This window comes from Fistularia commersonii, chromosome 18 (assembly GCF_037954325.1).
Source record: "Fistularia commersonii isolate RoL2024-O1a breed Wild chromosome 18, RoL_Fcom_v1.0, whole genome shotgun sequence".
NCBI lineage: Eukaryota > Metazoa > Chordata > Actinopteri > Syngnathiformes > Fistulariidae > Fistularia > Fistularia commersonii.
Window position 1 is genome coordinate 6577679 of NC_141301.1, and position 63240 is coordinate 6640918.

At 43.6% G+C, this 63240-nt stretch overlaps 2 protein-coding genes and 1 long non-coding RNA gene across 4 annotated transcripts; 1 reads left to right on the top strand and 2 right to left on the bottom strand.

The window, feature by feature from the left end:
• The first annotated feature begins 20641 nt into the window (after positions 1-20641).
• Positions 20642-26249, top strand: LOC147224265 (uncharacterized). The gene is made up of 4 exons (XR_015107452.1): positions 20642-21410; positions 23635-23662; positions 24110-24156; positions 25745-26249. It is a non-coding gene; the product is annotated as an uncharacterized LOC147224265 (long non-coding RNA).
• Positions 26250-27803: 1554 nt separating this feature from the next.
• On the bottom strand, positions 27804-35284 carry LOC147224266 (rhodopsin kinase grk7-b-like). Of its 2 annotated transcripts, none has more exons than XM_086164398.1 (4): positions 34694-35284; positions 33928-34365; positions 31884-32155; positions 27804-28136 (listed from the first exon to the last, which is right to left on the bottom strand). In XM_086164398.1, the coding sequence occupies exons 1-4, from the start codon at positions 35282-35284 to the stop codon at positions 27809-27811; spliced, it is 1629 nt and encodes a 542-aa protein (XP_086020524.1). In that variant the 3' UTR covers positions 27804-27808. The 2 variants fall into 2 exon arrangements, with proteins under 2 accessions (XP_086020524.1, XP_086020525.1); XM_086164399.1 differs by having other exon boundaries at positions 28117-28136; positions 32018-32155.
• Positions 35285-36366: 1082 nt separating this feature from the next.
• On the bottom strand, positions 36367-38946 carry rnf7 (ring finger protein 7). Its single transcript, XM_086164400.1, has 3 exons — positions 38729-38946; positions 38541-38588; positions 36367-37198 (listed from the first exon to the last, which is right to left on the bottom strand). Exons 1-3 carry the CDS (start codon positions 38892-38894, stop codon positions 37080-37082), a joined length of 333 nt encoding a protein of 110 aa, XP_086020526.1. The 5' UTR covers positions 38895-38946; the 3' UTR covers positions 36367-37079.
• Between the last annotated feature and the right edge of the window lie 24294 nt (positions 38947-63240).

Consider the following 63240-nt stretch of genomic DNA (forward strand, 5'->3'; position numbering starts at 1 on the left):
CTTGCAGAATAAGAAGGTTGTGATATTGTTTTTTATTACCTATATGCTTGAAATGCAAAAAGTGTTGTGGATTCCAGCAACTCTCATTCATTGAGAGCATGGGCATACACCAATTGATCACAGGGTCAAATAGATTCAATCTCTCTTTCACAGTAAGACACTGAGTCTTGAAAGTCACAGTAAGACTCTCAGGCAGTAGAGAGTTTTAAATTAAGCTATCATGCTCAAGACTGTGGTGGAAGCCAGACTACTGGATGGAACCCATAGGTAACAGTGCATACCCCACTTACAGACTCCTCAGCCAAACAATTTACCATTACATCGTGCAATTGTGATATCATCACCTGATGAACACCAGATAAAATAATTAAACAAAAGAAAATATGATTGGACCGTAGCATTGCAGCATTAGAAAAGTAATTCATCATTTGAATTCACATACATTTTTAATTTAGTGAAATCCAATTATTTAGGATGACATTTTTCATTGATCAAAATTGATGTTTTGTTTCTCTTTTACTCTATTCACTCATATCTTTTCAAGACTAGTACAGTAGTAGTAGAAACAGTACAAATAGTTTCATTATTGATAAAAACAAGAGTAATTTTGAAATTTTGAAATATATTTAATGTATACATTTACTTTCCAGGAGGATTTTGAAATTTAGCCATATATTTAATGTATACATTTACTTTCCAGCCAATTATGCCATATGTATCAGCTCACACAAATTCATTTTGACAGAGCTGAATCAAATGGCCAACTCTTGTCCCTGACAAGCTGAACCAGTGGTGTAACTTGATCGCTAAGTCAATTTGCCATATTTGCACTTAAAGTTTGTCCTGTCCATGGTTTCCAACCACAAAAATTGCGAGAAAACAAGAACCAAAGCCTCAATTTGAGGAAAGATTACAGGACTTAAGGGGGGGTTAAAGAACAAACCTTGGGATATCAACTGTCTTTGACCCTCAACCACTCCAACCCCCACCCGCCCTCCATCTGTCCACCCTGTAAGCTTCCACACTGGTGCGTCAAACAGGTCCTATTTATAAGCTGTAGATAGATGAGGAAATCAAGAGGACTCCTCTAGAATTAGTACTACTCTGATGGGTGTGTGATTTTGCGTCTATGTTTTATGGAGGTCAAACATTTCCTTTAGATCTAGAATGATGATAAATAGTAACACATTCATATTGGATATACAATGGGGTTACATTTTGATGATTCTTTGATTTCTTTGAACGTCTGGGCTTTGTAAATTAGATCGTATTCGGTAACTGATCCTTATATTTGCAAATTCAAGAGAGACTCACAGGTTGATTTGGCAATCTTGTGACAATTGGGCTATACAGTTGTATATAGATACAAATACAGGTATAGTATCTATTTTGGAAGTATGGTGTGACACTTGTTAGACATGCACCATGCTCTCACCTAAGGCAAGTTTTAGTTTTTCCCTGGAAATGTTTCCCAACTGGCCCTACAGGTCCCAAGATATGAACATTCTTAACGGTTAGAAAACTACTCACATTGTCAATAGTCTGTTTTAAAGATATGTATGTGAAAGAAAATGTTTTCCAAGAGTGCTTGATCCACTGTTTCAAGGTGTTTTATACTAAATGTAATCGATTTGGCAGTCTTAAATTGAAATTGAAATTGTAATCATAGACCCTGATATTTTCTTTTCTTTTAAATTGTGTTTAGATATATCTTATATTTCATCTATTACGTTTAGTCATATTTTTGTTATGATACTAGAATCATGGCTTGTGTTGAAAAGAAGCTTGGGAACCTGTTGTGGACAGAATGAAGCATTCTCCAAATATGCAAACCAACAGTGCCAGAGGTTCTAAAATATTTGTTGTTGTGGTTATACTTTCAAATACTGCAGTCTTGAAATTACTTAAAACATAATTATCATCAACACAACATACATGAAGCCAGTTATATGACATTTGATGGTCATTCTATAGGTGACAAATTTGTTTTGTATCTGCATATTTGATATGTTCAGGAAAATGCACAAATTGCATATTCCAAGGGTCAATCCTCTGCCCACTTCCCCTCTCAGTTTACATTGCATCACTTAGCGCAAGTGTCCATTCCAGTGCATTCTTATACAATGTCTATGAGGACAATGACCTTCCCACCACATGCTCTTATCTATCCATTGCCTCACAGATGCTACTGGCAAAAAATTGAAATTCTTCATGTGCTTTTACAAAACAGCATCTACAACAGTTCCAGCCCAACCTATAACTTCCATTTAAGTCTGTACTCCTTCCTGCCTGTAGTACTTACTTTACTTTTTATACGTTAGATTAAAGGAGTGTTTACTTACTTATAGCTTCAGAAGTTCTTCAACTCATCGCATTCAACATCACCTCTCTGGCTTGTTTAACAAAGTAATCTTATCTCAAGTTCTTCTCAGCTTATTTAGATGACATTTACATATTGGGTTTATATTTGATTGCCCCTAAACCAAAAAGCACTGGAAGGCTTTAATACATCAACACATTGAATTATGAATGGCATGTCAAAGTATTTAAATGGAAATAAATGTTTACTCAAGATAGCACAAACTGAGATCCAAATGCTAGACATACGGAGAGATTTGACTTGTTGGCCTTGTAACTGTACTCATGTGTAATAGCCTTTTTGCCAGCATGTATATAACATGATTCTATGGATCACATTCTAATTGTGTCCCCTACAATTTTTTGACTCTTAAGACTCCCTGGTGTGTTTCATAAGGCGAAAGCGACTTAGTTTTAGGTTAAACTTGTGTCATTGCTGCAAAGCTAATAGGCTCATCGATCATGGAGGAAATGAGATAGGGTCTCTTTACCCTGGCTGGCCTGTCTCACCCAGCCAACTCTTGAGGCCAGACATTCTTGCTCTTCCAAGCAAAATTACTCCAAACATCTCCACCAAGGGATTGTATCTTTATTATTTCAAGTGAACAAGGGGGCCCTTCATAGTCGGTGTAATATATCCAGTCTCTCATTGTGGAATAAAAAAAGCCCGCCCCCAAAATGGAACTAAAACTGCAAGAAGGTCGTCGTGGTTTAAAGCCTCCAAACCTCAGACCTTCTTGAGTGGCCGAAACAGCGAACCAAGGCCAGAGGGTCATGAGGAGGCCCATTGAAGTTCTGTCTCTGCTTTAACGCTGTAAAAACACAGATCCATCAGTAGGGCTATTTAAAAACTCCTACATTCCTATACTTTGTACCCCTCTCACCAACTTCTGGCTCAGATCATATGAATATTTACATTTATTGGCTTCAAGATGATGCAACAACAAGGTGTTTGGAAGTTTTGTTTTATGGAATTGAACATGAAAGAATAACATACAGCAACTCGAAAATATTTAATGAAAATGCAACATAAAAGCATTATCAATATAAAATGGTATACATACTGTATATACAACGTTGTATATAGAGTTTGCATACTTATACCTATGGATACCTAAAGAATAGAATACAATAGAATAGAATAGAATAGAATAGAATAGAATAGAATAGAATGCATTTTTAAATGCATTCACTAAAATGGCTACACAAGTTTTAGATGACCAATATGCCATGAGAAAAATTACATACATCACTTCTTCGAAATGTTTACTCATTTATCCCTCTTGTGTTGAACTTTCACTTATTTTTGTTCTCTGTCATTTGCACTATGTCATAATGAGGACAGCAATTTTGTAAAGAGTTGTGATACTTTATTCAGTGTTATACATGGTTCAATTAGCTTTTTTACTCTATTGTCCTAAAACTCAGTCTTGCCAATGAATGCCAGAAAAAAAATGAAGAATGAGAATACATTTGGTTGTCCCTTAATCCTGACACTCTCATTATTGTAAATTGTGTTTTATAACCAATGATTCTTGATAAGTCTTTTTACAGAGACATAAACTGACTTTTGGGAAATCTTGGGGCCTTTGCAGGTTACACACATAAAAACAGCCCTGTATACACATATTTCAATGGTAAAAGACCTCTTTGAATGGCTCCCAAATGTTATACCCCTGAAGTCTGCATGCTTTCCCAAATGCTGGAAAAATCAGAAAAAAGTTTAGTTTCCTAAATTACTGTCATTCAAAGAGTTTCTTTCACTGCGCTCTCTCCGTCTCCATTCACCTCTCTTTCTGCCAGCCTCACAGTCTCCAACCATTTCCGGCTTCCACCAGCAGCAATGGGGGCTTTCTCTTGTTTCCTGGTGTGGGTGCTGGATAAACATACAAGCTCCCCCTCATATAAAGGCCCAATTCTTCTTCATCATGTTTAAATATGGATACAAAGAGAAACTTGTATGATAATTTTTGGCATATGGTAGAGGGGGTCAGCAGTTGGGGCAAGTGTCTGCATTAAGGGGGTGGAGGGTTAGATAAACAGGCATGTGCCTTGTCCTGTTTTAAGTCCAAGATCTGAGGTTTAATATGTTGTATGGAAGAGCAGATCAAGGATATCTGAGAGAATGACTGAGCAATCTTTTGTGTTTGGCTTGGAATGTGAAGTTTAAAAACCCATGGTTATCTTGTGTTACATGCATACATATGTTAAATGCTGATTTAATAAGACACATGCATACAAAGGTAGGTATGAAACAAAGGTAGGCTGTTATGAATTTTGCATGTGTCTGGCATGTTGTAACATACATCAACTACAAGAATCATATAGAAATAAATGCCTCCTCTGATGGTGGATTTTTTTTAACTTGACACTATCTTTCATCTTTGATTGTGTGATGGAATAATGGAATTAAAGACTTAATCTGGCTCTTTTGTAGGAGCATACCTTAATCACACAACTGCCACCAACAATACTGATGGCTTACTGATCACCTTACTGGTACAGACAGAGTATTAGAGTATGATCAGTTCATGCCCTTGGGAGACTTAGATTCTTACTCTCTTTATTTGAATGTTTATTTGAATGACCAATCAGTACAACACTGGTTATGGAGAGATCCTCTCAGATGGGGTTTGAGGTGTGGTGTGGAGTGGGGTTAGTTTGGAAATACCAGTGTGCAAATTGTGTCAAATATTAAATATTTGTATTGGCACTTATGACCTTTCATACTGTATCAATTAACCAGTTATCCAACAGTCCCCACTGGTGCGTCTTACCGGCCACCTGGGTAACAGTGGCAACTGAGCTACTTTTAGTCAACAAAGGAGAGGAGGAAGGCGAAGTCAGAAGAAGAAAACAAAGGAACGGCAAGAGTTGGGTTGCATGCCGAGAGAGAAGGTTGGATATCTTGTGTGTCCAGGAAGTCCGGGGGGGGGGGGGGGGCAAGGCCAGGAACTGAAGGCAGATTTCAAGTTGTCATGGTATTCAGAGGGAGAGGAATGGAGTAGGACAGGGGTCGGCAACCTGTAACACCCAAAGAGCCATTTGGACCCGGTTTCCTCGGAAAAGAAAACACTGGGAGCCGCAATTACTTTTTGACGTCTAAAATAAAGGTACCTTACACTTTGTAAAAACAAGTGTGTAGTGTGTTGCTTCTGAAATTCACAAAGCATTACATAGAAAATTAAATTTTATTCATGTAATGAACTCATTTTGAGGTTTGGGCTTTCAGAGCGTTTTGTGGAGCCTTGACCTGAATTTCAAAAATAAATCGGGAAAAAATCACTGTGTCAGTAAACAATGAAAAATAAATATTAGCAAAATATCTCCATAAATATTTATTTTACCTGGTTTATGGGACTTCTGCTCCTGAACTTCTGCGCACAGCATTTGCAAACTGGGACTTTACCGTCTGGCGGGTATACCGGCTTCCGCGAGTGTGACGTTATCTTGAGCGGCGAAAAATAATAAATATAATTTTATTTAATATTTCAAGATCACAAAAATCTTCCAACTTAGAACTAAAAGTTAAAAACAGGAATTAACTCAAATGAAATACACTTCAATTAAATATTTATAATTTATTTTCCCAAGCCACTCGAAGCCGCAGTGTAAAGATGAAAGAGCCGCATGCAGCTCCAGAGCCGCGGGTTGCCGACCCCTGGAGTAGGAGAAGGCAATCCATGGGAACAAGATGCTGCTGGGGTTTACACAATTTGAGATGAGGCTGGTGTTGAAGAAATACTCTTGGATGGGGATTTAGATGTTTTCTTTGGGGGGTTGAATTGTGGGGTGACCACCTTGCACCTCCAGTGCAACACATCATCAGTTGTACATCCCTGTCTCATTGGGTGTTTCAGCCTTTTATCACAACACAATCTCGGGCGAGCACTGGCCGACCACAGGCTGATCAGACCTAGGGTACGTCTCTTACTGGAGGTGAAATAGGGTCACTTGGTCTCCAACGGTGAGTGTCTACTGTAGTCTTCTGCCCCATGATTATCTTCTGTTGAACCTGTCCTCAGATTCCAACCTCCATTAGTAGCATAGGCCAGGAGAGCTTCCAGAAGATTGGACAACAGCTAATGCTATCAGGGAGACAGGTTGGAGAAAACTTTGCGAATCGTCTGGAAGGAAAGTAGATAAGGAGACTTGGTGGTGGAATGAGGAAGTGCAGGAGTATATACAGAGAAAGCGGTTAGCAAAGAAGAAGTGGAACACTGAGGGGACTGAAGAGAATAGACAGTGGTACAGGGAGATACAGCGTAAGTCAGGGGTGTCAAACATACGGCCCGCGGGCCGGAACCGGCCTGCAAGGGTGTTCATCCACACCCGCAGGATAATTTGACAGTGAAAAAATGCATGAGACAAGGATTTAATTTTTTTAATTACATGCAATTAAAGAATTTTCCGCTAGGAGACGCACTATTTTGGTCAGAGTAGACGACAATCTGCATCTCTGAGACGGACCAATCAGCAGACATTATCAATGCACCACCTGCTGCTTGTTATGATGTTGTTTTTACCCCGTTCTCTCCCTCCCCGCTACTCCCTCATTAGCCAAAATATCGTTATCAAAACACAGAAAAGTAGTTAAAGAGTGAAAAATTGACTACGTCCTATTTATTTACGGAGATGCACTGGAAACCTTTGTGCTTGGTGTGTGTTTGCAACAAGTTTCGGTATTTAAGGAATATAAAATACAGCGCCACTACGAGACTCATCACAGCGAAAAATATGACAGCTTGCAAAGACAACTAAGAAGAGGTAAGATCAACGAATTGCTGGCGGGTCTGAGGAAAAAGCGGTCCACTTTCACCCATAGCCGAGAAATCAGTGAAGCAGTGGTAAAAGCCAGCGACCTAATTGCTAGCGAAAATGTGCAATTTAATGTTAGTCACCAGCTTCACTACAAACAAGTATGATGGAATTCCACTGTTCATGCAACTCCATACATTTTCAGTATGTAATATATGTGTATGCATATTTCATGTATGACGTTTACACGAGACAGGAGAATACTTTCTTCTTTACACATTTAATAGCACGCTTTTTGGTTTGTAGGGTGTAGGCAGGGATTCAATTTAGATTTTATATGCACATGTGTAAATGGTTTAAAAATTCCTTTCTTTATAAATCTCATTAATCTTAAAGTGCATTACTATATTTTTCGATACCAATTACTTGTTAAAGTTTTGTTCCTTTGTACGACCAGTGGGATCGCATGATCACATGATTGCAATGCATAAAGGTGAATGATAAAAGTAAATTGCACTTTTGTCTAAAATGAGGTGTTTCATGTTTCATTTCAGGTGTAACATGAAATGTTTTGTAAAAGGATTGTTAATTAAATTGTTAATTGTTAATTAAATTCCAAGATTTTCCTTATGTCGTTGTACTTTTTTACATCAAAACAGAGGAAATACATGATATTTTGGTTATTGATTGCTGAGTATGCACGGTCTCAGTGCATAGTATGCCAGCACAGTTAGCATAATCATAGTGCAATGAATAGTGGGCTCAGCTGGTTATCTCTTCTTCGTATTTGAACGGTAAATGTGATTTTTTTTTTCAGTGATTTTGAAAAAAAAAACTAAAAATGGTGAAGTTATGTGGAAAAAAACTTAATGGTACAAATCACTGAATAAATGTAACAATTTAATTTAATTTTTTATTTTCAATTTTTTTCTTTCCATGATGACAGGTGAGGCCCGACCTCCCCTGCCTCTACTGACGGCACGTCACAGCAGGGTTCAGTACGCCATACCCCGAAGCACCCTCCACAGGATTGCCACTGGGACACAGTCAGATGCCTGCTTCAGGTTCCCAAAACACATGTAGACTCTTCTTCTTCTTCTTCTTCTTCTTCTTCTTCTTCTTCTTCTTCTTCTTCTTCTTCTTCTTCTTCTTCTTCTTCTTCTTCTTCTTCTTCTTTTCGGCTTTTCCTGTCAGGGGTCTGCACAGCGAGTCAACTTTCTCCATCTAACCCTATTCTCTGTATCCTCCTCTCTCACACCAACTACCTTCATATCTTCTCTCACTACGTCCATATATCTTCTCTTTGGTCTTCCTCGAGACCTCTTGCCTGGCAGCTCCAATTCCAGCATCCGTCTACCAATATATTCACTATCCCTCCTCTGTATATGACCGAACTATCTCAGTCTGGCTTCTCTGACCTTCTCTCCAAAACATCTAACATGTGCCGTCCCTCTGATAGATTCATTCCTGATCCTATCCATCCTGGTCACTCCCAAAGAGAACCTCAACATCTTCCTCTCTGCAACCTCTAGTTCTGCCTGATGTCTTTTGGTCATTGTAACAGTTTCTAGTCCATACATCATCGCTGGTCTCACCACTGTCTTGTACACCTTTCCTTTTATTCTGGCTGAAAGTCTTCTATCACATAGTACCCCTGACACTTTTCTCCACCCATTCCAACCAGCTTGGACCCATCTCTTCACCTCTTTTCCACACTCTCCGTTGCTCTGGACTGTTGACCTTAAGTATCTGAAATCCTCCAGCTTCTTGATCTCCACTCCCTGAAGCCTCACCGTTCCACCTGAGTTCCTCTCATTCACACACATATATTCTGTCTTGCTGTGACTAGCTTTCATTCCTCTCCTTTCCAGAGCATACCTCCACCTCTCTAGATTTTCCTCTACCTGTTTTCTGCTCTCACTACAGATCACAATGTCATCCGCAAACATCATGGTCCATTGGGATTCCTGTCTAACCTCATCTGTCAGCCTATCCATCACCATTGCGAACAAGAAGGGACTCAGAGCTGATCCCTGATGGAGTCCCACCTCCACCTTGAATTTCTGTGTTACCCCTACAGCACACCGTACCAATGTCTCACAGCTAGCATACATGTCCTGCACCAGTCTAACATACTTCTCTGCCACTCCTCATACAATACCAGAGCTCCTCTCTTGGCACCCTGTCATATGCCTTTTCTAGGTCAACAAAAACACAATGCAGCTCCCTCTGGCCTTCTCTGTACTTTTCTATTAGCATTCTCAACGCAAATACTGCATCCAAAGTACTCTTTCTAGGCATGAAGCCATACTGCTGTTCACAAATGCTCACCTCTGATCTCAGTGTAGTTTCCACTAGTCTCTCCCATAACTTCATCAACATTATCCCTCAATAGTTGCGGCAATTATACACATCCCCTTCATTCTTAAAAATAGGCACCATCACACTTTGCCTCCATTCTTCAGGCACCTTCTCACTCTCTAAGATCCTGTTGAATAATCTAGTCAGAAAATCTACCGCTGCCTCTCCCAGACACTTCCACACCTCCACAGGTATATCATCAGGACCAACTGCTTTTCCACTCTTCATCCCCTTCAATGCCTTCCTCACTTCACTTGTAATAATCTGTGCTACTTTGTGGTCTACAATAGTCACCTCTTCTACCCTTGCCTCTCTTTAATTTTCCACATTCATCAGCTCTTCAAAGTACTCTTTCCATCTTCCCATCACTCTTCTTGCATCTGTCAATACATTTCCCTCTCTGTCCTTAATCACCTGGACCTGTTGTACATCCTTTCCATCTTTATCTCTCTGTTTCGCCAACCTGTATAGATCATTCTCACCCTCCTTACTATCCAACCGAGCATACAAGTCATCGTACGCCCTTTGTTTTGCCTTTGCTACCTCTATCTTTACCTTTCGCCGCATCTCCCTGAACTCCTGTCTGTTCTCTTCAGTCCTCTCAGTATCCCACTTCTTCTACGCTAACAGCTCTCTCTGTATATACTCCTGCACTTCCTCATTCCACCACCAAGTCTCCTTATCTACTTTCTTTCCAGATGACAAACCAAGTACTCTTCTACCTGTCTCCCTGATAACACTAGCTGTTGTTGTCCAATCATCTGGAAGCTCACCCTGACCACCCAGACCCTTTCTCAACACCTCCCTGAAAACCATGCAACACTCCTCCCTTTTCAGCTTCCACCACTTTGTCCTCTGTTCTGCCTTTGTCCTCTTCATCTTCCTTGTCACCAGAGTCATCCTACAAACCACCATCCTATACTGTCTGGCTACACTCTCACCTACAACTACTTTGCAGTCACTCGTCTCTTTCAGGTTACCTTGTCTATACAAGATGTAGTCGACCTTCGTGCTCCTACTTCCGCTCTTATAAGTTACCCTATGTTCCTGTTTTTTTCTGGAAAAAGGTGTTCACTACAGCCATTTCCATCCTTTTTGCAAAATCTACCAACATCTGTCCCTCTGCATTCCTATCCTGTATACCAAATCTGCCCATCACTTCTTCATCCCCTCTATTGCCTTCACCAACATCTTCATTGAAGTCTGCTCCAATGACCACTCTCTCATTTCTGGGAATATTCTGCATCACTTCATCCAACTCATTCCAGAACTTCTCCTTCTCTTCAGATTCACATCCCACCTGCGGGGCATAGCCACTAACAACATTGAGCATCCCACCTTCAATTTCCAATTTCAGACTCATAAGTCTATCTGACATTCTTTTCACCTCCAGAACGTTGCTAACAAACTCCTCCTTCAAGATAACTCCTACTCCATTTCTCTTCTTGTCAGTACCATGATAGTACAACTTAAAGCCTGCTCCTAAGCTTCTAGCCTTACTACCTTTCCTGGTCTCCTGGACACACAGTATATCCACCTTCCTTCTCTGCATCATGTTGACCAACTCTCTACCTTTTCCTGTCATAGTCCCAATATTCAAAGTCCCTACTCTCAGTCCCAGACTCTTTCCTTTCCTCCCCTCTCTCTGCTTCCGAACACGCACTCCTCCTCTTCTTCTTGTTCTTGTTCTTCGACCCACAGTAGCCCAATTTCCATTAGTACCCTGTAGGTCATCAGTGCCAATGGCGGTCGTTGTTAACCCGGTCCGCGACCGATCCGGTATGGTATTTACTGCGCTGATGCCCCAGATCAGGTTGGCAGCAAGTTAGGCTATGCAGTGTGTGTGTGTGTGTGTGTGTGTGTACGTTTGTGTGTCTCTGTCAAAAAAAAAAAAAAAAAAAAAAAAAACTCACTAACCCAAGCTTACTGTTCTGTATATTTCCTGTGCATCGTGTATTTGCAGGTGTATTTGCAGTCCCTATGTCCTCTATTGTAAGTCACTTTGGATAAAAGTGTCTGCCAAATGCAATGTAATGTAATGTAATGTAATGTAATGCATAGTTTTGGTTGACTCACATGTTTGGTTTTGGCAAAAGTTTTACGCCGGATGCCCTTCCTGACGCAACCCTCTGCATTTATCCGGGTTTAGGACCGGCACAGGGAGACACTGCTCCGTTCCCCCCCAAGGCAGGCTTGGAGAGACATAGGCCAGCCCAAAACACATGTAGACTCATTGTGTAAAATCCCATGCCCCTTCAAGGACCCGGCCAAGGGTGTAGAGCTGGTCCACTGTTCCACGACCTTAATGAAAACGCTACTGCCTCTCCAGGATCCGACGTTAAACGACCCGGCAGACCCTCTTCTCCAGCACTGCTGAATAGACCCTGTCAGGGATGTTTAGAAGTGTGATTCCCTCTGTGGTTGGAGCACAACCTCCAATCCCCCTTTTTAAAAAGGGGGATCACCCCCCTCACCATCCCTGTCTCCCAGTCCCGTGGCACTGTCCCCGACATCCACACAATGTGGCAGAGGCGTATCAGCCAGGACAGCCCTACAGCATCCTGAGCCTTGAGGTACCCAGGGTGGACCTCATCCAACCCTGGGGCCCCACTACTGAAGAGCTTTTTGACGGCTTCTGCAACTCCAGCCCCGGAAATAGGTGTGTCAACTCCAGAGTCCCCAAGCTCTGCTTCCTCATTGGAAGGCATTGCCACTGCACACAGTGCTGACGGAGCACTGCTTCCCCCTCCTGAGCCGCCGCATGGTGGACCAGAATCTCCTCAATGGCCACCGGTATTCATTCTCCATGGTCTCCCCGCGCCTGAGTTTTTGCCCAACAGCACCCACTGAAGCTGCATGCGGCTTGGCCCCCCCCCATACCTGTCAGCTGCCTCTGGAACCCCACAGGCCAGAAAGGCCCGTCAGGACTTGTTTCATTACATTACATTACATATCAGTCATTTGGCCGACCCTTTCATCCAAAGCGACTTACAAAAAGTGCAATTCAGTCACAGAAGATCCGAAGTACCAGTAGTCAGAAGTCAGAAGAGACCACTCAACCAAATAGCCATCTCAGAACCATATACATACGTACCAGTGACATGCGGTGAGATTCATGGCTGGTGAGGCACCAACGTCATCACAGTCAGATTTACAAACATATGAACCCTACAGAGTAGCTTATTCACCATTTTATTGGCAGCAGTTGACATGTTCATTTGAAATATCATATCAGCATCCTTTTCATATACAAACTGTAGCATAGAAAAAAGCACATGTAAAAAGAAATTATTATCTCTTACCTTTACTTATAAATGAAGTCCATGCGCCGGTGCTTCTGAGGAAAAGCATTGATAACTTGCTTGTAGAAGTCTTCGATTTTTTCTTCAGTTTTAAAAGTCTCTCTGTGTCAATGGAAATCACTGCCAGTGAAGACAGTCGTCCTTGATCGGTCCCGTTCCGACTGTATGTTTTGAGTCTTTTCGGTGCCAAGAATGAGCGCTAAACCGATGCTGTCGAAGTCGTAATGGTGACCACCGGCCGGAGCAACTTGTCGCCTCAGGAATAGTTTGGATGAGATCCTGTTGGGCCAAAAAGCTGAGAAGCTGGCAAGGAGATTTATATTCATCCCTCACCGTTTGTGAGCTATAAAGCGGCATGACATGACATCGGCCAAAAAATAGCTTGATGGCTGCACTTGACTTGCTAACTGTTTACTGTAGCTTGCTATTGCTAATTCTATTATTCTGTAGCCGATTAGTAAGAAGGATCCCTGGAATCAGCGGTGCCCCCTACCATGAGGCACCGTCGCTGCGTGTCTCACTTAATGTCTCTTTGCAGTCGTTTTATGATTACAAGAAACACAAGAAACAAATTACAGTTGTTGACGAAAAACATCAGACACATCAGCTAAACTATGGAAATTTAGTTCATATATTAAAAGTGTTTTTTTAATTGTGACATGAACAGAGACAGCAATACGGTTCCATTGCATAGCATGCACAGTTAGCAGAATCATTGTGCAATCCATAGTGGGCTCAGCTGGTTTCCGCGTCACTGCACATCTCTCCTTCATATTTGAACGGTAAATGTGAATTTTTTTTAGCAATTTTGAAAAAAAATAACAAAAAATGGTGAAGCTATGTGGAAAATAACTAAATTGTACAAAACACTGAATAAATATAACCATTTAATTTATTTTTTTCATTTTCATTTTTCATTTTTGCTTTCCCTGATGACAGGTGAGGCCCGGCCTCCCCTGCCTCTATTGACTGCACGTAACTGATACATACATTCATTTCATTGCTTTTTTTTTTCGGGGGTGGGCGGGTGGAGCGAAGTGCGATTAGGGTAGTGCTTGGTGAAGAGGTATGTTTTCAGCTCACGGTGAAAGATGGGCAGCAACCCATCAGCAACCCATGCTCTGACCTTTTTCAGGACTTCGTTCCACCACTGAGGAGCCAAGGCCGAGAAGAGCCAAGACTGGTTCGATTGGCAGCCAGGGGCTCTGAGTGATGGGATGGACAGTTGCTGAGAGGTGGGAGATCAGAGGGGACAGGTAGGGACATGTGTCTTGACCATATCCTGGAGATAAGGCGGGGCTGTCCCATTCACTGCCCGGTAGGCGAGCACCAGGGTCTTGAACTTGATGCGGCTGGCTACCGGGTCCCAGTGTAGGGACATAAGAAGGGGATAATTTGAGACGGTTGAACACCAGGCGGGCTGCCGCTTTCTGAATAAGCTCCAGAGGCCTGATGGTCACCGCTGGGGCACCAGCAAGGAGGGAGTTGCAGTAGTCCAAACGAGAGATGACTAGAATCTGGATGAGTATCTGCGCTGTATCCTCCGTGAGGAATCTGCGAATCTTCCTGATGTTGTAGAGGAGGAATCTGCAGGAACGTGCAACTGCTATGACGTTTGCTGACAATGACAGTCAGTTGTCTAGGACCACAGGTTTCTTGCAGTTGTGGTTGGCCTTACCGCGGTGTCGTCGATGGTGTTGTCGCCAGGTCTCTATGTGGAAAACCTTTCCCCGGGAGAAATAGTAGCTTTCTGTGTGTCTGACGGAGGGAAGGACAGGATCAGCTGTGTGTCGTTGGCATAGCAGTGGTAAGAGAAGCCATGTTAGTGAATGACAGAACCAAGCGATGTTGTGTACAGGGAGGAGAGGGCCTCGAACCGAACCTTGTGGAACACCGCTAGACAGTCTGCATGGTTCAGACACAGCTCCCTACCATGTCACCTGGTAGGCGCGACCTGTCAGGTAGGATGCCAACAGGGAGAGTGCAGATCCTGTTACACCCAGATCTTCAGTTTAATTGCATCCCTCACCGCTGGAGCAGGTTTGACAGGTGCCAACAGCCTTCCGGCCGCAGCTCCGGTATGCCACCTCGACAATGGAAGCACAGAACACGGCCCATTTGGGTCAGTGCTCCCGCCTCCCTCGGGATATATCTGTAGTTCTGCCAGAGGAGGGAGTTGAAACTCCTTCTTAAAGGAGATACTGTTAGATGTTCCCAGCAGACCTTCACATTACGTCTGGGTCTGCCAAATCTGACCGGCATCCTCCCCCATCATTGGAGCCAGATCACCACCAGATGGTGATCAATTGACCACTCTGCCCCTGTCTTCACCCGAGTGTCCAGGACATGCCGCTGCAAGTCCAACAACGTGACCACAAGGTCAATCAAAGAACCGTGGCCTAAGATGTGATGGTGCCAAGTGCACATATGGACACCTTTATGCCATAACATGGTGTTTGTTATGGACAATCCGTGACAAGCACAGAAGTCCAATAGCAAAACACCGCTCGGGTCCAGATCGGGGGGGCGTTCCCCCATGTTCCCAATCATGCGGGAAGTCGCACTGGTGTTGTCCACATGAGCGTTGAAATCTCCCTATAAACTCATCCACTGAGTTGAACTGCAACGTGCAGGCACTGAGACAGGGGGCAATCAATATGTCCACACCTGCCCAACGCCCCTAACCCGGGGGTAACTCCAGAATAAAAAAAAGGTCCAGCCCCTCTCAAGACGCCCAGTTCCAGACCCAATGCTGTGTGTCGAATTGAGTCCAACTATATCTAGTCAGAATCTCTCAGCCTCATACACCAGCTCGGGCAAGGGAACACTGGGTCCAATGGTTGTCTTCTTTATGGGAGGTCTTCTGAGCCATACTTTGTCTGGTTCCTCACCTGGGACCTGTTTGCCTTGGGTGACCCTTCCAGGGGCATAAAGCCCCCAACAACATAGCTCCCAGGATCACTGGGACACGCAAACCCCTCCACCACGGTACGGTGGCAGCTCACCGAGGGGCAATCTAAATGCAATTAAACTAAAATATCCTCATGTTTATCTTTTTTCTAAAATAAAGAGATACGGGTATTATTCAAATTCTCCTTATGATAGTGATGACGTAGTTCATTATGAAGAGTGGTCATCTTAGAAATGGAAGTCCAAGCTCCTCAAAGCCTGATTAAGTGTTGTTGAGCAAGATGCTGAATGCCTAGTTCCCTGAGTGGCACTCAGGGAACAAGGTGAGTGCCACCCTGAGTGAGCGAGTGCCACCCTGAGTGCCACTCAGGTTCTCTCCACTGGTAAAAGTGAAGAGAACAACCTAGAACGTATCAGAAAACTTCAGTATAGAGGGCCATTTGTTTGCATTTTGGCCCTTACACCCTATGCAAGCACATTCAAAACAGAGATAGCAATAGCTGACAGGGCCAAGGCATTGGATTACACTTGAGATCATTTGAGGTCAGTTTATCTCAAAACCAAAGATGCAAAGCCAACATCCCTACTTTCTATAGAGCTCCAAATCTCATTGTAAACAAAAAAAGGGCTGTTTCTGGCAGGACACATTTAAAATATACTAGCTTGCCAACATATTACAAATCCGAAAGTACTGAATGGATGCTGACCAAGACGGATTGATACATAGCTCTTTTACTGTCATATTGGGGATGTTTATAAGTATTTCAATCACCTGTCACCCTTAAATTTATCTCTAGAGTGTATTGTGGCTTTTTTTATTCATAAATTAACTGTGCAAATTCTTGTTAAAATCTTTTGACAATCTTTAAACTGGATGTCTGCTATCCTCCACAGATGTAACTGTGCAAATGCAATACAAACAGAAGCTATGAGACTTAGATAAACACAGAAATGAGAATTCTGAATAAAAGCAGCCAAATGAGGGAACAAGCCTTTGAATCACATAAAAAGTGGATATCTGGTTGTCTATTGATCATAGTAAAGATTGTAATGCCTTACAGGCAAAATGCATTCAAACTTAAATATATGGTGCATGCCCACCTGAAGACCCCTGTGAAGCTTTTACCCCTTTACCCTTAACCCCTCACCAAGTGCTGATTAAAGGGATTGTACTACCTAGTCCTATAAGCTCAACCTGTTGCAGGTGCAGAGTGTGAAAAATGTATGTCTATAAATTCAGTAAAATCCGTGAGCACCTTCTGCACAAAACCAGTAAATTAAACTAGGATGATGAGAATGCACATTAATAGAATGCCATTAACTACCACAAGAAGGTTAAATACAGGCATTTTTATGAATGAATAAAAACCTACGTAGTATCTTTAATGTCTTTTATAGGCTGAAGGTTAGCTACCATCTGTGTACGGGGCTGTGATGGGGATTAGTATTCTAATATTGATATTCTATCCTGTAATAAATTTCATAGCAGAAAAATGTACAGAAGAATTTGAAATGATGGCTCAGACAAAACACAACAACCAAAACTCTGAACTTTTAAAGAAGACAGTAAAGACCCTCACTGTTATCTAGTATTTGTTTATTATAAATTATTTTATCTAACAGTGATGAAGAGCATAGCCCAGTTTTTAATTTCTTCTCACAATCAAGGCATTTTTTTGCAGGTTACCTTCTTCACTTAATACCAAAACGGGTGAATGTTTACTGACTGAAACAGTAACTCCACCATGTGTATAATTGTCTTTTCCATATTCTTTCCTTCGCCTGAACAAAAAATTCTATCCTCAAAACTAAGATCAAGGTCAAAAAGAACAACTGAGGGAGGACCAAATATTTCTCTCCCCATTATACCTTCAGTGTATTTGTTAAAAGAAATCATTCAGTTGCCCGTTGTGTAAAAACAGAACTTTGGAAACAGGACAGGACAAGTTTGTGTTTTAACAGTGATTTGCAAACTGGCTGATTTTTACCTGAATGTTAAACACTTTTTTTAATTAGGAGTCAGTGTAAAATGTATATCATTAAGATTCATACACAAAGTAAACTTTAACATAAAAACAGTTATTTGAAATACATATTTTGATAATCATATCATTGCACTAAAAAGGTTTACTGTCTAAAAATTATGCCTTGATGTGAATTACTCTCTTCTAATTTATTTACCCCAACCAATTACCCTCAATTTCCTTCGTAGTTTTTGTACATTGTTCATTGTTGTCATTCATTCTTGTGCACTTACTTTTACCTGTGGAAACTTTAGGCACAGGAAACTTGAAACTCCTTATTTAAATGGAGACCAAGAAACCATTTCTGGACAGCTGAACAAACCCCATCATATAATCTCTGTTTTGTCCTGTAGGTATGCTGAAAATGAAAGCAGAGACCTAAATCATCAGATAAAAGCTGGCTCCAGCACTGCTTCTGGTGCAGTCACGGTGATAACACATTGGGGATAAAAAGTCAACTTGGCAGTACAATGGTGGGGTATTACAAAGATCGCAGGATATGGATTTTCCATGGCAAGTAAGTGAAAATATTGCATGAGAGATGCGCATGATCACACGATCCTTTCTCTATATAGTGCGGTCTAACCCAGTAATGCTGTATGTACTGCAGGTTAAAAAAAATCCGGCCAACAACGAATATCCTTGTTTATAGAACTACATATATCATAATGCATTGCAGCCTCTTGTCTTAGAACCAGTGTAAGGGATGCCTGTGATGATTGGCAGTCTGGAGGAGAAGTAATAAAGAGGTTCATTCTTTTCTCTGTCAGAACATAGAGCACACATTCACCAACTGCCAATAGACGCAGCCTACCTTGGATTGCTAAAGAGGTCACATAAAATCATGTTTCTTTTGTAATTTTCCCAAAAAAAGTATTTGATACTTTATTCCCATATTACTATAGCCCCTGGAAAAAGCTTATAAAATATAACTGTTTTCCACTTTAACCTATTCCAATCATAATGTATATATTTTCTTGGTTCCACAAAAAGTGGCTTATTATCACCAATGTCCCAATCTAAAATCATTTTGTCCCAATAGCCACTGTATTCTCATGCACACTGTATTCTCATACAGTCCAAAACTACCTGTGTCAATGCATTTATTTAATATGGCAACCAAATTCCTCACCTCTGATATAGAAAAATATTACCATTTACACTGCATCATTCATCGTCTAAATGAAGTTTCATCCAGAAAGCCTTAGCCTCTACATGTTTGTCAGAGAAGAAGAAACCAGATGATGGCTGATAAAGAACAGCTTTATGATTAGTTACAAATTTCCAGAAGTCTTGTTATCATGGTTGGCTTTGCAGTGATTCATTTGAAACATTTGAATTCATTTGACATGAATCAGTCTGAAAATATATCAGTTCTAGGCAAACAAAGACAGTTTGTGCAATGTGTGCTGTGTGTATGTGTGTGCATGTGTGTGCACATGCTTGCACATGTCCTTGATGCCCTCATCTAACATTTTGGGTGAAGGGGAGATGAGAAGACAAACTGCAGGGAGGTTGATGTGAGATAAATTTGTCATCATTGCCAACTGTGCACCAGTAGACTGATCTCAGAAATAATAAAGATTGAAATGCTGATGTTCTGATTTCAACCCATTAACAGTAGAGAAGGACATGGTTTCCATGTTTTCAATGAGAATTTGATGGTGATTACCAGGAGAGTGTTACACATCGTCGTAATGAGTCTCCAACAAGGTCTGTGTATTCCAAAGCACATAACATCACATATGCAATAAAGTCAGATTTGCAAAATGTGTGTGGGTGGGTGTGTGTATGTATGTGTGTATTTGTTGTGTTGTGTTCTTTTGTTTTTGAGGGGGATACACTTAACTGCTACTGTCTTCCCCAGTCTAACTATTCTCTTAATCTAACCTCGCCTCCAGAAATCTTATCATATTTGGAATATTCATATTTCAGCAATTGAATGTTAAATCTTTAACAGGGTAATACCCATATAAGTCACAGATCAAGAAACTGACTGACTCTGTGAATGTAAGGCTTGTGACTGTTATCGAAAAGAAGGGTGGCTATATTGGTCACTTAGGTTTTTTTTTTATTTCAGTAATGTTTATTTGTAAATTTTGAGTTAGTTTATTATTTTCATTTTAATGGGTGAAAAAAGTCAAATGGGAAAATCTTTGTTTTTCATTTAGTTGCATAATAATTGTGCACACTAATAGTTGCCTAATAATGGTGTACATATAGATATTCGCTTAAGAAAGCCCAAACTTAATTTTTACCACTTAAATTTTCAGGTTTGAGGGTTTGTTAACATTTTGGCACTGGCTAAAAAGTTACATCAACAACACTGCTACTGCTAAAACTGAACATGTTTCTCTACTGTATCATGGAATCAATGCATTTGGAAAACAATTTGTACAATGAGCCTTGCATATTCATGCTTTGCTAAAAGACCAAATCCTGTCATGTTATGGCTTTTACATGTACTTCTATTAAATCTGTATCATTTATATTAGTTCACACAAACACTCCGTCCATCTGTTCCTGGCCTGGTTCCTCTGTCAGATTTTAGTACAAACTGTGGCCTGTGAGTCAAAAAGTTTTCTCACCTTTGGTAAGGTGGAAAACCGAATGAAGGCACTTAGGGGGAAAATTGTAATTGTAATGTTCGATGTTCTTATAAGGTAATCTAGCTGTTCCCTCCACTCTATCCACTCCCAGCAGTCTTGTACATAGGAGCACCTGAACATTTATTAACTTTAGAAATCAAACACAGTGATTTTTGTGTCTTCAACGTTCAGCATTCCTCCCATGTCCCTCATGTCTCAAGTCCAGGGCATCAGTGAGTGAAATAAAGTGAAATAAAGTGAAATAAAGTCATTACTAATTCTGTGCTGTGCCACATTAATAATAAACTCAAGGGGTACCTTCTTAATCACAATATTTACAGCTGATACTTGCCCCATGTAAATGTATCTTAAATTTGTATTTTCACTCTGTAGTATCTAATTTCAAGATCATCTCCTCATTGCTACCTACTATGTTTTCTATTCATGGAGGTCTTCAAACTGGGTCATGAGACCCCTTTATACAGTTGTAAATTGATGTCTGTTACAGAAGAAATACTACACCCAGGTTATTTACTGCCTCTGTGTTGTCAGCATACACAAAATAATGTGTTATCCACTCTTACATACAGATTGTAACTCCTGGTGTGAAAATTTTGCAGAAAAGGAAAGAAATTGCATTCATAAAATAAAATACTCTCAAATCATAACTCCGAAATGTTATGAACAAACTCCAAAATCAGGCTTTTGCCAATGAGAGCAATGAGACCTCTGCATTAGAAACGCACAGTGTTATGAAGCGTATTTGCAAGGGATCACCTCGATGATATCTGATTCTCAAGTTCTCAACTGCTTTCTGCACACTGGCATTGTGACCACAAGAAAGATTGAGAGAGAGACAAAGAAAGTGAAGAGAGAGGGTGACAGAAATAGCAGCACCAAGAGGGATACAAAGAGTGACAGAGAGACATTGAGAGGGTATAAATAGAGGACGACAGAGGGCCTGACAGAGAGAAAAATAAGCAGAGGCAGAAGCAACAGACGACTAGTATGAGATGGCAGAAAGGGAGAGTGAGGGAGAGAAGGGAACAAAGAGCTTATTGTAAATGCTGAGCACTAATCGTCTCCTTTTAGGTTGCCAGATACAACAGGTGAGAGCAGTTTGACTCCCTACAGGCACCATGAAGCTTTTAGTGCCTCTCCGTGTGTGTGTGTGTGTGTGTGTGTGTGTGTGTGTGTGTGTGTGTGTGTGTGTGCATGCGTGTGTGCGTGTGTGCGCGTGTGTGCATGTGTGCGTGTGTGTGTGTGTGTGTGTGTGTGTGTGTGTGTGTGTTGGTGGTGGTTAAGGGGTGGGACAGTTGCCTGTACACGGGAAATATAAGAGAAGTCCACCAATGCCAACTCAAACGGCAAATGAGAAGTGAAGGGCACTCCATCAAAAAATTCTTTTCAGATTCCAGGGTCTTGCCTAAATGTATTTGTTATGGGTATGCGTGTGTGTGAATCTTTGTGTGAATGTACGTGTGTGCATGTGTGTGAGTGCGAGGATGTGTTTGCTTATTCTGACCTTAAGAGGTAATATTTGCATATCTCCAAAGAATCAGTCAATTTTACTTGTACCACCAGCGATAATCTTTCATTAATTTAAAACAACAGTTTGACAAATGATTATGTTCTAACAGTGTGAAAAGCATGTTTATGTTTATATTTTATGTATGTAGGGTATATATATATATATATATATATATATATACTCATGGAATTGGAGCTGCCAGGCAAGAGGTCTCGAGGAAGACCAAAGGGAAGATTTATGGACGTAGTGAGAGAGGATATGAAGGTAGTTGGTGTGAGAGAGGAGGATACAGAGAATAGGGTTAGATGGAGAAAGATGACTCGCTGTGGTGACCCCTGACGGGAAAAGCCGAAAGAAGAAGAAGAAGAAGAAGAAGAAGAAGAAGAAGAAGAAGAAGAAGAAGAAGAAGAAGAAGAAGAAGGGTATATATATACTCACACACTTATAGATATGAATGGATTACTGCTGCTTAGTAATGCAGACAGAGGAACTTCACTTAACAATGCAGTCTTAAGGTCTACTTGTTACTAGTACTGAATAGAATAAACCCACTGTCCCTAATGGGGACTGATTTTTTAACTAGTTATGGTCAGTCTACACTTTTTTTTAACTGAGTCCAATTAAGTAAGGGACATTAAAAGTAGGGAGTTAATGCATGCTTGTGTGCGTGTTTGCATGTGTTAATGAGTAACAATCTGTCCTGGAATATAACTGTGGGCATATAGAGCACATCCTGATGATGATCACAAGAAAATGCTAAGCCCTTTAATCCATCATATTCAAGTTTAAAACACCACTCACCAACGACAAAAAGGTTTTTCTTTTTTGTTCAGGTTGCCGATAAAGAACTGGTAGTAAATTGTGCTCAGCTGAATAGACAAGACAGAAAAGACAGACGTTCATCCCCATTTCACTTGTTCGTCAGAATAAGAAATGCATATATGCAGAAGTCGAAAGACTCCCTCCTTGCGTAAATAAAGGCACGATATTAGTCAAGGTTTAAAAAGGCACCGGGATCTTTTGCTTGAGGACAGACTGGTACTGGCCTTTCTTCTCGTGACAGAAATAGCTATCATTTTACAGTTTGATCCAGTTGTATAAATACAGTGACAGTGAGTCTTTGAAATGCAGTGACAGAATAGATACTAACAATGGAGATGGAATTGGATTCAGTCCCAAACATCTTTTACACCAACTGTCATCATCTTTTTTTTACCATTTACAAAGAGGGCAATAAGGACTGCTAATTAAATCAAATTAGATACAACAGGGGAAACTGACACCACCCCACAGGTCATATTTCTGTTTTTGTCTCACTGACATTCAATGTGGTGGAAATGTTTGCTTTTATACTTGTACTATACTAGTGAAAACACTTTTCTCATTAAAAGCACTTTTTTATATTAGGTAAAACATGTGCAAGCTGACACTAGACAGAAATGTCTTCGCAAACTTCAATGCTAAAATCCAGTTGGTCAGTGACCTTCCGGGAAAGCATTGTGTACTCTACACAAATTATATTAAAACATGGGCTGCAGGCCCCTTTTTTAAATAGCTCACAAGAAGAAAGGCTGTAAAACTTCTCACTGATAAAGTATAATTTTTGTTCTTCCTTCAATTCATTTGAGTTGCTGAGGTCAATCCATCCTTGGGCAGATATAAGAGACCTTTACACAAGAACTTGCGTTTCTGCAAGCTGTAATTTTTTTCATCTTTACGCCTTTTTCTTGTGATATTTGTCTTGTTCAGGGGACTATCATTTTCTTATTCTTTCTTTCTTTTTGGTTTCATCTTGGTGACAGGTGAGCAGAAAGCTGAAGAATGAAACAGGTAAACTGAGAAATAAAAGAAGGCATTTTATAATGTATAGTAGAAGCTAAGTCTGAGGCAAGAACATTTTGAGGTTTGTGGGAGGTACTTTAACCTCCTGAGACCCTACTTTGGTTTGTCTCCTGGGGTGCAGCCTTTGTAGAACATACATTTTAAATTTCTCATAGCTGTTAAGGACTTGTGAGACCAAAGGTAGGTTTTGCTTCACTGTCTTCATACTCCTTATTTCTACAACAAAAGTAAGTTTTTTAGGTTAATGGGGCTAGATATGCCATGCATTGGTGTGTTATTCAGTTATTCTGTTATTGCATAGATGTGTTATTCTATTATTTTGCATTTTCAGGGTGCTGAAAATGTATTTGAATTGATGGATGTCAGTAAATGGTCTTCACGTAAATAGTAACAACATCTTTTTATGCTTTATGCTTAATGCTTTATGCTTATCAGGCTCTCTTCATGACGTTGTCCAGTGCTGGCAGTGAAAGATGTCTGAGGTCTGGATGCCTCGGAAAGAATATCATGCCTCCACAAATAATCTCTCTTTCTCTCTTTTTCTCCCTCTCTAAACCCCCACTTCACAATTCCTTTTTGTCTGTCTCCGTGTCCCTATCTCCCTGTCTCTCTTTCTCTCTTTCTCTTTCTCTCTCCATTCTCCTCTCTCTCACACACACCACACACCCACACACACACACACACACACACGCACACTTACACACCACACACACACACACACACACACACACACACACACACACACACACACATATGCACACTTTCACACATCACACACGCACACACACACACACACACACACACACACACATATGCACACTTACACACACAAACACACACACACACAGAAATTCACTCATGAACAATGAACATGCTCTGTTTCTTTTGGACAGCCCAGCAGGAATTCACTTATTTGTGGAAATGTGAAGAATTTAAGCAATGATGCTTTGAAAATTTCAAGTTAACCAGAAACTAAACACTTCCCAAGAGGCATTGGGGTCACCCTGCTGGCTTTGCACATTAAGGATCACTATGTTAGCTCTACATTCCAATCTGTGTTTAAGCTCGATTCCATTGCTATCTTCCTTGCTTTCTTTATTGCAAAATGTAAAATGTAAAAAGTTAACCGGAAACTAAACACTTCCCAAGAGGCAGTGGGGTCACTCTGCTGGCTTTGCACATTAAGGATCACTATGTTAGCCCCACAATTCCAATCTGTGTTTAAGCTCGATTCCATTGCTATCTTCCTTGATTTCTTTATTGCAAAATGTAAAATGGAATCTGAACCATTAGAGACCCTGCAAGGACCTTTGGTTTTGAGTATGAAACAGTGCACAAAACTGCTCTCATTCCTCCCTGTTCAGGCCTTCTCCCACATGGCTGTAACTTACTTCCCCTGCATAGACTGCCTCTCTGTCTCTAATGTTTAACTACTTTCTCACCTCCTAAATCCTAACACACACTCTCAGTCACACCCTGGTATACCCACGGACGCCAGTCACTGCACATTTCATGTTTACCTCACTATAAATGCGGCACAGACACACACACATTTACAAAGATGCATAAAAACATATACACACTCACACCCAATGAAGGGAAAAGGCAACAGTATTGCTACATGTGATACCATCCCAAGGATGCCAGGGCAGAGCTGAAGTGTGGGACATGCCTTTGATGTGAATCCAGAGTATGGGCATGCAACAAATGGAGATACCAAATTACACCCTGTCCTGCTTTGATCTCTAAAACCCCATGCCTGCCTCTACAGAGGTAATAAGATTGTGTGTATGTGAGTGTGTGTGCCTCCGTGTGTTTGTTTGAAGTTCACACATTTGCTTGCATAATGCTCTGTGACAAGTACTGTATATAATGCATACTGAATACATGCTTGCGTTATCTGCATGCATGAATGCATGTGTGGACGAATGTGTGTATTATAAGGCAGCAGTCACTACATGATGACAAGCGAAGGGCAACTGAGCCCTGGGAGAGGCTTGTCTGTGTCTGGCAAAATCATGTTCTTGGAGACCTTTTCCAAGGTTTGTCTTGTCATCACTTTGTCCACAGCGCAGTCCTCACTCCACCTCTCCAGATGACGATGATGATCTGGTTACATCTTGAATTTCCATCGAAACCACCTTCTAATATCATGACAGTCGATCATCAGTGGAGGCACTTCTCAGCCAAGTGAAGTGACCCTCTCTCAGGAATAAGCGCAATGCATGTTCACGTTTACGTGCCTCTCATAACTGAGATTGTGGACACTGAGAAATGAACAATACACTCTCGCCTGTGCTCACTTTCTTCCAAACACACAAACACAAGCTGGCTGTTTGAATAGATGATGGTAGATGGTATCTTTCTCCGGAGAATTCCTTCAAACAACTAAAACATTGTCACGTTGTCTGAGCTCTGAAAATTAATCATGTGTTTTTTAATTACCTTTTCATTCTCCAACATAAATTTTCATACAAATGGTATCATCTGCTCAAACATACAGTTAAATAGATAAATTAAATTAATCCATGCATGTAGAATGATGACATCAATTAAAAAAAAAATAGATTACAATAATCATAAAACAAAAGGTTATGACATTTCATTGGCAGACCAGCATCAAAATTAATTTTATAACTTAAAGACTGTAACCATGGAACATAAATTAAACTTGGAATGTAATACATTTTAATTACAACAAACCAGTATTAACTGCTTGATTAGTTTATTTTATCTTCAGATAAAATGCGATGTTGAACTGTCATATCAGGTTGTCATTTTATTTTATTATGATCATATTTTATTTCTGGTCATAATAAATGCGTTGAAACTTTTGTCTCTTTTGGCTTCTTTACCTTACAAAAGTTCACTTACTTTTTGTCTCTTACATTCAAAAGCACCTGTCTTTTTTTCTCTTAGGACAGAATTGTCCCTCACCTTAACACACAACTACTACTATTACTAAAACATATTTAGCATTACCTTTTGGACATGAATTTCTTTACTACTGAATCTTTTGTCAAACAATAATATCCCTAGATAGCTTCAAGATGTAACAATATATGAAAGCTCTATGAAAGATGTAGTGTACAGGAAGTACATTTCTGTAGCTATGCTGTGTGATAAAAGTGGTGGTTCATATGTAATTGTCCGTTGTTTTGGGGGTAATAAGGTGGTCTTAAAGCCAAAGTTATGTTTCTTAGCACAAAAGTACAACAGTTTGGCTCCCTGCATCTTCTCATAAAAGCTGAAAAAGTCATCTGGTGCAAATAAATACCAACCAGGTTAATGGGGATGATGAACACTGCTGCGAGAGGTTGAAAGCACTTTATGGGAATATGGCGGCACTTTGTGGTTAACATCTGCCACCTCACACCAGCCTGCTGCTCTGAAATCTCATGAAATGTGGCCATTCGCATTAGATAAGGACTCAAAGGAATCTATGAGAAACTTAAGCCTTTCGAACCAATAGGCTGTATTACATTACAAAAACTGATCATAAACCATGAAGTGACACTCAGCTATGTTGTTGCTTGTTTAGACACACATGTATGCACTTAGGCTCGCCAAATTGGCAGAAAAGGGAAATGGAAACTATGAAGGTACTGCACTCTAACCGAGAAGCATGTGTGAGGTAAAAAGCAACAGATGCAACAGGATGTTTGCATATTTTTCCTCTCAGACATTTTCCGAAAACTATAACAACAGTTGTTTAATCAAGAAGCACCTTTGTGTCTACTGCACGAGGATAATGAAAACTCACTCAACAAAACATAAACAATTAACTTGTTACTGCAACAAAACCTTTTCCACATGAGAAATTCTAACTATGACAATGAATTAAACACACTGTAGGTATAAGTTTATCATCTTATGCAAACAACACAATGACTGGTAAGCAATACTAAGTGCGTCATTTGTGAGCAGATGAAAACTGTTTTTTTGGTGCTATACATTAATATTTTAAAGCTTTTGAGGATTTGGCCACTCCATAAAAAATGTAATAAGAGATACCGAGAAGCACCAAGCATTTCTTGACCAAAGGAACCAAAATAAGGACACGTATTTAAATATTTTCAAGTAACGAAGTTGTTGTTTTATGCCCTATTGTGTATGCATGTAAGCATTTTGTGCTTACAAAATGATGCACATCTTGGATCGCCATACAGTCCGACAATCATCACAGTTCAATTTACGGTCATTCAGCTCATCAAATAACCCACAGTCTATCATTTCCTTCTGCCACTGGATGGAAACAGCACCCGTGCTGAACTCCTCGAAGAATTTCTCATCTTTGGTATCAAACTTAATGTCTTTGACTTCAGACGTGTCCCTGAACTCACCTGTGTCCCGGGCATAAACCACGTTGGACTTTGGTACCCAGGGTGGCTCTAACAAACCCGCCTCCAGTCGACGTAAATTAATACTGCTAAAAAATGTGTGTTTTCGTGGATCATCACCTCTAGTATCAAAGAGAAAAAAATGGGGGGAAAAAACTAAGCAGCAGCACTCTTACTACTGATGAAATATGAACAAAACAGAAACAGATCAAATATGTAAATATGTGTAAGCTGTGATTTTAGTGATGTTTTAATGATCATATAGGTTTTCTTCTGTTATATTGGTGCATCTCATGGGATAGTGCAGTTTTGTTATGGTTATATTCCACTCCAAGCGGAGAAATTATTGGGCAAATATTAAGATATAATATGAGAATATCGGGGTGCTAGAATAACCATTATTTTAATCTTAATATTTTGTAGCAAACTTTCAGTAAATTTCTCATTCATTGTGGGATTATTTTGTCTTCATTTTCTCATTTCAGTTATTTTGCAATCTACATATGGCATTTTGTCTTTTAATCACTAAGGAAATATTTATGTTTTTCCTGAAAAATGTGATTGGTGTGCTGATTTCTAGATAGTCCATAACGTTTACAAGAAACAGTTAAAGCCAAAACATGTCATAGTGTAATCTTCATTCCAAATGTACTTCTTCTCCTTTCGGCTTTTCCCTTCAGGGGTTGCCACAGCGAATAAACCTCCTCCGTCTAATCCTATGATCTATATCCTTCTCTCTCACAACAATTACCTCCATATCGTCTCTCACTACATCCAAAAATCTTCTCTTTGGTCTTCCTAGAGTCCTACTGCCTGGCAGCTCAAATTCCACCAATATATTCACTGTCCCTCCTCTGCAGATAACTGAACCATCTCAGTCTGGCTTCTCTGACCCTCTCTCCAAAACATCTAACATGTGGTCTTCCTCTGATAGACTCATTCCTGATCCTATCCATCCTGGTCACTCCCAAAGAGAACCTTAGCATCTTCATCTCTGCAACCTCTAGCTCTGCGTCCTGTCTTTTTGTTATTGAAACTGTTTCTAGGCCATGCAGTATCGCTGGTCTCACCACTGTCTTACCCACCCTTTGTTGCATTCTGGCTGATAGTCTTCTATCACATAGTACCCCTGACACTTTTTCCCCCCTTCCCAGCCCACTTGAACCTGTCTCTTCACCTCTTTTCCACACTCTCCATTGCTCTAAACTGTATCTGACTTACCTGAAATCCTCCAACCTTTGGATCTCCACGCCCTGTTGCCTCACCGTTCCACCTGAGTTCCTCTCATTCCCACACATATACTCTGTCTTGTTGGAACTAACTTTCATTCCTCTCCTTTGCAGTGCAAACTTCCACCTCTCTAGACTTTCCTCAACCTGTTCCCTGCTCTCACTACAGATCACAATGTCATCTGCAAACATCATAGTCCATGGGGATTCCTGTTTAACTTCATCTGTAAGCCTGTCCATCACCACTGAAAAGAAGACGGCGCTCAGAGCTGATCCCTGATGGAGTCCCACTTCCACCTTGAACTTCTCTGTTACCCCTACAACACACCTCACTACCTTCTCATAGCTAACATACATGCCCTGCACCAGTGTAATATCCTTCTCTGCCACTCCAGATTTCCGTATACAAAACCAGAGCTCCTCTTTTGGCACCCTGTCATATACTTCTTCTAGTTCTAAAAAAAACAATGCAGCTCCCTCTTGCCTTCTAAGTACTTCTCTATGAGCATTCTCAAAGCAAATACTGCATCTGTAGTACTCTTTCAAGGCATGAAGCCATAGTGCTGTTCACAAATACTGACTAAGATGCTCTCAGTCTAGTTTCTTTTACTCTTTCCCATAACTTCATTGTATAGCTCATCAACTTTATCCCTCTATAGTTGCCACAATTCTGCATATCCCCCTTATTCCTAAAAATGGGCACCATCACACTTTGTCTCCATTCTTCAGGTATCTTCTCACTCTCTAAGATCTTGTTGAATAATCCAGTCAGAAATGTTACCGCTACCTCTCACTTTTACTAATCTCTGCTACTTTGTGGTCTACAATAGTCCCCTCTCCTACCCTTGCTGCTCTTTCTTTTTTCTCATTCATCAACTCTTCAAAGTACTCTTTCCGTCTTCCCATCACTCCTCTAGCACCTGTCAATACATTTCCCTCTCTGTCTTTCATCTCCGAGACCTGTTGCACATCCTTTCCATCTTTATCTCCCTATTTCGCCAACTTGTAGAGATCTTTCTCACCTTCCTTACTGTCCAGCCGAGCATACAGGTCACCGTACGCCCTCTGTTTTGCCTTTGCTACCCCAATCATTACCTTACGTTGTATCTCCCTGTACTCCTGTTCTCTTCAGTCCTCTCAGTATCCCACTTCTTCTTTGCTAACCGCTTTCTCTGGATATACTCTTGCACTTCCTCATTCCACCACCAAGTCTCCTTATCTGCAGTACTTCCCTTCTAGATAACACACCAAGCACTCTCCTACTTGTCTTTTTGTAACACTAGCTGTTGTTGTTCAAACATCTGGAAGCTCTCCCTGACCCATTGACCCAGAGCCCTTCTCAACTCCTTCCAGAAAACCATACAACACTCCTCACTTTTCAGCGTCCATCACTTTGTCCTCTGTTCTGCCTTTGTCCTCTTAATCTTACTTACCACCAGAGTCATCCTACAAACCACCATCTTATGCTGTCTGACTACACTTTTACCTGCAACTGCTTTGCAGTCACTGATCTATTTCAGGTTACCTCGTTTTACCTAGGCATACAAGATGTAGTCTACCTGCGTGCTCCTACCTCCGCTCTTATAAGTTACCCTATGTTCCTGTCTTTTCTGGAAAAAAAATGTTCACTACAGCCATTTCCATCCTTTTTGATCCCTCTGTCCCAATCTGACCCTCTGCATTCCTATCCTGTATACCAAATTTGCCCATCACTTCATCCCCTCTATCGCCTGCACCAACATGATCATTGAAGTCTGCACCAATTACTACTCTCTCATCTCTGGGGATATTTTGCATCACTTCATCTAGCTCCTTCCAGAACTTCTCCTACCCCTCAACCTCACTTTCCAAGTGCAGGGCATAGCCACTAACAACATTGAGCGTTACATCTTCAATTTCCAATTTCAGACTCATAAGTCTATCTGACATTCTTTTGACCTCCAGAGCATTCCTAACAAACTCCTCCTTCAAGATAACTCCTACTCCATTTCTCTTCTTGTCAGTACCATGATAGTACAACTTAAAGTCTGCTCCCAAGCTTCTGGTCTTACTACCACCTGGTCTCCTTGACACACAGTGTATTCACTTTCATTCTCTGGATCATGTCGACCACTACTCTCCTTACTCTCAGTCCCAGACTCTTGCCTTTCCTCTTCTCTCTCTGCTTCCAAACACGCCTTCCTCATCTCCTTTGACCTAAAATAGCCCAGTTTCCATTGGTTCCCTGTAGGTCATCAGTACCAATGGCGGTCATTATTAAACAGGGCCTTTACCGATCAAATGTACCCTATGTAAAAATAATTTTGCAAGCCCATTTATATACATAATACAAATACTTCCCAAAGAAAAGCATTGCTTCATTTTTACCTTCAAGATCCAATTTGAAAAGAGAAGAGACATTTTTTGACAATGTTTCTGTGTTGTTTTCATCAGTGTACGACTTTTTTTTTAAATAGCACCCCTATGACAGGGATTCACTTGTAATTTCTATTAATTTCTATTGAAATTAATCATTTCTAAAATAAATTTCTATACTTTAGCAGGGTGATCTTTTTCACCCTTTTCATAATTTGTGGAAAAGTTAGATGCGATCAAAAGTTCCAGAACCATGCTAATCCCATGTGATATATTTTTACTTACTGGCACCCAAGGCGTTGCTCCACTTTTTTCTTTAGAAAGCTTCTGATTATGTCTTTGCTGGGAGCATCAAAGTGCTTGTGGTTGAACTTGCACTCATCCTCAAGTGTGCGACGGTTTACCTCATCTTTCTGCACCTTTTCTTTGAAGTCTTTAAATGGCAGTCGAGCAGCAACCATCTCATAGATACTGCAGCCAAGAGCCCACCAGTCCACTGACGTGCTGTAGTACTCCTGCCTCAAAATCTCGGGAGCCATGTAACCTGTTGTACCAGCCTGAGCACACAGACAGGAGAATAAAAGACTTTCCCTCAAATTTATAACATACACATGATCAACAGGTCTTTGTGGTATTTTGGTCTGTCCATAATTAGGTTGTTTTTAATACATTTTTTGTACTTACATCTCCCTCTGACCAAGTGATGCCAATATGCTGTTTTTCCACAGGCGTTGAGCTGAGCAGCAGTCCCTTATTTAAGACGTGTAACAGAGGCCGCTGTCTACCTCACATACCATAAGAATAATACACTGACAGAGGCCATTGTGCTGCAATAAAGTAGTCTTTAACTTTTTAGACTTGAAACACATTTTGGTGTCAACCAACCGGTAAAAGTCTGCTACTTGCCAGTAGCATAACAGCATCACCAAGCTGAAATATTGATAATGTCAACTAAATGTAAAGTTAGATCTCTCTTGCTCTCTTGATTTTAACTTTCAGGCCTATTGTTATCTTTAAATTCAATGACCTGCATTAAATTGGAAAATGTCATACATTGCTCTGGAATATAGTACACAGAATAAAGAAGAATCTCAAGAAAGCAAAGACATGATTACACATTTGTTACATATACAAGAACAACATTTTTCAATACATCACTCATGTCTGGAGCCTTGTATTATTTACTGAACCAAATGGTCACATCCTAGTGACAGCATAAATCCCAGAGGACATGGTTTTGAAAAATATCCTCAATGGTGACGTTAAAATTCAGATGACTGTCCTAAAAAAACATATCCAAGATTTTATAGTGGAATTGTTTCATTAGCCAAAAATTTGTAAAAAGTCAGGATCAAAGGGAAGAAGTTTAAAGTTAATGTTATATTCAGTTCTGTCTATTAAAGACCTTGCTTTAGTTATTCTTACTGCTAATCCAGCTCAAAGAAATGCTTGTCCCACTTGAAATTGAGTGAGGAGACAATCCAAATCAAAATGATCAAATATGTTGAAAAAGAAAAAAAGACTGCAATGGTTGATCTGGAAAAATTAAGACTCAAGTAAGATTCAAATTCTTTTAGGCTTTATTATATTAAATTGAGCAATATCTTTCCCAATTTTAATGATCACATTTGTTTTTCAAAAATACATCTGTACCATTGTATGAAAAATGATACAAGCAAATATTTTATGAGTCAAGAAACTGGTCAGTTTGTTATATACATTTGCTAACATGAGCCTAGTTTGTACAGCTGTGTTGTATCTATGTATCTTTCATATTCCCAATATTTGTAATTGGTCTTGGACCTAAAGGCCCATTTTAAATCTGGTTCCACTTTACTATTCAGCCAAATAGCCTTTTCTTGTTTGGAAAGGTTTACCAACTCATCTCTTTACGGAGAGGCCATATCTAGAATTACTACAGCAAAGATTAACCGTTGATCTGGGGTCTTGCCTCCTTTAATACGACTAATTTGGGTCACACGGGGCTATGCTCTCTTGTTTCAGATAAGGACTATGACCTATAATATCCATTCCTACCTGTAGGGTGGCTGTACAAACAGATTTGCAGCATTAGTATAGTTTGGTAGCAGAAAAACAAATGAACCGTATGTTGTCTTGTAATGGACAAAATTACAATAATATAAAGGCACTGTGGGTGTAAAGGATAGTAAACACGTTTGCCTACATATGCAGTGTATTGATCCCACAAACCTACACCTTTAAAGGAACCACTCTGTTCAGTAAAGATCACAAATACTTTGAGGGCAGTGTAGGACAAGTATATGCAGATGAAGTATAGGTAAAGCTTAGAACAGGTCACCACACTAACCTTCTGGCAGATCATTTTGCCCATTGGCAGCTCAACAGCCAATCCAAGATCGGACAGCCGACACTGACCCTTATAATCCAGCAACACATTCTCGGGCTTCATATCACGGTACACAATTTTCATGGCGTGAAGGTGGAGGATCCCTGTGGTTATCTGGGCAACATAATAAACCACACGTTCCATACGGATCCCACGTTCTCCAAGTTCATAAATGTGGAGCCTGAGGTCTCCACCATCCATGAGGTCCATGATCAGGCACAGGTGGGTTTTGTTGTCATAGGCATAAACAAGGTTTACAATAAACAGGCTATTGACCTTTTCTAGAATCTTCTTCTCCTGAAGGGCCATTCGTTCACCACCCTTTTTTTTCAAGTGTCTTTTATTTATCTTTTTGCAGGCATACATTTGTCCAGTGTGTTTCACCTGCACCACACAAACCTGCAACCCAGAACAAAACTTATTTCATACAAAATTATTCATATCCAGAAGCCCAGTTTTAAAATTGATTCACAACATTAAATACACTACTTTATGGAAAACAAACTTGTTAGAGGGACATTCCAAACAAATTTTTTATCTCTTGTATCATGAGTAGTTTGATTCCAGTGTTATTCGAATGGTGATTAAAGGGTTCTGACTATTCATTTCAATTAAGTCAGTTTTACACAGCATCATTAATTACATTTTAGATTCAGTCGTAACAATTAAAATTAATTTTCTTAATCTTTAGGTTATGCAACTCAAGTTTTAGATTTTTTACACTTACCTCACCAAAGCCACCTTTTCCCAATATCCGAAATTCATAAAAGTATTTGTCAGTTATCTTCTGCTTCTCATACTCTTTCCACTGCAGAAATGTATAAAAGAATGGGCTCTTCAAATACTCTGAAAAAGGTTTTTCCTTCAGAAAGTCTCTTGTAGCGTCTCGCATCTTGCCTATCATTAGCTCATTAAAATTCTTGTATGATAAAAGCCTACATGTTTCAGCAGCCTCCCCTGTGAGATAGGAGAGAAAATACTTTGATTCAGGTTGACAGAACTTAGCCAAGATGATTTGTTTGACTTTTGCTCTGCTTTCACTATCTGCAAAGCACCAGTCACCTAGTTCTTGCAAGAACTCAGCAGCAGCCACATAACTGGGGTTCGAGGTGAGTAGAAACTGCTGAAACAACTTTCTTCCAATAGGCTGCTCCTCGCATAAAGACTCGTACTTTCCCACTGCCAGAGAGGACAACTTCTTTGGTTTGGGGAGAGTCAAAGCAAGTCTCTGCTGTCTCAACGCATTCCGATCTATGTTCCGAGCCTTCAGGTAGGCTGTGTTCATCACAAGGTTTTCCAGTCCCACTAGATCACTCATGCTGGAGGTATCCCGTGGTAGACAAGCAGGCAGCAGGACCCCAACTACTCAGATGCACCACGATCATCTCCAGGTTTCGGGCACGAGAGAGCATTTCAGGCATTCTATACTAGTCTTGCGACAGTGCTACTGACCTCAGGGATTTGTTAGTGGGTAAGTGTCCATGCAAATGTACTTCCAGACTGACCTCAGGGAAAGCAACTTAGTGGTTTGGACTTAAGAGGCTTTCGTCTTGTATATTTATAGGTTATCCCGCATGAGTGCAGGAAGAGAGCAACCAGTGTGATGTCACAGATGATGACTTGTGTCAGGTAATGTCTTGTTGAGTTTCATGGTTTCATTACAATATTAGATAGTTCCTTGCTGATTTTGACATTGTTATCTAAATTCATGCTGTTACTGAAGTCATTATTGGTTTTAGGGATTCTGATGATCTCATTTTAGCTGATACCTTGCTTATTTTCTGGGTAATTTATTCTCTGAAGATAAAGAAAGTTTTAATGTATCTGGGATGGCAAATCATGATGTAACCATTTGTGCATGGTTACATACTTTTTTTATAGTTGTTTGGAATGGTGTATAGTACCTGAAATGTTATGTGATGTTACTTTAGCATAACCTGACACTATACATAAAATTTCCTCATCATACTTTGTGCATTAGTTTGCTTTAGTACCTGAAATGTTATGTGATGTTACTTTAGCATAACCTGACACTATACATAAAATTTCCTCATCATACTTTGTGCATTAGTTTGCTTTAGTACCTGAAATGTTATGTGATGTTACTTTAGCATAACCTGACACTATACATAAAATTTCCTCATCGTACTTTGTGCATTAGTTTGCTTTGGCTTTGCGTTATAACACAGTATTTCAGCCTAAGCAGGAAATTAAGTGAATATCACTGTTTTTGGATACCATGATACCGAACCATCCAAATTCTGCACAATGGGGTTTTATAGGTTAACAAGATAACATCTTCTTTGGTTAAAAAGTCCAAAAAGCCTAACACATTACAATTCGTCTTTGCTCCACATTTCAGTACAGGTCAAAGTACATATACAAAAAAAGACTTGAGAGTATAGCTGTTCACAGCTTTACCAAATTGTTTATTTTTGTGAAGACAAACAAGTTCACGATGTGCCAAACTCCACCACATGTGAATTATGGCCACACACTGTAACACATTTCATCAATCTCTCCATAATTCTTCATCTTTACAGGCTGGAATCAATTGTTCACCAACCAACAAAGCCTCAATTTATCCATCCTCTGCTTCTGACATGACAAGAACTGACACATGCTATCAGAGACAAGAACAGCGCTGAAGATGAGGGGGCAGTGTGGTGCAGGAGATAGAGCAATCGTCTTTGGAACTGGCCGTTCCTGGCTCGATTCCTGGCTCCCACTTGTGTGTTGTTGACCAAGACAGTAAACCCCTAACTGCCCCACTGGTGCTGCTTGATGGCAACCTACTGCTCATGGTTCATCTATGATGGGTTAATTGCAGAGAAGGATTTTCCCGACGGGGATTCATAAAGGATAAAGTATTATAATTATAGACAGAGGTAAGGAGCAGGACGTTGGTAATGATCAGATTCAACTGAACTCTGTCAAGGCGTTGTGTGGCTCCGTTTCAATTCCCCTGTGTCTCCAAGTCTGCCCAAATGTTGTTGAGCAAGGGGATTAATAAGGTAGAATTGAAAAAAAAAAAAAAAAAAAAAAAAAAAAAAATCAATCTCCACTGGCAGGTACAGTTTGTAGTCAAGTGAAACAAGCCAACCCAAAACAGTTTATTTGCCAATTCTTTGAACGACCCAGTCCTGCTGGCAGAGGGGGCAGCGGTTGTTCTGCTTTACCCACAGAGACATGCAACAGTTATGGAAGGAGTGGTTACACTCGCCCCATACCACTGGAAGAAAGAACAAACAGAACTGTTAGTAGAGCAAGAGACATTGAACAAACAAAAACAATATTCAGCTTGGTTCTTATCAAAAATTAAATGAAATGATATAATGATAACATAAAGCATAAACATGTGCTAGGTTCTCTCAAAGTGGCTTGTGATGTTAAAGGAAACATATCTCTTATCGCAATCATTTTTTAGTGAAGATTTTGATGGAAGGCCAGACTGTATTGCAAAAATAATTATATAAACCAAACCAATTGGAGTCATACATCTTGAAACCTAGGCATGAGAACCTGACAGAAGTACATCATTACTAAATTACATCCTTGTTTTTACATTTACATATATATTTTACAGTCAATGAATTTCAGCAAGTGCCAGTTCTCGCTTTGGTTAAAACATGTTATACTCTGTACTTATTGGGCTCTCTTGGACCTATTTATTTTGATGCACAATATTTTTTTAATACAGAAGACACAATTTAATATTCTGCACAAACAGGACATAATTACTTCAATTTTTATCTGACAAATGGGAAACAACACCTCCGATTCCATCACATCCATTAAAAGTGATAACTCAGCTATGAATAATGACAAGTTTCATGCTAGCAACTACAAAATGAAAATGAGCTAACAATACACGCAGACTACTTGACAGTTAGTAACATGTGCTCTTTTGTATGAACAGTGTCCTTCAGAGTCAAAACAGGCAGCTTCAAATTAAATGCATAACTTTCATTATTACTATTAGGCCGGAATCAAAGAAGTAAAGGTGCAGCTGGTAAATTCACCATGCCTACCTGTCAGATGACAGGTGTAGGTCAACTCTGGATTCAATAGGGGTGTGTCTGTGCTGAAACAAAACTCATGTGCCTACGCCATTGTGAATTTTTAGTCACTAGTGTTCACTAGAGTTACACCCCTGTAGCATTAGGTTGTTTTGTGAGGCTTATGAAAGACATTCACTTCAACTGATTTAAAAAAATATATACAAATACATTTGTTGAATATATCAAAAAAAGAGCTATTTTACATTTCGTTCAAGGCCAGTTAATGACTTGTCTGTGACAAAATACACATACATTTTTTAACATATCTGTATATTCCACTGCAGCGTAACTAACTCAGCACGAAACACTATAAAGCCACTGATGACAAATCTATTGCAAGGAAGCAAAATCGGGTTCAATAGTCCCTCGCGTGTCCAATAAAGGCCTTCATACTAAATTGTCTTCCCGTTTACAGGGCGACGGTGACAGCAAACACATACATTAGCATGGCTATGTTAATAGTCAGGACTCTAAGGTGAGTGTTTAAGTGCTGACATTGTTGTATTATCTTACCAACACAGTCTTCCTGTTTGTTTTCTGCCTGACATCTAAGACAGGCATCTGTGAATAAAGAAAACAAAACTGTTATAGTGGTATTTTTTTTCCAAAAGACTCGGTGCATTCATTAGCGAATATTATCCTTTCTAACGACGAAACCCGTTAGCCGCATTCAGCTAATGGATAACAACAGTAAGACTCACCCATTACTTGTACACGACATATGGCACAAGTATCACATTCAACATCCCAGCTCCACATGGCCACAGCATTCCACTTCTTTAGGGAAAACATCTTGTCCCCGCCTGACTTGGAGCCCGAGGACGTGTTATGAGAGATTATTAAACCCGACTCATCACCGTCATCCATCTCTGCCCAGATAACATTAGCCGGGCTAGCTAAGTTTGACAAAATGGACGGACCGACAAGGCGGTGTTAACTGCAGCTGATATAGTGAGTGTTATACCCCCATAAGAACAGGAGAGGGTAGTGTTTTAAAGAGAATGAAGTTTATAATGCCTAAGAATCGACTTGTTTATTACCACTGGATAGAAGCTCGTAAAGTTAAAGCCAATGCAGTAATTCACTCAAACTGTTGGTGAAAATCAAACAAAAATCTTTCTGTATCTAGAATTCATCATGTCTCCCTTTTCACATTTGTGTCTCTCAGGGATCCTGGGAGCTATGTTGTTGGGGGCTTTATGCCCCCTTGAAGGGTCACCCAAGGAAAACAGCCAAAGAGTGTCAATCATTGGACCCAGTTTTCCCTTGCCCTAATGCCAGCCACCGGGGGGCTCCCCTGAAGCCAGGCCTGTGGGCAGAGCTTGGTGGCAAGCGCCTGGTGGCCAAACCTTCACCCATGGGGTTTGGCCGGTCACAGCCCGAAGGAACGACATGGGTCCCTCTTCCCCTGGGCTCACCACCCACAGGAAGGGTCAATTGGGTTGGGTGGAATGTGTGCCTGGCGGTAGCCAGAGCGGGGGGACCTTGGCAGTCTGATCCTCAGCTGTAGCAGCTGCCTATTGGAACATGGAATGTCAACTCTCTGGCGGGGAAGGAGCCAGAGCTGGTGCGCAAGGTTGAGAAATTCAGACTATAGTCGGACTCATCTCGGTGCACAGCCTGGGCTGATTAGGAGGAACGCCCAAGTGTTTTGAACCCGAGTGGTGTTTTGTTATTGGACTTCTGTGCTTGTCATGGATTGCCCATAACGAACAACATGTTGAGGCATAAAGGTGTCCATATGTGCACTTGGCACTAACACACCTTAGGCCACAATTCTTTGATCGACCTTGTGGTCGTATTGTCAGACTTGTGGCCGCATGTCCTGTTGAGGCGGCATATTGGAGCTGAGGCTTTAAGGCGGTTGGCACCTGGCAACCCTCAAACCTGGTGGACTGCAGCGGTGAGGGATGCCGTTACACTGAAGAAGGAGTCCTATCAGGCCTTTCTGGCCTGTTCCGCTCGGGAGGCAGCTGACAGGTACCGGCAGACCAAGCAACATGAGGCTTCAGTGGTTGCCAGGGCAGAAACTCAGGTGTGGGAGGAGATCGGGGAGACCATAGAGAACGACTTACGGTGGGCGACGAGGAGATTCTGGTCCACCATCATGCGGCTCAGGAGGGGGAAGCAGTGCTCCGTCAGCACTGTGTACAGTGGGAGCGGGGCACTTTTGACCTCATCTTGAGATGCTGACACGCCTCTGCCACATTGGGTGGATGTCGGGGACAGTGCCCCTGAACTGGTAGACAAGGGTGGTGATCCCCCTTTTTAAAAATGGGGATCAGAGGTACTCCAACTACAGGGGGCTCAGACTCCTCCACCTCCTTGATAGGATCCATTCACCAGTGCTGAAGAACCAGGAGGAGCAGTATGGTTTTCATCCTGGCCTTGGAAAAGTGGACCATTTCTATACCCTCAGGGGGCATAGGAGTTTACCCAACATGTGTTTTGTGGATCTGGAGAAGGCATTCAACCGTGTCCCGCGGGCAGTCCTGTGGGGGTGCTCTGGGATTATGGGGTACCAGTCATATGGACTGTTTAGACCCGTTTCTGGTGAGAGTTGACTCCACCAGGGCTGCCCTTTGTCACCGATTCTGGTCCTCACTTTTATGGACAGAATTTCTACTTACAGCTAACGCGTCCAGGGGATCCTGTTTGGTGGCCGCAGGATCCAATCTCTGCATTTTGCAGTTCACATCAGTCCATGATCTCCAGCTCTCACTTGAACAGTTTGCAGCCAGATGTGAAGTGGCTGGGATGAGGATCAGCACCTCCAAATCCAAGACCATGGAGCTCAACCAGAAACGGGTGGAATACCCACTCTGGGTCAGGGAAGAGGTCCTGCCCCAAGTGGAGTAGTTACAGTACCTCGGGGTCTTGTGCATGAGTGAGGGAAGGATGGAGCAGGAGGTGGGCCTCACTGCTCCGGCTGCTGCTCCCACAACCTGACTCCATATAAGTGGGGGAAGATGGATGGATGGATAGATGGATAAATTATTTAAAACTCATTGAAAAGTATTTGTACAGTATTTGTACCAGTGTATTTGGATGGATGGATAGATGGATAAATTATTTAAAACTCATTGAAAAGTATTTGTACAGTATTTGTACCAGTGTATTTGGGTTTTTCCACTGTATTGTTTTAGTGAGTATGCTGAAAAAAATCTAAATTTTCTTGTATTGCATTTTTATTCCAGCATATAATATTATTGGATTATATATTACAACCAGTGGTCTTTCCATATCCTCCCTAAATATCATATATAAGGTAGATTTGGAAATCAAATAAAAATCCATCAAAGCTCCAGAAAACATCATATTTTGGGTCTGTTGAATGGCATTGGCATTATCTTCTTCTCCTTTCAGCTTTTCTCTTTAGGGATTGCCACAGCGAATCAACCTTCTCCATCTAACTGTATTTTCTTTCCTCCTCTGTCACACCAACTTCCTTCCTATCCTCTCTCACTACGTCCATAAAACTTATCTTTGGTCTTCCTCGAGACCTCCTGCCTGGCAGCTCCAATGCCAGCATCCGTCTACCAATATATTTACTATCCCTCCTCTGCACATGACTGAACCATCTCAGTCTGACCTCTCTGACCTTTGCTCCAAGACATCTAACATGTGCTGTTCCTCTGATAGACTCATTCCCAACCTATGCATCCTGGTCACTCCAAAAGAGAACCATTGCATCTTCATCTCTGCAACCTCTAGCTCTGCGTCCTGTCTTTTCGTCATTGTAACTGTTTCTAGGTCATACAGCATTACTGGTCTGACCACTGTCTTGTACACCTTTCCTTGAATTCTGGCTGATAGTCAATCACATAGTACCCCTGACACTTTTCTCCACCCATTCAAAGCTGCTTGAACCCGTCTCTTCACTTCTTTTCCACACTCTCTGCTGTTCTGGACTGTTGACACCAAGTACCTGTAATCCTCCAACTTCTGGATCTCCACGCCCTGTAGCCTCACCATTCCACCTGAGTGCCTCTCATTCCCACAAATATACTCTGTCTTGCTGCGACAAACTTTCATTCCTCTCCTTTCCAGCGCATACCTCCACCTCTCCAAACTTTCTTCCACCTGTTCCCTGTTCTCACTACAGATCACGATGTCATCAGCAAACGGCATAGTCCATGGGGATTCCGGTCTAACCTCATCTGTAAGCTTGTCCATCACCACTGACAAGAAGAAGGGGCTCAGAGCTGATCCCTGATGGAGTCCCACCTCCACCTTGAACTTCTCACTTACTGCTACAGCGAACCACTCCACTGTCTCACAGCTAGCATACATGTCCTGCATGAGTGTAACATACTTCTCTACCACTCCAGATTTCCTCATACAATACCAGAGCTCCTCTCTTGGCACCCTGTCATATACTTTTTCTAGTTCTACAAAAACACAGTGCAGCTCCCTCTTGCCTTCTAAGTACTTCTCTATTAGCATTCTCAAAACAAATACTGCATCTGTAGTACTCTTTCTTGGCATGAAGCCGTACTGCTGTTCACAAATGCCCACACAAGTGTTCACAAATACCATCTATAGTTGCCGCAATGCTGCACATCCCCCGTATGCTTAAAAATGGGCACCATCACACTTTGTCTCTATTCATCCGTCATCTTCTCTCTCCCTAGGATCCTGTTGAATAATCTAGTCAGAAACGTTACCACTACCTCTCCTAGACTCTTCCTCACCTCCACAGGTATTTCATCGGGACCAACTGCCTTTCTACTCTTCTTACTCTTCGATGCCTTCCTCATTTCCCTTTTACTAATCTCTTCCACTTTGTGGTCTACAATACTGACTTCTTCTACCCTTGCCTTTCTTTCATTTTCCTCATTCATCAATTCTTCAAAGTACTCTTTCCATCTTCTCATCACTCTTCTAGCATCTGCCAATACATTTCCCTCTCTATCCTTAATCAACCAGACCTGTTGTACAGCCCTTCCATCTCTTTCCTCAATCTGTATAGATCATTCTCTCCCTCCTTTCTGTCCAACCGAACATACATGTCATTGTTTTGCCTTTAATACCTCTATCTTTAACTTGCGCCAGGGGTGTCAAACTCATGCATTGCAATCATGTGATCATACTATCCCACTGGTCGTACAAAGGCACAAAACTTCAACAAGTAATTGGTATCGAAAAATATAGTAATGCACTTTAAGATTAAATGAGACTTATAAAGAAAGGAATTTTTAAACCATTCACACATGTGCATATAAAATCTAAATTGAATCCATGCCTACACCCTACAAACTAAAAAGCGTGCTATTAAATGCGTAAAGAAGAAAGTATTCACCTATCCTGTAAATGTGTAAACTTCATACATGAAACATGCATACACATACAACAGATACTGAAAATGAATGGAGTTGCATGAACAGTAGAATTCCATCATACTCGTTTGTAGTGAAGCTGGTGACTAACATTAAATTGCACATTTTCGCTAGCAATTAGGTCGCTGGCTTTTACCGCTGCTTCACTGATTTCTCGGCTATGGGTGAAAGTGGACCGCTGTTTCCTCAGACCCGCCAGCAATTCGTTTATCTTATCTCTTCTCAGCTGTCTTTGCAAGCTGTCATATTTTTCGCTGTGATGAGTCTCGTAGTGGCGCTGTATTTTATATTCCTTAAATACCGAAACTTGTTGCAAACACACACCAAGCACAAAGGTTTCCAGTGCGTCTCCGTAAATAAATAAGACGTAGTCAATTTTTCTTTCAAAATTCTACACTCTTTAACTGCTTTTCTTTGTTTTGATAACGACATTTTGGCTAATGAGGGAGAGAACGGGGGAAAAAACGTCATAACAAGCAGCAGGTGGTGCATTGATAACGTCTGCTGATTGGTCCGTCTCAGAGATGCGGATTGTCGTCTACTCTGACCAAAATAGTGCGTCTCCTAGCGGAAAATTCTTTAATTGCATGTAATTAAAAAAATTAAATCCTTGTCTCATGCATTTTTTCACTGTCAAATTATCCTGCGGGTGTGGATGAACACCCTTGTGGGCCGGTTCCGGCCCGCGGGCCGTATGTTTGACACTTCTGACTTATGCTGTTTCTCCCTGTACCACTGTCTATTCTCTTCAGTCCCCTCAGTGTTCCACATCTTCTTTGTTAACCGCTTTCTCTGTATATACTCCTGCACTTCCTCATTCCACCACCAAGTCTCCTTATCTACTTTCCTTCCAGACGATTCGCAAAGTATTCTCCAACCTGTCTCCCTGATAGCATTAGCTGTTGTTGTCCAATCTTCTGGAAGCTCTCCCTGGCCCACTGACAAAGAGCCCTTCTCAACTCCTCCCCGAAAACCATACAACAGTCCTCCCCTTTCAGCTTCCATCAGTTTGTCCTCTGTTATGCCTTTGTCCTCTTAATCTACCTTGTCACCAGAGTCATCCTACATACCACCATCCTATGCTGTCTGGCTACACTTTTATCTGCAACTGCTTTGCAGTCACTGATCTATTTCAGGTTACCTTGTTCTACCTCGGCATGTAAAATGTAGTCTACCTGCGTGTTCCTACCTCCGCTCTTATAAGTTACCCTATATTCCTGTCTTTTCTGGAAAAAAAATGTTCACTACAGCCATTTCCATCCTTTTTGATCCCTCTGTCCCAAACTGTCCCTCTGCATTGCTATCCTGTATACCAAATTTGCCCATCACTCCTTCATCCCCTCTATCGCCTGCACCAACATGCCCATTGAAGTCTGCACCAATTACTATTCTCTCATCTCTGGGGATATTCTGCATCACTTCATCTAGCTCCTTCCAGAACTTCTCCTACCCCTCAACCTCACTTTCCAAGTGCAGGGCATAGCCACTAACAACATTGAGCGTTACATCTTCAATTTCCAATTTCAGACTCATAAGTCTATCTGACATTCTTTTGACCTCCAGAGCATTCCTAACAAACTCCTCCTTCAAGATAACTCCTACTCCATTTCTCTTCTTGTCAGTACCATGATAGTACAACTTAAAGTCTGCTCCCAAGCTTCTGGTCTTACTACCACCTGGTCTCCTGGACACACAGTGTATTCACTTTCATTCTCTGGATCATGTCAACCAACTCTCTACCTTTTCCTGTCATAGTCCCAATATTCAAAGTCCTTACTCTCAGTCCCAGACTCTTGCCTTTCTTCTTCTCTCTCTGCTTCTGAACACGCCTTCCACCTCTCCTTCTTTGACCTACAGTACCCCAGTTTCCATTGGTTCCCTGTAGGTCATCGGTACCAATGGCAGTCATTGTTAACCCGGTCCTCAACCGATCCAGTATGATCTGGTTATTAAGTTTGAGATGATGAAATGAGATGAGAACAACTTTATTAATCCCGAAGGAAATTGTTGTGCCAGAGTTTCAAGTAAAAAACACAACAGAAATAGATGATAGTAGAAAGGAGGAAGAATAAGAAATACAATGAAATATGAATTGTCCTAACTGTTAACTATAACTACAAAGATTGAAGATTCCCTGCGGCTGAGGGAAGAGGAATTAAAAAGTCTGATAGCCTCAGGTAGGAAAGACCTCCTGTGGCGTTCAGTGGAGCTCTTTGGTGGTATCAGTCTACGACTGAAAGAGCTCTGACAGGACATCAACGTGGCATGCAGGGGGTGATGGATGTTGTCCATGATGCTGAGGAGCTTCCTCATCATCCTTCTCTCTGAAACCTGCACAACAGACTCCAGCTCTACTCCCAGGACGGACCCAGCTCTCCTGATGACCTTGTTGAGTCTGTTGGTGTCAGCTGTCTTGAGCCTGCTGCCCCAGCACACAACAGCGTAGAAGATGGTGCTGGACATCACTGAGTGGTAAAACATCGGCAGCATGGTCCTGCAGACGTTGAAAGATCTGAGACTCCTGAGGAAGAACAGACAGCTCTGACCCTTCTTGATGATGGCATTGGTGTTAAAGGTCCAGTCCAGTTTTTTGTCCAAGTGGACACCCAGGTATTTATAGGTGTCCACAATGTCCACATCAGTACCCCTGATGGTGACTGGATTCAGGTGGGTCCTTTGTTTCCTGAAATCCACCACCAGCTCCTTTGTCTTAGACACATTGAGCTGCAGGTGGTTCAGTCCACACCACTCCACAAACCTGTCCACCACACTCCTGTACTCCTCCTCCTGGCCTCCGTTGATGCAGCCCACGATGGCAGAGTCATCTGAGAATTTCTGCAGGTGGCAGGACTGCAAGAAGAACCTGAAGTCTGAGGTGTAGAGCGTGAACAGGAAGGGAGACAGGACCGTCCCCTGTGGCGCCCCCGTGCTGCTCACAATGATGTCCGACGTGATGTTCCCCAGCCTCGCGTACTGCGGCCAACCTGTGAGGTAGTTGTTGATCCAGGTCGCGAGTGGAGCATCCACCTGCATGTCCAGGAGCTTCCTGTTCAGCAGGGCAGGTCGCATGGTGTTGAAAGCACTGGAGAAGTCAAAGAACATGACTCTCACAATGCTTCCTGCCTCCTCAAGGTGAGTGCATACTCTGTGCAGCAGGAAGATGATGGCGTTTTCCACTCCAATCCGGGGCTGGTAAGCGAACTGCAGGGGGTCCAGCGAAGGTCCAACAACATTACGAAGTTGCCTCAGGACGAGCCTCTCCAGCGACTTCATGACGTGTGATGTCAGGGCCACTGGTCTGTAGTCGCTGTGTGTGCAGGGATTCTTCTTCTTGGGCACTGGGACCAGATATGAGGTTTTCCACCGGTCAGGGACAACCATCTGGATTAGGCTCAGGTTAAAGAGGTATGTGAAGATCCCACACAGCTGAGAGGCACATCCTTTCAGCACTCTGGGGCTAAGTCAGTCAGGGCCGGCGGCTTTCCTGGGATGAAGGCGACTGAACTCTCTCCTCACCTCCTCAGCGGTGAAGGTGACAGGAGGGGGTGGAGAGAGTCCCATTGGGGGGCAGGAGGGCTGAGGTGTAAACGAGACATCGTCCAGGGAAGCAGAAGAGGTGCGTGGGGGAGGGGTAAAAGTCTTAGAGGTGAGGGGTGAGGGCACAGGGGGATGAAAGTCCTGAGCGGAGCTGAGGGGAGGGTGGGCAGAGGCTTCTTCATCAAATCTGTTGAAAAACAGGTTTAATTTGTTGGCCTCATGCAGGTCTCCAACCATCATCTGGCTTCCTTGTTTTCCATGGCCAGTGATGGTTTTCAACCCACACCACACCTCCCTCATGTTGTTCTGCTGGAGTTTGCTCTCCAGCTTTCTCCTATAACTGTCCTTGCCCTCTGCAATCTTCTCCCTCAGCTCAGTCTGCACCTTCTTCAGCTCCTCTTTGTCTCTGCTCCTGAATGCCGCCTTCTTCCTGTTCAGTGTGGCCTTAATGCCCTTAGTCACCCAGGGTTTGTTATTTGTGAAACAACACACTGTCTTGTTGGGGATGATGTCCGTGCAGAAGTTCACATAGTCCGTAATGCAGGCAGAGAGTTTTTCAATCACCTCTCCCTGGTCTTCGCAGAGCACATCCCAGTCAGTCGTCTCAAAGCATCCCTGAAGAGTCAGTTCTGCCTCCTGAGACCAACTTCGGACAGTTCTGGTGATCACAGGTTGCCGCTGGACTTCAGGCACATAGCGAGGCTTTAGATGGACCAGGTTGTGGTCTGCCCTGCCCAGAGCAGGGAGAGCTGTGCAATTGTATGCATCCTTGGCATTTGCATACAGCAGGTCTAGGGTTTTATTGTCTCTGGTCTTGCAGTCCACAAACTGTTTGAAAGTGGGCAGAGAAGATGACAATGTGGCGTGGTTGAAATCCCCAGAGATGGCAATGAAGGCACTGGGGTGCTGAGTCTGGAGTCTTGCGACCGTTAATTGATTGGTTTGGTTTGGCATTTTTGGTTTTGGCAAACGTTTTACGCTGGATGCCCTTCCTGATGCAACCCTCTGCATTTATCCAGACATGGGACTGGCGCAGGGAGACACTGGCCGGTGCCGCCCTGAGGCTACATTCAAACAGATGTCATTATAAAATATTCAAATATCCTAATATCATAGAACCACACCTCATGTTTATATTGTAACATGCTTTACCAATTACCTTTACAGTTTACAGTTGAGGAGTTTGTGCAGTTTTTTATTGCATCAGATGAACAAAGAGATTGTCCACTCAATTGAAATTTATGAGCCTTTTCATTGCAACTTAAGTTACTACAAGCACCTCGGAGAGTACTTGGACAGTAGATTGTACTTGGAAAAACACAAATATTCTCCACATCTAGGGACAGAATTGTCAATATTTTCTGAGGAACTTTGATTTCATCAGTGTTTTAAGGGAACCAAGTCCCATTGGGATCAGAAATTTATTTTACAAGGACATGGAAAAGGTAACACCCTTACAAAGTCCAACAAGATACAGGATCAAAACATCTGCTGGACAATACTGAGGATGTTTTATGAGTTTGTGGTGGCCAGTACCGTCCTCAATGCTGTTGTGTGCTGGGGCAGCAGATTGAGAGCAGGGACGCCAAATGACTTAAACTTATCTTCAAAGCCAGCCAAATTACTGGGGAGGATCCACAATTACTGACAGTGGTTTCAGAGAAAGAATGTTGTCTGAGATCAATACAATTTTCGACAATGCCCCATTTTCTTGCCACAATGTGTGTGGTTAAGAGGAGAAGATCTTTAAGCAAAAACCTTCTCCCACAATGCTGGACAAGAGTGCACCACAGGAAATCATTCCAGCTTGTGGCCATGAAACCTTTTGACTCCCTCATATGGATCAATTGTACATGCAGTTTTTTTTTTTCTATGCTTAATACTTCCATCATTGTTGTGGTTGTTGTTATTGGTGGTGTTATTATTATTTGTTCTTTTGAATTCTTGTTTTATTTCAATTTATTCTATTATATTCTATGGATGTATTCTATTCTATTGTCTGTGAGGATAGGATACTACAGCGGAAAAAATCCTGCATGGGATTAATACGGCATTCTAAATCTGATTCTTATTCTGAAAAATTTCCTCAATAATACTTAATAAATAAAAGAGTATCAGTGGAACATTTACTAAATTTATATTTATTCAGACTCTGTGTTTGGTCCCCTGAACATTGGCATTATGAAAGGGTTGTGAATTCTTTTATTTTTATTGTACTTCATTGCATATAGAGTAAACCAAGAGCTGGTCCTCTGAGTTATTTATCAACTTGGCTTAAAAATGTAATCAGCTTTCAACTTATATACTTTACTACTCATCAACAATTTCAGATAAGATTCTCTCAAAACTTTAATGTAAATTAGATTGTTTGAATTCTTCACAATTTTATCCATTCTAATTCGCAAAATTAATTGGTTGCCTTGATTATTGTTCCCCTGTGCTAACATCATCATTGTTGTCATGGTTGCCATTGTTGCTGTTCTTCTTTCTTCTTTCTTCCTGCTTCTTTGATTTTGTTTTAGGTCACTTACAATCACCCAAGTGATATGTATTTACTAAAGGCCACAATAATGAGATTTGCTAGAGCATTTTTTAAGTTTCTGTCTTCAAATTCACAAGTCTATATTCAATAAGATGGGTAGGCCGAAAACAATTTTGGAAAGTTCAGATGATAATTCCACTGCTTTGGAAGCTCCTGATGCTTAATTGAGAACATTTGAGTTGATTAGAGGCACACCTGCGGATGTATTTTGAAGCACAAAGGGACCACAGATATAATAGTGGCCTTTTCGGCAGTGCACTGTTATTACTAATTAAACCCATAAAAATAGAAATTAAATCTCCCAAAATATCCAGAGGAGAATTGTGAACCTCCAAAAGTCTGCTTCATCTGTGGGTACTATTTCAAGATGAAGGTATCATGTTCATCTGTCCAAACAAATATGCTTAAGTATAAACACTATAGGAATGCCCAGCCATACCCTTCAGGAAGGAGACTGTTTCTGTTTCACAGAAATGAATGTGCTATGGTGTGAAATGTGCATATAAACCCCAGAAAAAAAGGCAAAGGTCCTTGTGAAGATGCTGGCTGAAGCTGGTTGTCACGACTCATCGGATCCCCAGGCAGGTGGCACAGCAATCAAGGCAGTTATCCCCTGCACCTGGTGAACACGCCTCACCAGGAAACAATCCCACTAATTAGGCAAGAGTATATAGGGTGGACCCAAAGTTGCAGACATTGTCTGATCTCATTGCTAGGAGAAGTCTGTGTAGTCTTCTCCCTGGCGTGTGTATGACATCCCGATCTCACAACTTATTAAACCACCTGCGTATCTACGAACCTGTGTCTGTCCTCCTGGAAGCCAAACGTAACAGAAGATCAGACCTGGTATGGAGCCCACAAGCACTCCAACACCTCAGCCTCCACAAGTCATCCATGCTGCACCGCTGACCAGCCTGGCTACGTACTCCGGCTCCCCGGAGAGCTATAGGGGATTCCTCCTCCAATGCTCGCTGAGGTTTGAGATGCAGCCCGCTCTGTTCCCCACGGAGAAGTCGAAAATTGCCTACATCATCTCCCTCCTGTCGGGCAAGGCCCTCCAGTGGGCTGAGGCTATCTGGAATTCCCCGGGCATGGTGACAGCCACGGTGAAAAACTTTGTGGACCATTTCAAAGAGGTCTTCAGCCTTCCTGTTGGGATTCCTCACTTCAGGCCCGACTTTACCACCTCCGCCAGGGAAAGCAGCCCGTCATGGAGTACGCCTTGCAGTTCCGGATGCTAGCGGCCGCCAGTGGCTGGAACGAGCCAGCCCTGCTGACAGCGTTTCGGCAAGGCTTGAACCCCTCATTGCGACTCCACTTGGCGGCTTATGAGGACACCATGGGGCTGGAAAGGTTCATCCAACTGGCAATCAGGGTATCTCATCGGAGAGAGGCCTGTTTCTCTGACCCAGGAAGATCTACTACCGCCACTGGGCCATCCCTCAACCCTCCAGAGCAAACAGAAGAGACCAGGGAAGTGGAGGCCCCCCGATTATCCGCCACCGAGAGACACAGACCTCCAAGACCCCTGGTGGGCGCAGTGACTTCCCCTAACGTCTACTTGACACCATTGACTATCCCAGCCCAGCTTTGTGTGTCTGACTCTACCCACCTTGTGCACGCCCTCCTGGACTCCGGCTCGGCAGGGAACTTCATCTCCGGTGCACTCTGCCGACAGCTACAAATTCCCCGGCTCCCGTGTTCCCCCTCCTTCACCGTACGATCAGTGATGGGAAAACCTCTATCTTCCAGGCAAGGCAACACACAAACCTCCTCCCTTCAGCTTAGCATTGGGGTTCTGCATGTGGAGAACATTTCGTTTCATGTCCTGGAGGAATCACAGATAGATCTGGTGTTAGGCAGACCTTGGTTGAGGGCGCATGAGACTACGGTTTCCTGGGCCACTGGGGAAATCCTGCGCTGGGGTGAGACTTGCAAGGAGCACTGTTTTCCCCAGCTCCCTCCAAGGAGAATAGTGCATCTCTATGCCACATCAGTAGAAAGCCCCAAGCAAGACCACCGGGCCCAGATCCCTTCCCAGTATGCGGGTTTTCAGGACGTCTTCAGCTCCCAACGAGCCGCCGCGCTGCCTCCACATCGTCCCTGGGACTGTGCGCTCAATCTACTTCCAGGCCAACCGCTACCGAACGGGAAGATCTACCCTCTCTCTCTCCCTGAACAGGCGGCCATGGAGACCTATATAGAGGAATCCCTGTGCCAGGGCTATATCCGACCGTCGAAATCCCCTACGGCCTCGCCATTCTTCATCGCAAAGAAGGATGGAGGGTTGAGGCCCTGTGTGGACTACCGGATCCTGAACCAAGCCACCGTAAAATTCCGTTATCCTCTACCCTTGGTGCCAGCGGCTTTGGAGTCCCTCCGGGGGTCCAAAATATTCACCAAACTGGACCTCTGGAGCGCCTATAACCTGGTGCGCATTCGAAGAGGGGATGAGTGGAAAACTGCCTTCGTAACCCCCTCTGGTCACTGGGAGTACAGGGTCATGCCATATGGCCTAGCCAATGCCCCTTCCGTATTCCAAGGCTTCATGAACGAGATATTCAGAGACTTCCTCCAAAAATTTGTGGTCTATATAGATGACATCCTGATCCACTCCCCTGATCTGTCCAGTCACGTTCGCCATGTCACCCAGGTCCTCACCAGGCTTCGCGAACACCAACTGTTCCTCAAGGCAGAGAAATGCCTGTTCCACCAGACCACCGTCCAGTGCCTCGGCTACCACCTCCATCCACAGGGAGTGAGTATGGATGAAGACAAGGTCAGTGCCGTCCACTCTTGGCCTCAACCCCAGACAATCAAGCAACTACAGAGGTTTCTGGGGTTCGCAACTTCTACTGACGGTTCATAGAACTTCAGCCATCTGGCTACGCCCCTCACCTCCCTGTTGCGCGGCAAACCAAAACGCCTGCATTGGAACCCAACCGCCACACGAGCCTTCCTGGAGCTCAAGAAGGCCTTCACGTCCGCCCCTCTGCTGCACCACCCGGACCCAGATCTTCCCTTCACAGTGGAGGTTGATGCTTCGACCACGGGGGTGGGAGCCGTCCTGTCCCAACCCCATGGAAAGCAGCCCGACTCCAGCCCTGTGCCTTCTTTTCAAAAAGGATGAGTTCAGCAGAGAGCAATTATGATATCGGCAATAGAGAGCTCCTGGCCATCAAGCTGGCATTGGAAGAGTGGCGCCACTGGCTTGAAGGCGCGAAATACCCTTTCACGGTGCTAACCGACCACAAGAACTTGCAGTATCTGCGCCAAGCCAAGAGGTTAAACCCCCGCCAAGCTAGATGGGCCCTCTTCTTCACCCGATTTCAGTTCAACATCCGATATCGCCCTGGCACACAATGGGCGAGCCAATGCTCTGTCACGGATTCACTCTCCAGAAAACACCCCAGAAGAACCGGAGAAAATCCTGCGTGACTGTGCTCGTAAACCCCATCCGGTGGAGCCTGGATGAAGAAATCTGGGAAGCATCAGTGTCCGACCCCGCACCACCCAACACTCCGGCCAATCGTACCTACGTACCACAAACCATCCGGGAATCTCTCCTCACCTCTGCACCAGGTACCGGGCATCCAGGAATGAGTGCGACTCAGAACATACTTCGAGACAAATATTGGTGGCCAGGAATGTTGAGACGTCCGAAGATATGTCAGCCAATGCCCCGACCGTGCCAGGGCGAAAACGCCTCGTCACCTACCAGCAGGGAAACTGGAACCCTTACCCATCCCAAATAGACCCTGGTCCCATCTCGGCATTGATTATGCCACAGACCTTCCCCCCTCCAAGGGATACACGAGCATCCTAGTGGTTGTGGATCGATTTTTCTAAGGCATGCAAGTTGATCCCCATGAGGGGAGTCCCTACAGCATCAGAGACTGCAGAAGCCCTCTTCAACCAGGTCTTCCGGAACTTTGGACTGCCGGAGGACATCGTCTCTGATCGAGGACCTCAATTCATATCCAGGTTTTGGAGAGCCTTCCTTCGCTTGCTGGGGGTGACAGTGAGCTTGTCGTCTGGTTACCATCCCCAGACCAATGGACAAACAGAACGCAAGATCCAAGAGGTAGGCCGCTACCTCCGAACGTACTGCCAGCAACACCCTGCAAATTGGAGTCAATTCCTTCCCTGGGCAGAATATGCTCAAAATTCCCTCCAGCAACCAACCACCGGGTTGACGCCATTCCAGTGCATGCTTGGCTACCAACCACCCATGTTTCCCTGGACAGGAGAATCCTCAGAAGTCCCAGCAGTCAATCAATGGTTCAGAGAGAGTGAGAGGGTGTGGGCCAGGGCCCACCGGCATTTGCAAGGGGCTCTACGCCGCCGCTGTGCAAATGCTCACCGAGCCCAGGCCCCTGCCTATGTCGTGGGACAGAAAGTGTGGCTCGACACGGGACCTTCGCATGAAACACCCCTGCAAAAAACTCAGGCCAAAGTATATCGGGCCCTTCAGGATCTCCCACCAGATCAATACGGTTACTTTTCGCCTTCAACTCCCGCCTGAATATAAAATTCACCTGGTATTTCATGTATCTCTGTTAAAACTGTGCTATTCCTCTGACTCTTCAGACGCTGCAGGCCCTGGGGTTGCTGTGCCGCCTCCGCCACCTCCCCTCCTTGACGAGGGACCCATCTACGCAGTACACCAGATACTCCAATCTCGACGCTGCTGGGGTCAACTGGAGTACCTGGTCAACTGGGAGGGGTACGGGCCAGAGGAACGCTCCTGGGTCCACTGCAAGGACATCCTGGACCCAGGGCTGTGGGAGGAGTTCCATAGCACCCATCCAGATCAACCGGCTCCGCGTCCCCGTGGCCGTCCCCGTCGCTGTGCGCCCTTGTCCGAGGAGGAGGCTGGAGGCTGGAGGGGGGGGGGGGGGGGGTACTGTCACGACTCATTGGATCCCCAGGCAGGTGGCACAGCAATCAAGGCAGTTATCCCCTGCACCTGGTGAACACGCCTCACCAGGAAACAATCCCACTAATTAGGCAAGAGTATATAGGGTGGACCCAAAGTTGCAGACATTGTCTGATCTCGTTGCTAGGAGAAGTCTGTAGTCTTCTCCCTGGCGTGTGTATGACATCCCGATCTCACAACTTATTAAACCACCTGCGTATCTACGAACCTGTGTCTGTCCTCCTGGAAGCCAAACATAACACTGGTAAAGGAGTATTATCCACAGAGAAAAGATTTCTGTACGGAGTAGCTAAAAGGCCACTGACCAAGGAAGAAGTTAAAAGCAGCATTAAAAAAGACAGATTATAATTTGCAGATGCACACAAGGGCAAAGACCTTCATTTTTGGATATGGGCCAAACTTTCAGCCAACACTTGTGGAAGATACCCAAAATGTTCTACCAGTCATACAGCTAACAGATGCTAAGGAAATGTATGTAAACTTCTGACTGAAGAAAATAATTCAAACTCGCCCAAAATTGTCTCTCTAATTATTTGCAGTTGACAAAAAACAATACCTTTGTAATTCTTGGTATTCTTAGCCAACCCAAAACAGGAAATGTTAAGTCAGTTTTCATGTCAGACAGTGACAATAAGAAGGATATGTGTCTTTTCGTACAATGAAAAAATATGGATATAATGTATATTCAATTATATTTGAAGAACTTAAAGCACTGCGCAATTGTGCACTGCTCGCACACTCAGCGCACAAGAAAGACGATCCACTGCAGTAAGCCCACTGCAAATGAATTAGATTATGTTGTGGTGTTTCAACGATGAAATAAAGGCGGCGACGTAGAGGAGTTCGGTTCTTTAATTTGAAACACCAACAAAATACAACTGGAACTTGAACATCCGGGATTATCTAAATATACCCGGCTTAACCGCGCGCCCCAGCCGTTATAACCGCTTGCAAAGGCCGTGAGCCTGAGGGTGGTACGCTGTCGTACGGTGCACCGTCATCCCCAAAGACCCAGTCAATGCCGACCAGAGCGACGACACAAACTGCGTACCCCTGTCGTAAGTAATATCTGATGGAGTACCAAAATGGGCAACCCAAGAGGACAGAAATGCTCGAGACATGTCCGCAGCAGCCATGGAGGACAACGGGACCACGTCTGGCCACTGAGTAGTCCTATCCACGATGGTGAGTAGGTGGGTAAAACCCTGCGAAGGGGGTAGAGGGCCCACTAGGTCAACATGGACACAGTCAAAAAGCCTGGGTGGAATTGGGAACGGCGCAAGGGGTGCTCTTACGTGCCGATGAACCTTGGTGCGCTGGCATGCCACACATGCAGCAGCCCACTCCTTCACATCACTATGAATGCTGGGCCAGACAAACTTGGCACACAGAAGTTTCACTGATGCATGGACTCCTGGGTGTGAGAGCGAGTGCACAGAGTCGAAAACCCGACGCCGCCAAACCTCAGGGACCACCGGTCGGGGACGGCTAATAGAGACGTCGCAGAGAAGGGCAGGGCTACCTTCCAGCACGATACCCGTGCTGGATGACCCGTGTCACTGGGCTGGTTGGTGGGCATAGCTGCAAAATCGGCACAGGACAGATGAGAATGCACAACAAGCAATCTGCTACAGGGTTGAACTTACCAGCCACATGCCTAAATGTTCATGGTGAACTCGGAAATAGCTGTAGGGCGTTGCTGCTGGCAGGCAGACCATGGCTCGGCAACTCTTGACATGGCGAAAGTCAACGGCTTGTGATCCACATACGCCGTGAAGGAGCGACCCTCCAGAAGAAAACGGAAGTGTCGCGTAGCCAGATGCAGGGCCGACAACTTCCTGTTGAAAACACTTTATTTTCGTTCGCCGTCCCTTAGTTTGCGGCTAAAGAAGGCAAGTGGCTTCCAGGTATCTACCTCCCACTGTTCGACCACAGCCTCCACAGCCACCTAAGACGCATCAGTTGTCAATGCTATCGGTGCCATGGGCGCAGGATGGGCGAGGAAGGCCGCATTCGCCAGAGCGTGCTTAGCCCCGTCAAAAGCCTGAACCTGTTCCGGAGTCCAGTTAAAGTTGTCTTTTGTACTTCGAGAACGCAAAGCTTCATACAGTGGCCGAAGAAGGTGAGCAGCACGAGGGAGGAAACGGTTGTAAAAATTGACCATGCCTGAAATATTGAATCTTCAGGTAGTGCGCCTCTGGTTTTTAGTACTATTTTGAAGCAATACAGGATTGGTTTCTTAATCCATCAAATTGATGTTAAAATTCTCACTTTCTCATTGTCTCCTATAGTTGAGAGCTGCCATCATTTTCCTCAGCTTTGGGATCATCTTGCCTTTTCTGTGCCTGGTGATCGACAGTGTTTATATTGTCTTAAATATGGTGAGTTTTTTGCTTGTTTCTTGCTTTCATTAGTGAAAGTAAAATACAGAAATATTTTTGGGTTGTTTTTTTATCTCCAAATATTTTTTCAAGATATAATCTCAAAAGAAGTACAGTTGCTCGTATTTCAAGTCACAATTGTCTGGATGACCGAGATTGTGCAGAGGCAGTCATTTGTAATTTATGCTTCTGATAGAGAGCATACCTCCTAATGTACATTCAGCGGGTTTGAAATACAAAGCAGCATTCCTCTTTCCAGCCCGGGCGCGCTTAGCCCCGTCAAAAACTTGAACCCGTTCCGGAGTCCAGTCAACCTCGTCTTTTGCACATCAGGAACGCAAAGCTTCATGGCCGAAGGAGGTGAGCAGCACGAGGGAGGAAACGGTTGTAAAAATTGACCATGCCGAAGAGCTCCTGCTACGCTTTGACTGACGCGGGACATGGGAAATCAGTTACTGCCTGCACCTTCGATGGCAACAGAACTGCGCCCGGCGGTGAAATGCGGTGCCCTAAGAAATCAATCGACGAAAAAAACAAACTGACACTTAGCCGGGTTGATAATAAGGCCATGCTCAGCTAGGCGTCGGATAACCTGAGTGAGGTGCTCCAGGTGCACATTGGCCGGCGGGCTGGCTACCAGGATATCGTCAAGGTAAACGAAAACGAACGGGAGATCACGCAGCACCGAGGCCATGAGCCGTTGAAAGATCTGGGCAGCCCCCTCCAACCCGAAGGGCATACAAAGAAATTCGAATAGACCAAACGAGGTCTTGGGCACATCCTCCGCGTGTACGGATACCTGGTGATAACCGTGCACCAGGTCGACCTTGGAAAAGATGGTGGCACCCAACAACCGTATGGAGAAATCCTGGATGTGGGGAACGAGGTCGCCCATGATCACGTTGTTCAACCTGCAATAGTTGCCACACGGACGCATAGACCTGTCGGCCTTGGGCACCTTGTGAAGTTGGGAGGCCCATGGACTGTTAGACTGCCTCACAATCCCCAAACGCTCCATGGTAGCAAACTCCTCCTGAGCAGTCACTTGTTTGGCAGCATCCAGGCGCCTAGCCCGCGCAAAAACCGGCGGCCCCGCAGTGGGGATAAAATGCTGCTACTGAGCGCTTGCTCCGCCATTTCCCGGCTTTGCGAACGAGTAGGACAGGACACACTGCCGTGCTCTGCTGCCGAATCGCTGGTGGAAAAAACAGAAGCCCCTTCTACATCTCCTCCGTGCGGATACTTCGGCTACGACGGTTGTGTCCTCGTCTTCACGCGCCGTCCGCGAGAGCTCTGGAGTCACTCTCTGGACAACAAATGTTCTGGATATTAGCAAGATGGGGTCTGCCTCCCCCGCCAAGCCGCGGTAGTTGCTGGCGGCTAAACATCAGGAGTTCACCAGGATCGCGCGCGCGCGCAAGAGCCGACAGTTTTCGCAGAAAAACATGTTGAAATAGGAACCCACCATCGTCGGATCCCAGCAGCAACAACATATTCTCCATAAGATCCACGGCAGACCCGTCTCCCAAGCCGGACATGGAAAGTAGCCTTTCCGCCCGCTCTGTAGCGGACAGCTTGTATCTCCGGAGTAGTAACTCCTTTAACGCGGCATACCTGCTGCGCTGCGGAGGGTGGCGCAACAGCTCCATGGCCAGTTTTGTGGTCCATCGGTCCAGCGCCGCGATGACCAAAAAATACCTGACAAATCCTCCGTCGCATCCTCTGACAAAACTCCCCGCAGTTGGAAAATCACCTCCGCGTTTTGGAACCAAGCGGCCGGAGCGCTCTGCCAAAACTCCGGCAGCCGGACAGCCGTGACAGTCAGGTCCGGCTGAGCTGGGTGGGGCGCGGTAGATGAAGTTGAATCGCAAACTTAACCTGACTTAACTTATCCTAACCTTAACTTAACCTAACTTAACCTGATATATATATATAACTTTGATATATATATATATATATATATATATATATATATATATATATATATATTAGTTAGTTAGTCCTCTTGCACAAGATGCGTAGAGCCAACCGTGGCTACCAGGTTTCTCCATCGGGGTCTGTCGTTGGCAAGTTGCCGTGCCCTGCCAGGCTCCCACCGCAGGCCCTGAGGTCCTGGGCCACAACATCAAGCCAGCGGGTGCGGGGGGCACCTCTGGGTCTTCTCCATCCGGCTAGCTGGGGACTAAAGGCCAAGATGGAGCTTGTGGGATGTTCGGCAGGCAAACAGATGATGTGGCCATACCATCGAACTCGCCGCATTGCTGCGAGGCGAGATGCTGGGGGCTGTTGAGTTCGATCTCTTAGGGTCTTGTTCATGACATGCTGGGTCCAGCTGATGCCTTCTAATGTCCTCAGGGCCCTGGAGTCAAATCCATCAAGCCTGGCTGCCAGCGTGTTGTTCAGTGGCCAGGTTTCGGAGCCATAGAGTAGGACAGAGATGACTGAGGTATTGTAGACCCGGAGCTTGGGAACCCAGGATATGTGCCGGGGACGCCACAATGGTCTCCACAGGGACTGCATGACTGACGCCGCAAGGGCACGGCGCCGGTCTATCTCAACTTTGAGGTCTCCGGTGTTTGACAGGATCGAGCCAAGGTACTTGAAGGTAGAGACAAAGTGGACAGGGGTGCCGTCGAAAAGGAGTGGTGGCGGATCAGGTCCCTCTACTATGTGCATAAGCTCGGTTTTTGGCCAGTTTATCTTCAGGCCGAGTTTCCTGGACTCCTCATCAAAAACATGGAGGGCTTCACGAAGCTGGTCAGCGGTCTCACTGAACAGCGTGGTGTCATCCGCGTACTCGAGATCCCTGAGGGTGTAGCTGCCTATGGGGACCCCAGGGATCTACTCAGAGACTTTTGTCATCACATGGTCAATGACACAATTAAAAAGTTCTGGCACAGCGACACAGCCCTGCCGCACCCTGCTGTTGATGGGGAACCACTCATAGTCCCGGCCATTCACACGCACACAGCTTTTGGCCCCTTGGTAGAGCTGCCTAAAGAGTCTGGTTATTTTGGCCGGGACTCCAAGGGATGTCAGGATATTCCAGAGAGAGCCGTGGTCCACCGTGTCGAAGGCCGCTTTTAGGTCGATGAAGGTGATGTAGAGGTGCCAGTCCTTCCTGAACTCCCGGGCCTTTTCAGTTATGAGCCGGAGGGCAGAGATGTGATCTGTTGTGCACCAATTGGTCATGAAGCCGGCTTGCTGTTGGCGGCATCTGCTTCGGGTTGCAGGTAGAGCATGGGTTAGTAGGATGCGGGTGAATAGTTTTCCGGGGATGGAGAGGAGGGTGATTCCTCTGTGGTTGCTGCAGGTCAGCTGATCGCCCTTATGCTTCCAGAAGGGAAGTATAATGCCCCGCCTCTAGTCATCAGGCAGCGACTCAGTGACCCACAAATGGTTGATAATTTGTGTGAGCCAAAGAATGATGTTGTAACCTCCGGCCTTCAGCATCTCAGCTGTGATGGAACATAGGCCAGGGGCTTTGCCGTTTTTGAGCTTTGACAAGGCTGCCTTCACTTTGGCTGGGTGACCAGGGAGATGAGACAGTCCGGGTTATTGTTGGGGTGGGTGGTGGAGGTGGGGGCTTCTGGTAGGGGAGGATGGTTTAGGAGCTCACTGAAGTGCTCCTTCCAGCGACTGAGGCAGTCAGCTTCGGTGGATAGGACGTTTCCGGCCGCATCCTTAACCAGGAAGCAGCGCTTGCGGGGGCCTGCTTTCCCTTGGCGGAGCAGATTGAAAAGCTGCCGCAGGTTGTTGTTTTTGGAGGCTGACTCCATGGCCGTCGCCTGCTTTCTCCAGTAGGTTTCCCTGTCTTGACGGATGGAAACGTTCCGTTGGCTGTTGAGGCGCCGGTACAGGACCATGTCCCCACGCAGTCGCGCAGCTCGTCGGCTGTTGACGATGTCCAACGTAGCTTGGGAAATCCAGGGCTTCTTGGGGGCTGGTCTTGTTCGCCTGGTGGCTCCCTTCGAAGCCATGGTCACCTCACTTTTAAAGTGAGGCCAGTCCTGGAACATCCCGCTGGTGAGGGCACTAAATCGGTTAGCGATGGAGCAGCTGTAGCGCTCCATGATGGCAGGGTCTAAGAGACGGGAGGAGTCCAGCTTGGGGGAGGCAAACCCTCCACCACGGTAAGGTGGCAGCTCACGGAGGATATATACAGTATATATATATGTGTGTGTGTGTGTGTGTGTGTGTGTGTGTGTGTGTGTGTGTGCGTGTGTGTGTGTGTGTGTGTGTGTATGTGCATATGTATGTATATATATATATATATACATATGTATATAAAGAGAATAATATATATACATAAATCTCTTTTTTTATTTCTTTTTAACTTTTTTCAAATTTTATTCTGGATGTTCACAACTTTGATGCTGCTGCCCCATGTGCCCCCCAATTGCCCCTTGTTCTTTTTTCGTGATTCTGATATTGCGTTTGGATTCACTTTTGCTAGGGAACCACCCAAACCGACACTGAAAAAAACACAGACTACTTTGTTCATCTGCATAAATTCACTAAGAAACAGGCAGCATGGTGAAGAACCACCAAGATGAGTGAGAAAGCTCTGAAATCTAGCTACAATGTTACTGAACCTGAGATCCTTGAACCTGACAGACCCGTAAGTGAGTAAGAAATAAATTCTTTCCTGTCCTGCCGTAACGGTGTCCTTTTCACTAGAAGATTCTTTAGTTCTTTATTTTGTAATCCAAAACACTCATGATCATGGCACGCTACCCCTTAAAAAGTCAGGGTTACAACTGGTAGCAGCTGTGTTTTTCTTCTTCTGTGAATTAGCCGTAGCAGTCACCTGGCTAAGGCCCCGCAAGTTTTGTTACATCTTCCGTGACAAGACGGTTTTGTGGTCGGCGCTGGATTTTTTTTCTCACCCCGTCGTTGTAAGGAGGACAGTGTGGGGGACATGTCATTGCAGTCAGTTGCGTATGACACGAGAGTGAGCAACTCTGGCTCGGACGATGACAATGCAAGCAGCAGGAATCACAGAGACATGACAAAGATGATTCTGCACTACAGGGTCGAGTTGCCGCCATACTTTCATGGCGACGGTTAGGACAAAGGAAGTTTTTCTCTTTGGAAAGCGAGACTGGACCTGATAGTCAAGGGGTGTGCAGACGGACAGCAGCTAGATGTTGCTACAATACTTCCCTCTTGTCTAAGCGGGATGCATTGGAATATTGGCAGTCCCTATGTCCTCTATTGTAAGTCGCTTCAGATAAAAGCGTCTGCCAAATGTAATGTAATGTAATGTCTCTACCACCAGACGTGCAGCAGGACTATGAGACATGTGCAGCTAAGCTGAATGATGTTTTTGGAAGAAAACTATTTTTGCTGCACTTCCAGACATTTGTAAATGCCAGAGAACGCCTGCCCAAAGAGCCCCTGGAAGTTTAAGCTGCAAAGGTCACTAGACTGGTATTGGAGGCTTTCCCAGAATATCGCAGTCCAGCTATTGCCATGGAACGCTTCAGAAGATTTGTTGCTGGTCTGGACCCCATTCTTCAGTCCAAATGTCATGAGCATGGGGCAGCTACTCTCGAGGATGCTCTGGCTGTAAGCATGTAAATGGGAACATGCTCAGGAGGCATTGAGACTTCTTCCTCCACCTGTCGCTGTATTTGCACATGCGCCTTCTACTAATCCTGCTCCACAAGAGGAACTAATCACAGCTGTGGTGTGATTAACCCAGGGATTAACCCAGGGAAAAAGAAATCTTTGTCAGACTCATCTGCTGGACTTTTTGAGGAAGTGAGACAGCTCTTGAATGATCTGCTTGCTCTCCGGCTGGAAGTTTCTCAGCTGGGACGTACTCCTGTTCCCGTGGCAAAACAACAAGATGAACAGAGACATCTGCGTGGCAGAGAGAGATACCGTCGTTCCCTATCTGCATCACCTGACCGTGGTGGATGCTCTCTTGCACAACACCACAGATCCAGCTGGTCCAGCCGTGATCATCGCTCCAGATACCCCGCTACTCACCGTGACAGATGAGACTCATCTCCTCCATCTTCACCACCCCATCAATATGATCATCATTCTGCTTAACAGCAGGATCGCTTCAGGCGGGCCAGCCCAGACATGCACTACTCCCTTCGTCGGGCAGGGCCACGAGACCCACGTTGTGTGACTCTGACAGGTCCAGGTATAATTCACACTCATCTCTCTCTGCCAGGCAGAGACACCCACCACTAGGAGAAAGAGACTATCATGTCAGCTTCACAGAAGAAGAGCATCAGGGAAAAGAGCAGTAGCAGATGCTGAGGGCCAAGTGTCTGCTGCTGCCAGACGTGAGGCCCACGTCATAAGTCGCCTCTTCCTTGTAGAGCCCCCACACGCTATGGAATGTCTATTGTAGAGAACATTGCTGCTAAAGTCTTTTTGGACTCAGGGTCAGACATCTCACTGATTAGTGAGGCCTTTAGGATGTCAGTACCCTAACTGGGAGCAAAACCCATGC

What these genes read in the sequence shown, in the direction of transcription:
- LOC147224266 (XM_086164398.1), bottom strand. Translation starts at nt 35,284, where the DNA reads ATGAGTGATCTAGTGGGACTGGAAAACCTTGTGATGAACACAGCCTAC. An exon ending in GAAAAGGTGGCTTTGGTGAG is followed by an intron (nt 34,366 to 34,693) that starts GTAAGTGTAAAA and finishes TCTGGGTTGCAG; the next exon opens with GTTTGTGTGGTGCAGGTGAA. An exon ending in GAGCAACGCCTTGGGTGCCA is followed by an intron (nt 28,137 to 31,883) that starts GTAAGTAAAAAT and finishes CTTTGATACTAG; the next exon opens with AGGTGATGATCCACGAAAAC.
- rnf7 (XM_086164400.1), bottom strand. Translation starts at nt 38,894, where the DNA reads ATGGATGACGGTGATGAGTCGGGTTTAATAATCTCTCATAACACGTCC. An exon ending in ATGTCGTGTACAAGTAATGG is followed by an intron (nt 38,589 to 38,728) that starts GTGAGTCTTACT and finishes CTTTATTCACAG; the next exon opens with ATGCCTGTCTTAGATGTCAG. An exon ending in CAAACAGGAAGACTGTGTTG is followed by an intron (nt 37,199 to 38,540) that starts GTAAGATAATAC and finishes TCTTTCTTCCAG; the next exon opens with TGGTATGGGGCGAGTGTAAC.